This window comes from Marmota monax, unplaced genomic scaffold (genome assembly GCF_021218885.2).
Source record: "Marmota monax isolate L192 unplaced genomic scaffold, Marmota_monax_Labrador192_F-V1.1 WCK01_AAM20220418_F8-fsc00286, whole genome shotgun sequence".
In the NCBI taxonomy this organism is placed as follows: domain Eukaryota; kingdom Metazoa; phylum Chordata; class Mammalia; order Rodentia; family Sciuridae; genus Marmota; species Marmota monax.
This window is the reverse complement of record NW_026692342.1, coordinates 1,189,652-1,250,599: the sequence shown is the minus strand read 5'-3', so window position 1 is coordinate 1,250,599 and position 60,948 is coordinate 1,189,652. Positions and strand designations below refer to the sequence as shown.

Below are 60,948 nucleotides of genomic sequence, written 5' to 3'. Positions count from 1 at the left end.
CTCTAGGGCTGTGGTGCAGAAGCCTAGAGTGGTAATGGGGAGGGAGGTTGGCTCAGCTCATGGTTGGTGGGTAGCTTTTCTGAGAAAGCCAAGGAGTCAATATTTTGAGTGGAGAAAGCCTTAGACTCAGAAACAGGAGAACCAGGTTCTTGTTCAAATGTTGCAATTAACTTGCTGTTAGGCTTGGATGAGACCCACCACACACCCCCGAAAGGCCTATGTGTGAAAGCTTGGTCTCCAGGTGGTAGTGGTGGGAGACATTGTGGACCTTTAAGAGATGGGGCCTAGTGGGTGGTCCTTAGGTTATTGTGGGAGCCAGTCTCTTGGTCTCTCTTTGCTTCCTGAAGTGAGCAGTTGTGCCAACACATGTTCCCCACCATTGTCTTCTTATACCCTGGCCAGAGGCCCAAGGCCATGAGGCCACCCAATCTTAGACTTGAATCTCCACAACCATGAACTAAATAAATTTTTTTTTCTTCATAAGTTGCCTCAGGTATTTTGTTGTAGTATAATAATACAAACCTGATTAATACACTTTCTGAGAGGCCTTGGAAAGTCACTCTCCTCCAGATGCCAATTTCTACCTGTAGAAAATGTCAGGGTAGCTGTGGGGTATAACTCCTTGACTCCCATTAATAATTCACATCTTTGCTAATTTTCTTATGATTTGCCACTTTCTATAAATTGAATGCAGGAGAAAACTAAACCGAACCTCCTGCCTATGGACCAACCCAATCAGTCCAACCACCAAACTCTTGTTTCAGTGACATTTCCCGCCCCTGGTCATATTCCCTGGTATTCCAGGGGTGAAAAATTGCTCTTAGTACTGCTTTGTTTGCTCATGTCAATCTCTGACGAGTTCTGAACTGAAGGATAATATCTTGATCTTTTACTGGGGTTTCCATCTGCAGAGAAGGGTAAAAATCTTTTTGTGTGTGTGCTGGAGATTGAACCCAGTGCCTCATGAATGTCACATTACCTACTGAGATACTTCGCCAGCCCTGAGGAGGGTAAAACTCTTGAGGATTTGACCTACCCTAATAATACTCTGAGCTAGGGTAAAATATTAATAGTTATCTGGTGGCTTCCTGATGTGTCAAATGCAAAATGTCTTTAAGTGATGAGAGCTTTTAGAATATTCTGTTCTTGAAGCTTAATCAGTGACTGTCAGCTGTATGTCATATTTTCCATGCTTTAAACATACCACAAGGGGCTAGGGTTGTGGGTCAGAGGTAGAGTGCTCGCCTAACATGCATGAGGGCACTGGCTTGGATCCTCAGCATCACATAAAAGAATAAAATAAAGATATTGTGTCCACCTATATCTAAAAGATAAATATTAAAAAAATAACTAAATAAACATACCACGAGGTAACTGGGCGTGTAGCTCAGTGGTAGAGTGCATGCTTAGCACCCATGAGGCCCTGGATTCATTCTCTAGCAAAACAAAACAAAGCAAAGCAAAACGAGAACCATAAGGTTAACTTTTCAACATTCTATGAAATAGGGAAATGAACCACTCTGGGCTGGGTAATATTTAATTCTATGTCAAATGTATTATTTCTAAGCCTTGCTCTATGTGACCTTGTTATCTAAACAGCAGAATCCTTCTCCACAGCTTTAGCTCTGACCCGAACACCCCAGATGACATATGCCTTTGGAATGCCACCAAACATGACCATCCTTTGTAAGAGGACACCAGTGCCTGCCTGGTGACCATAAGTTTTGTTTGTCTCTGAGGGGAGTTTCATTTCACCTGATAGCGGGCAACCTCTCTGTCAAGTACAGTATGACCATATCATCCCATCTGATTCTCTGCCAAGGATTCCCACAGGAGGACAGATGATTGCCTTTGGCTAGGAATGTTTCTCAGATAACATGCAGTATTTTGATTGTTTCCTCCTTCAACCAAACATACGCCAGGTGACATTTTTCCAGCTCTTTATTTTGATAGTGTGGCAGGATGATGCTCTGATACATTAACTGAGTTTTTGGTGTGTGTGATGTTCCCTGTAACTTCATGAACCTCCTGATGTTGCGCAGATAGAAACCAAGCTCTGTTGCCTCCAGGGAGAACTGACACAGCAGAATCAGAGAAACAGGAATCAAAACTTTTGGTTCTTAGTTTCAAAAGCCAACAGTCAGATGTAAGATGTGAAAGATTTGAAAGAGGAGGTGATCAAGCCAACTCAGTTTTACCACCACTGAACATTAAATAATGTTGTCCAAGACCCAGAAGACTTGAAAAAGGGGAAGTTCAGTGTGACTCTGGGGACATGTGGACCAGGTGGTCTGCTGGAACAAGCACTGTTAGTTCCCAACCCCAGGAAGCTGGGTGGGACCCTCTGTGGGCCACTCCAGACTGCAGGCTCTGTTCAGCCCCTTTGGGGGAGGTTGCCACGGGCAACACTTGCTGGAAACCCAAATCTCCACTCAGCGTCTTCTCACTGCTCCTGGGGGGTTCCCCTTAGCAACCTAGCCTGTGCCACCAGGTGCCTTTGGTGCCTTTATGATTCTTTTTTGTTCCTCCTTAGTTTAACAAACAAGAATATTGGGTGCTGCAGGCCTCTTTTCTAGTAGCTACGCAGAGACAGATCTAGGAGAGATCATAGAGCCCTGAGGGAATGGGGCTTGATCACTTTACCAAATAGCTACAAATGAAATAATTCAGATGTGTTCATTCTGTAATCCTTTCAGGCACATATAAGAATCATAACTGTTTAGTCCACTTAAAGAAAGCTTGATTCAAATTATTCATACCACTCAACATTAATTAAGGTGACAATTCATTACAGAACCTAACATGCATGGTCAATTTCACCTAATCAGTCTCAGAAGATGAGACTCGAGCATCATGGCTCTTTATCTGTATTCTCTTCTTATCTCCTGAAGCTACTATATTAAACCTGATTAATTACACGAATGGAGTAGGGAAGGATCTTCTTTCACTTGAATTTATTCAGAATTCTAGAAACCATCTCAAAATGTAAATGGCTTCATAAAATTTAAAAGTTCATTTCCTGCTGGTGAAAAGGCCAATACTGATACTTCCAGTGAGAGGCTTTCTACCCTGCTCTCTCCCAAGGGGCCGTTTGGGACCCACAGTCCTTTCATCCTGAGGCTCCACCATATTTTGGCATCAAGGTCACTGTTAGGCATTTAATTTTTGTCTTCCCTAAATTGATATGTTGAAACCTAACCTGCAGCACGTCAGAAGGTGACTGTTTGAGACAGTTCCTTTAAAGATGTGCTTAAGTCAAAATTTAGCTTTAGGATGCCCCTAACCCAAACTTTCTGGTGTCTTCCTAAGAAGAAGAGGAAATCTGGACATACAAAAGGATGCCCGGGATGTGGGTGTACCAAGGAAAGACCATGCAAGGACACAGAGAGAAGGCAGCCATCTGCCAGCCAGGGAGGGAGGAGGCCTCAGGAGAAACCAACCTGCTGACACCTTGATCTTGGACTTCGCACCTGCAGAACTGTGAGAAAAGAAAGTTCCATCATTTAAGCCTCCCAGTATATGGTATGTTGCTATGACAGCCATAGCAATAAAGTCACCTTGTACATTTTTTATCCAAACAACAGATGAAGGGACAGGGAATCTCATCTGGGAGCTTTTATATCTCCTTTCCTAATATGTCCCCTGACCCAGAATCTAGTCTGTGGTACAAGTGGTGACAGTTTCACAAGTGTCCAGTCATAATTATTTTTCAAGTTATTTGTGTCTATTTCTAACACTTTGATATAGATGATGCAAAACCAAAAACAACCCTCCCCCCAAACCCCCCAAACAAATAAAAACCGTACTCTGGCACATCAAAAATTTAGTAGACAGGTTAATTATCCCTTTTTCATTATATTAGGAATACTAGATTAGAGAGTCAGGACGGGGAAAACAATCCTTTTACTTTATTTCAGGTAAATCTGTGGTTTGACACTTGTGCAGTACTTTTATATGTATTAATATAATTATATATGCATATAAATTATATATGTATAATTTCATATTTGCATTTTAATTAAACAATGATTTAATTACTAGAACTGTTTTCATAAAAATAAATGATGCACACTTATAAATTATTTTGTTTTATAATTGTTAGTAGTATTATTAGGTACTGAGTATTGAACTGAGAGTCACTTTATCACTGAGCTACATTCTCAATCTCTTTATTTTTTTAATTTTATATTTTCAGTACTAGGGATTAAACTCAGGGGCACTTAACCACTGAGCCACATCCCCAACCCTATTTTGTATTTTATTTAGAGACAGGGTCTCACTGAGTTGCTTAGTGCCTCACCGTTGCTGAGGCTGGCTTTGAACTCAAGGTCCTCCTGTCTCAGCCTCCCAAGCTGCTAGGATTACGTGCTGGCCTGGCTCTTTCTTGTTATCAAAATACGTTAAATGGTTTTTAGAAGAGACTTAGGTTTTTTGGGTTTTTTTGGTAGTGCTGGGGATTGAATATACGAGTGCATACGAGTGAGGCAAGCACTCTACTGACTGAGCTATATCCCCAGTCCAGTTGTTTTTTTTTTTTTTTTTTATAAGACTTCTCTGAAAATAACCAACTGCCTTTCTTTAACCTAATCACATTTTTTCTTACAATTTTTCAAAATTCATGTTTTACTATATGCACATATGTGCATGCATTTTCTTAATCCTTTTTTTCTTGCAAAAGAGGACAACAATAAAGATGATTGGAAATGCGTAGTTGATCAAAAGCTTTTTCCATATTTTTGTGTTTCTATTGGGGGCTGCCATATCTTTTGGAGAGCGAGGTCTGAACTATGGTTTCCATTGATGTGTGAGACGCTTGCTGTCACTGAATCCTGTTCAGAAGTGTACAATCTGGGGTGTAGCAGTTAAGTTCAAACTTCATAGCTAGGCATGCTACTTAACCCTTCCGTGGCTTGGTTTGCCCACTCAGGGGTTTGCCTACTAGGTGTGGTCACAGAACTAACCTCATAGGATTGCTGGGTGGTGCAAAGAGGTAACATATGGAAGGAACTTCAGGCAATGCCTGGTACACAATAAGTGCTATTTCAGTGTTTGCTATTATTGTTATTAATTCCTAGCAAAATATTATCCTCTTCCATGCACATACAGCTGCCCATGTTTTTCTATTTTAGCATCATAGTTTTCAGTAATGGTAGAAACTCTTGCAAAGAAAGGTAATATGTTAAAGAAAAAAATAATTGGGCCTGGGTTTGTGGCTCAGGGTTAGAACGCTTGCCTATCATGTATGAGGCATTGGGTTTGATCCTCAGCAATGCATTATGAAAAAACATAAAAAATTATTATAACAAAACAAAAATGGATAGATGCACAAGAGGCCAAAATGAGAAAATGAGCACCTGTCTTGGGATTCACAATTCCAGGCACACTTCCTAACAGATGCCCCAGAATTGTATTCCTTCAGGAAGGACACTTAAAACCAGTGTCACATGGCCCCTACCCATCCCCTTGCCCAGTACTGCAGACCTGCCGAATGGGAAAGACTGGGCATGCTGTCAGAGCATGAGGATTGTTTTGACCAGAGAAAGGAAGCTACAATTGGCAAGAGAGACCAAGCTTAATCTCCAAGCTGATAAATCTGGAAGCCAAGACTTGCCAACTGTGCGTGGGAGTGTCTATGACTCTGGTGCTCAGGCTGAGTCAGTGTAAAGCTTGTTTCTGGAGAGAGGTGACTGTGACGGGGGGGGGGGGGGCGGTAAAGAGCAGACAAAACTCTTTACCTGTGAGCCTTTTTTCCTTGACTTTCCACAAGCTTTTTTCCCCTAATGTTGAGGATAGAACCCAGGAATCCCTGTATTCCAGGCCTGGGGCTACACCCCATTCCTCGACAAGGAATTCTCTCTTTTTATGTTTTTTTTAGTAGTGGGGATTTATCCCAGGGGTCCTCTACCAGTGAGTTACACTCTCAGCTTCCCATAGGAATTCTTCCCCACCTCCCCCCCTTTTTTTTCTGGTACTGGGGATTTAACCCAGGAATTCTCTATCACTGAGCTACACCCCTCAGACTTTTTTTAAAAAATTATTTTTAGATAGTGTCTTGATAAATTGCCCAGGCTGGCCTTGAACCTGCAATCCTTTTGCTTCAGCCTTCTGAGTTGCTGGGATTACGAGTGTGCACCACCACACCCAGCTCCGTGGTATCTTCAATTTTGGTAAACTGAATCCTGCGCTGTAGTCCCTGAAAGTATTCCTTTTCATAATTTGTTATTTATATGTTCCTTCATCTCCACGGTCAACTTCATAGAGGCACAATATTTAATTTTACTTTCAGCTAACAGTTATCAATACTGCATTTCTTTGCCCTATGATTGTTCTCCAAATGACTCTGATGTTTATTTACCCAACCTAATAAGGCTATGAATCCTTTTTGTAACTGTTTTTAGGAATAAATAATATTTCCATATGCATGCACCTATAATCAAACCATGCGGATTGCTTCAATAACTGATGATCTATCATGATAGAAATGTGAACAGCAATTTAATTAATCATTTTACTAATAGTTCTTCCCTACTATATCAACAGTCTCCATTTCCTGTTTCTTTCTTTCCTTCTTTTTAAAAATATTTTTTAGTTGTAGATGGATACAGTACCTTTATTTATTTCTGAGTGCTGAGGTTGGAACCCAGGGCCTCACACATGCCAAGCGAGCGCTCTACTGCTGAGCCACAACCCCAGCCCTTCTTCCTTTTTTCCTTCTTCCCTACTTTCTTTTTTTCTTTTCTTCCCTCTGCTAGGAATGGACCCCAGGGCATCACACATGCTAAGGAGACACTCTACCCCAGAGCTACACCCCCAGGCTGTTCCCTGTTTTGCCCTTACAGATACAGAGTATTGCTTCTTCTGAGTGTTAAGAATTATTACAGCCCTCCTTACCCAGAGACCTCATTTAAGGAGTGAAGTTTCTCCTATTAATATGTAGGTTTGTAGCTGGATTACTACCTGCTGCTTCTCTTTGTCTCAGCCCAAATCCCATCTTCTGACAGTCTTGATTTCTTTTTACCTTAGAAATAAATTCCCTGTTCATAAGTATGTTTTCTGAAACGACAAACCAACATCCCCTTGGTAATGGGCTCCTTATTAATTAGCTTTCTGAAGCTGTGATAAAATACTTCAGAAAATCAACTTAGAGGAAGAGAGATTTCTTTTTGTTCACAGTTTCAGAGGGTTCAGTCGCTGGCTTCTCGGCCCCATGGCTGAGGTCCTGTGGTCAATAAGAACATCATGGCAGGAGCATGTGGCAGAGCAGAGCTGAACACCTTATGGCAGTCGGCATGCAGAGGGGGAGGGAGAGAAAGACAGAGGGAGGAGGAATAAGGAAGGACTGGGGACAAGACATGCCCCCACTCACCTGCTTCCTCCAACTGGTTGCCATTTTCTGCAGTTTCCAGCACATTCAATTATGAAGCCATCACTGGATTAATCCATTGATGTGATCAGAGACCTCATGATCCAGTCACTTCCCCCAAAGCCCCACCTCTGAACGTTGCTGCAGTGGGGGCCAAACATTCTACAAATCAACCTTTGGGGAACATTCCAGAGTCAGACCATAGCAAGTCCCCTTGATGTTAAATAGGGGGAAATAAGACACAGGGACCAGGCAAGGCCCTTGACTTACACTGCTTTGCAGCCACAATGGAAACTAGAGATTATTGGCTTAGTCTGGCCATTAAGCTACATAGTCATAAAAGCATAGATACTTGTCCATTAGTGAGATTTATCCTGAAGCACAGTCGAGTTTAGTCTAATACCTGATTTGATGTTTTGATTTTTCTATACTGTGGTCTGATCTTGTAAACGTTGAGTTGGTAATTGCCACTTGTTTACCTAGATGACCATAGTATTCGAGAAAGCTTTGGAGAGGTGAGGGAATTATATAAACTATGCTGCTGAATTACATGAACTGAGACCTTGCCTATGAAGCAAATACCTGTGGTTCTAGGAAGTACAGGGTAGCTTTCATGGCAATCAGTAGTACATTTAAACTTATGGCCAGCCAACATAGGATATGCATTAGACTGACGAGCAAGGATTTTAGAATTCGAGAGTCGGGGTCTCATATATACACTTTTCTTAATGGCAACTCCCATAGGTCACCATTAAATATTGCAAATTGAGAGAAAAGAAGAAGAAAGAGGTCTGACTTTTGGACTCTACTACTGTGATTTGGTGTCTTTAAGCATTTGGGGAATGTGCTAGTTAGTGATTGTCATGAGAGACAGATGGCCTCTTAGGTCACCAATTCTATAGACTCTGTGAAACAGTATAGGGTGGGTAGGCATCAAGAAGCAAAGCGGATAACAGGGCTACTATAGAATTCTACCCAACATTTCACTGGATTAGCCATTGTCTTCTCTCTGTAAAGCCCACAGTTCCAACTATTGGGGAGTTTTCTTCCATAACATCCATAGAAAACCAATAATTTATGTCAGAACAGGGAGATGGGAGTTGTGATTTTAAGATCTAAGGTTCTAGCTTTTTATACTTTTTCATATCTTGTTAGATACAAGCATGTCATGTTCATTTGCAATTTTTTGATTTTTTTTTAAAAAAGGTCCTAAAAAATTTAACAAGTAGAACCCCAGAAAACACGTATTTGCATCCCTACTTGTCAACACAGTGTGGGGAGAGATGCGTGGAGGAAACATCCTCTTGATGCAATGATGCTGCCCAACTCAGAACTTGTCAATATAAAAGTGATACTTAGCGCTCAGGTTTTTCTGTCATTTCTGGACATCATTGAGTCACAACATGTCACTGTGGTTCAACATGAAGAAGGAATTGAAACAAGGGAAATTTTTACTGTTAAGAAATATAATAAGAAATAGTGCTTGCTTTATTTTATGATTTCGATGCTTTCTGATCACATGAACTCTACACAATTTATAGGGACATAATAGCAAGGATTTCCTTTTTCCTTTCTTTGGCTCAGCTTTTGGGGCAATCACCACTGTGACTATCAGGATACCATAAGTGTTTAATAGAGAGACAGATGCCTTGACATGGACTCAGTATTCACAATACCCACCAAGGATAGCGGGCACTGTGGGTCAGTCACTCCTCACTAGGGAACATGGCTTCTTTCTATTTTTATAGATTTGAGTTATGTAGTTAATAAAACTATGTAGGTTTTATATGTTATATGTTGTGTGTCAAATTTTCATAGTTCATTATTGAGGTTTATAGTAATTGATATTAAAATAGAAGTAATCTAGATATTAAGCACAAAAATCTTTTATTTTTTTTAGTTGTAGATGGACACACAATATCTTTATTTATTTTAATATGGTGCTGAGAATTGAACCCAGTGCCTCATGCATTCGAGGCAAGCACTTTACCACTGAGCTACAGCCCCAGCCCCAAGCACAAAAATTTTGATGAATAAAAAAGTCACCCAGAGGAGAAAATTCAACAGCTACTCAAAGGCAGATTTTATATATCTTGTTTTAGGTAGCCTAGTATTATCTGAGTGTGTGTGTGTAGTGTGTGTGTACATGGATATTTGAGTGTGGGTATTAATTATAGACTCAGTGGCTTAAGCAACGGACACTTGTTTTATCACAGTTCTAGGGTCCAGAAGTTTGACAGCAAGTTGTTGACAGGGTTGGTATCTTTTTTTGTGTGTGTGTGATAGGGGGTATCAGGGTTTGAATCAGGGGCACTTGACCACTGAACCACATCCCCAGCCCTATTTTGTATTTTATTTAGAGACAGGGTCTCACTGAGTTGCTTAGCACCTTGCTTTTGCTGAGGCTGGCTTTGAACTTTTGCTCCTCTTGCCTCAGCCTCCTGAGCCACTGGGATTATAGGTGTGAGCCACTGCACCTGGCAGGATTGGGGTCTTCTGGGCCTTTCTCCTCGACTTGTGGATGGTGGTCTTCTCCCCATGTCTCTATTTAGTCTTTCCTTTGTATATATCTATGTCTGAATATTTTCTTATAAGGACAGCAGTCATATTGGCTTAGGATGAACCCTGACGACCTCATTTTTATTTTATCATCTCTTTAAAAGCCCTATTTCAAGTACACAGTTTCTGAAGTATTGGGGGTTAGGGCTTCAACACGTGCATTTGAAGGTGACAAAATTCATCTTATAAAATTGCGTAGATGGCTTTAACAGCATAATTTGTGAGTTATAAATTTTACTTATCTTGAGTTTGATGAGTCTTGGTAATTGTACTTGACCTTGCCAACCTCACTGCAATCCCATTTTAGAACTACATATTGTTGTCAATCTCAAAGAACAGAATAATATCATCAGTATATCAGAAGACAACCCAATTGTTAAATTCTCAAATTACTTACTAAAATTTATACTTTAATAATAGGTTAAAACTACTCCCAATTGGCTTCAAATTTTTCATTATCCAATTTTAATAATCAATCACATTTCATTATTAATTCATCATTTTTGTACACAGCATTCTGCCTATTTTTTAAAAAATATATATATATGTATTTTAGTTGTATATGGACACAATGCCTTTACTTTATTTTTATGTGGTGCTGAGGATTGAACCCAGTACCTCACACATGCTAGGAAGGCTCTACCACTGAGCTACAACTCAAGCTACCCAATTTATTTTTTAATAAGGATTAAGGCACAGGCCTCAAATAAGCTACCTAGAAAGGAAAAAGTATTGTAAGCTTTTATATGTGGGGCCTCACTTTTTTTTTTTTTTTGGTACCAGGGATTGAATGAACCCAGGGGTGTTTAACCACTGGGCCACATCCCCAGCCCTTTTTTATATTTTTATTTAGAGACAGAGTCTTACTGAGTTGCTTAGTGCCTTGCCAATTTTCTGAGGCTGGTTTTGAACTCACAATCCTCCTGCCTCAGCCTCCTGAGCCCCTGGGATTATAGGTGTGTGCCACCACACCTGGCTACATCTAATTTTGAGAATCAGATTGATAGAATAGAGAGATTACTGCACCAAGATTTGGAAGACCTGGGCTTAGTCTGAGCTCCATATTTTCTAATATGAACCTCAATCTTTTTGACGAAATAAGACCTTGCTTATCACGCAAAATAAGTTTTATATAAAATTAGATAGAGTAAAAATTCTTTTTGTTTCTTTGTGGTGCTGGGGATTGAAGCAAAATTTTTAAAAATTATAAATTATAGTATAAATGTAAGGTAGCATTGATTTTTGAAGAAAAATAAATGGGGCTCCTGATTACATATAATTAAAGAGACTCTTTGGAGCTGTCAGTGGTTTACTCAGTTACTAAGAAAGCAGTTATCTTTACAGAAACTCAAAATTGTATGTGATCTAAGTATTAATATACCAAAAGCACAATGGCTCCAAAGCAGAAAGAAAGATTAGAACATATGCTGTTAAAAAGTCAAGTTCAATCCATGAATAGGAGCCCCGTGTCGTAACCCTTAAGTATCTCATTAGATTGCCCTTAACTTCTTCAGGAAAGCTCTTGTCAGTATGAAGCCTTCTTTGTTTTGCTCACAGTGTTCTTCCTCAAAGAGTTGGGTATTATTTGAAAAGTGAGGGTATGAAAAAGGAAGTCACTCCCACCACTGTGTTCTACTATCTGTCTGAATTCAGATCATCTGGACTTCAGCCCAAATATCCTGGTGCTAAAGTGACACTCTGGTCATAATTGAGATAAGTGTAATTAGTCGTATGTTATGTTAGAGTAAATTGATTGATCATTACAGAAAGCTTCTTCAACACCTGTAACTTTAATTGAGGTCATTAGTCCTTGGAGCCATGCAGCAGCACTGAGGAACACCCTTTTTTGTAAAGGAAGAGGCTTCTTGAGGGGGGTGAACATGTGCAGGATGGGTATGAATAGGTGGGATGATGCGCAGCCAGATATTTTAGGCAAGGATGTTATTCCCACAAAACTATCTGTGCTGGGTCTGGGGTTGCAGCTCAGTGGTAGAGCGCTTACCTAGCACGTGTGAAGCATTGGGTTCAATCATCAGTACCACATAAAAATAAATAAATAAAAGAAAGGTATTGTGTCCATCTACAACTTTATTTATTTATTTATTTATTTTTATTTTTTTTTAAAATTTTTATTGTTGGTTGTTGTATCTACAACTTTAAAAACAAAAACAACAACAAAAAACTATCTGTGCTTACTTATCTTTTATATAGGAGTTCACTGAAGGATGTCAAGGTAAACGCCTGGCTTGCAGAAAATGATCCAGCATTTGCAACTTCAAGTAAAGTACAACACCAGTTAATTATATTTAGAACATATGACTGGCAATTCTTAGACTGAGTCACCCAGACTTCTAAAGAAGAACACTCTTTCAAATGAATTTGGTTTTCTCAAATGGAAACCACCATGGGTGCGTTGAACCACATGTGGAAAGGAATGAGATAACAGAACACTGTCAGTTTCCCCAGGACATTGATTTTCTTTCTTTTCTTTTTTCTTTTTTTTTTTTTGGTGTTAGGGATAAACCTCATTCTGCCACTGGGCTATGTCCCCAGCCCTCTCAAGAGGCTGATTTTAAATACTCTTCTTACAAACAGGTACATCTCAATATACTTGTTTTTCCTTCACTGAAACTGAAGTTTGACCTGCAGATTCCAGTGTCTCTACATACATAATGCTTTCAGGAAGGATATTAACAGGAGCTGGGGTGAAGGGAGTATATCTTAGCCAAGGCTAAGACACAGAAGTAAGAGAAGGTCCAGATACACGTTCTGCATTACACAGGCGTCTCAAGGCAGGAGAACAATGTCTGTCCTGCTGAAGCCCACGCTGTGCTCTCTAGGCAGAGTAGGAGGGCAGGTTTGTTTGAGATGCAATCTTGAGGGTTCATGAGGTTACACTCAGTAAAAAATAAAACTGGGGCAGTCGTAGAGTCTCTGCCGAGCATGAATGATGCCTTGGTTAGATCCCTCAGCACTGGGAGAGGGAATTAACCTTAACTGGAACTTCAGAAACTGGAGGTGCCAAGAAGGGTATAGCCTTTGAGTATCTGCTACCAAAACACCTCCGTGAAATGACCCAGGCCCATGGTTTTAATCTGGGACTCTCTTGCCCTCATTCCTTATGTTCTTTTAAAACAATAATGAATAAAACACCTGGCTTAAATTTCCAAGCCTAAATTTCCATCATCATTCATTCTTTTGAGCAAAATGTTTCCAGGATAGCCATCTCTAAATTATTCCCTGATTAGTGAGACATTAAAAATCATAAAGGCTCTTGCTTCTAAGGAGATTTGCAGACAGTGTTAAGCGGTCAGTTTTAAGCCCAAGGAGAGCAACGAGGACTTCCGGGTTTGTTAATGATTACTCTCAAAGGTGTTTCTTGTAAGCACTGGCAATAGATACCAGAACTCACTTTATTCCTTTTCTCTGGCTGTAGAGAAAATAGAGTTGCACTTTACTGCTCGGTCAGAAGGTTTCTGTGTTTCTACAGTTTTCAGACAGTTTCCACAATTTCACTTCATTCCAAGGAATCAATCTTTCCCCAGGTGGAAGATAATTCCTGTTTAGCAGAGGACTGAGCCTGTCTTTCCCTTTGTGGATGACAACCTGTGAGCCATGACTGCTGGTAGAGGGCTTTCAGGACATCCCTGTGGATGGAAAGAATCACCGCAGGGAATAGGACACCGCCTTAAAGAATGGCCCTCCAGAAAGACAGACCCAGGGGAAGAAGAAAAAGGTAAGAAAATTGAATCTGCCTAGCACTTCTCTATGTAACTTAAACAAAAGTCAAGAGGTTAAAACAAAACTTCGCTTAGAGCTTTTAAAAAAAGAAAGTGAAAGAAGGCAATAACACTAGTAGCTTTCAAAGCTTTACCCTTTTTTTCCTACTTTCTCTAATTTCTGATCTGTCACCATGTTTCACAGTAGAGAAGGTCATTCTGTTGTTTTGCTCAATCTTGTCATTCAGCATCCAAAAACCTGATTCTATTGTCATTCTCTAGGGTGAGGGGGTTGTGAACCCTAGAACAGGTTTGCATAATAAAAGGCTGGCTGGGAAACAGCTACACGTTTCAGAGTTTCAGCCCAAGGCTGGCCAATTTCATTGCTCTGGGCCCAATATGAGGCGGAATATCATAGCGGAGGAGTGTGGCAGAGGTAAGATGTTCTGATCATGGTGGCCTGGAAGCAGAGAGCCCACTGATCAATTTTAAAAGAAACACATTAAGCAGCAAGTTTTCCAAATCAAATTGGTAGTTTGTGCACATCAAAAACTTACATATTAAAGAGTCGGACACATTTCTGAATATTACTTGTCAAAGTCTAGTGATAAGATTTCACCCAATAAATACTTATTATTGATAAATATATCCCCAGGCCCTTCTTAATTTTTAGAAATATAAAAATGAGTCAGATGTAGTCTTTGCCAAGAAGAGAAACGAAATAATAAAGGACATTTGAGTAATCTTTAAAAAAGCATTCTTTTGAAAATATGTCACTGTAGAGCAAACCCAAAGTTGGTTAATGAATAAGATCTTAAGCCTTAGATATATTTAAGACTTTTAGTGTCCTCATACTGAAACATTAAGACATCTATCCATCTATATTGGTATTCAATGTAACAGTCAACATTAAGTTGTTAATGTATAGCACTCTGATGTCAACTCTATTAAAAGAGCTCATCTTTATCAATGAAAACATGAAATATTTTTGTATTTTAGTGGTAGCTGACAAAACTTTTTTTAAAATTTTTTTTTTGGTACTGGGTTTGAACTCAGGTGCACTAGGCCACTGGGCCACATCCCCAGCCCTATTTTGTACTTTATTTAGACACAGGGTCTCACTGAGTTGCTTAGTGCCTCATTGTTGCTGAGGCTGGCTTTGAACTTGCGATTCTTCTGCCTCAGCCTCCTGAGCCACTGGGATTATAGTCATGAGCCACTGTTCCTGGCTCTAAACTAACTTTTAAGAAGCTTATTATGACTCATTGATTCAAGTTGATCTATAAAAATGAGCACTGATTAAATGTTCAGGTGGTTTGGAATGAAACTTGCTGAGAGATAACATCTTGTACAATAATTGGTTTTCAATGAATACCATACCTGAGTCTCCTTTGTAAATATTTACTTGTTCAGATAAAAGATAAATAAAAAAAATTACTCATTCTTGTACTAAGAACAAGGAAGTCATGAACATAAATCATTTGGTGGCACGGCAATGACAGACTTCAACTTCTGACGTCAATCCTGGATGTTTATGTTAGGCCGCAGAAACCCCAGAGTGTCAATGAATCTGCTGCCTGACAAACTCTGGACTTCATTTGCAGGACCAAATAGTCCACTCTAGATGTAGAAATCGAGCCCAGGGAAGTGAAGGCAGTCATTAATATTTGAGATCAAGAACATGCCCAGAGAAATGATTAGAATTCTTGAGTCCTTACAAGCTGTTATGGCCCTAGGTCTGGTTTTCCCCTAAATTAGATCATAGAACATAATTTTGACTGGAAGAGAAATCTTATTCTTTAAAGTTTATCCTCTACCTCAAAAATGCACACAAATCATTTTTTATAATATCAAAGTACCATGTGCCAAAAGGAAAATGTTTAAAAAATTTTTCCCATATACTAATCTTATTGGATTTAAGGTACAATGCAATCACTAGCTCTAGAGCTAAAATGTTTCGTATTTAAAAGTGAAGTTAAATAGTTTTTAGTTCCTGTTCAGGCTACAAAGGCTCTTACTAGTAATTTAGAGTGTGTCCTAAAAGACTACCAAGTCTCACACTTTAGCCAAGTCACTCTAATAAGAGTAGGAATTTTAAAAATAAAAAAGTACCTATATAATTTAGCTGAGACTTCCAGAAAACACACAATCATCTTTTCTAATTCATGGTGAGTGATTCATTAACGAGTTTCCAAAATGTTTTTCAAGGAATTGTTTCAGAATGTTCTCAAGTCAGAAGTCTAAAACCCTTCTGTGATGCTGCTTGTCCCCTACTTTGATGACAGAGTAGAGATGCTGAGCTGAGAACAGTCATTTCAGTCCTTTACTGTTTACTTCCTTTACTGTTTTTAAGAAACACGGTATATACGTGTAATTCAGAATGAACATATTAACTTTTACAATGAGTCATAGAGAACTTACTTTGAAAATTTCTGCTGTCTAAAAAAAGTGCATTTGACTTTTAACCCACTGTATTCTGATGGTTCTGATTTTGCCTGTGCTAAAATTACTTTCACATTTCTTGGGCGTTAAAACATGGGCCTCCTAGACAAATTCATTGGTGTCCAGAGGTCCAGAGGTTCAGAGATACCGTGTCATGGAAAGGAGGACAGACTTATTTCTAAAAAAATAATGGGAGGGGCTGGGGATATAGCTCAGTTGGTAGAGTGCTTGTCTCACATGCACAAGGCCCTGAGTTCAATACCCAGAACCAACCCCCCCCCAAACAACAACAACAACAACAACAACAACAAAATAATAATAATGGGAGCTGAGTATAGTGGTGTAGGCCTGTAATCCTAGTCACTCCAGTGGCCCAGGCAGGAGGATTGCAAGTTCAAGGCCAGCCTCAACAACTTATCGAAGCCCTAAGCAACTCAGTGAGACCCTGTCTCTAAATAAAATATAAAAATGGGCTGGGGATGTGGCTCAGTGGTTAAGCATTCCTGGGTTCAATCCCCAGTCTCCCCTCAAAAAGGGAAGAGGTACAGTTCCAATGTTGAAATACTGGCACTTGTAAGATATTTCAATGGTTTATGGGAATAGCAAGGCAGAAGCCTTTATCCCAAACATTTTGTGCATTCCAGTTATGTTTTTCTATTCTAATATTTAATTTTTTAAAATAGTGAACTGTTTAAAAAAACGTGGAGAAGGAACACCTTTATCCATTTAAGAAATATGTGTGTAGAGTCTACTCCTTGCCAGTCAGTGATCTCCACGTTTGGGAAACATCAGCGAACAACACAGGCAAAATTTCTGGCTTTATGGAGAAAATGTTCTAGCAGAAAAGACAGGCAACAAAGAATTACTGAAGTCTCTAATAGACTGCAGGACCCTGTGCACAGACAAGGGGTGGGGTTTAGCTGCTCTTTGAAAGTGGGCAGGAAGACAGAACACGTGAGTCTAGTCACCTGGTGGCTGGGAGATGTGGTGGGGTGGCCAGAGAGCTCTGATGACATCAGTCTTCTCTGGGGGTAAAAGGAAAGGTGGTCAGTGGAAAGTGAAGAGGGGTAAGAGGTGTTAGAGAAACTCAAGGTGTGAAAATTTTCTTTAGTACAGGAAATGATGTAGCTCTCATAAATATCCACTGAGACTAAAGGGACATTTTGCCACATTTTGTTTAGTTTTTTTTTTTTTTTTTTTAAATAAAGAGCTACATAAATAGTCAAAGTAACTCTCCACTCATCATTTACCCCTCTCCCCTCCACAACACTGGTGTACACTCTCTTGAGGTGGGAGTACATGACAGCTCCAATTGGATTTGAGCTAGGCACAGTGGCATACACCTATAATCCAGTGACTTGGGAGGCTGAGGCAGGAGGATTGCAAGTTCCAAGCCAGCCTCAGTAATTTAGTGAGGCCTTAAGCCACTTAGGGAGACCCTGTCTCAAAATAAGAAATAAAAAGAGCTGAGTATGTGGCTCAGTGGTTAAATGCCCCTGGGTTCAATCCCTGGGCCTAAAAATAAATAGGATTTGAAACTGCTTATATCTCTGAGAAATTGAATTTAATAGATTCCCACTGGTGCTTTAATTGCTTTTTTTTTTTTTTTTAAAAAGGTAAAACATACAGAATGTAGTATGTATCATTAATCATTTGTAAGTGTATGAGTGCATTGCGTACATTCAATGTCATGTAACCATCATCGCTGCCGATGCTCAGAATTTCATCATCTCCTAACAAATGCTGCACCCATGAGACAATAACTAGGCTTCCCTCACCAATCCTTGGCAACCTCTTCTACTTTTGGTCTCCATGAATTTGCTTACTTCAATAAATGGAATCAAGCAATCTTTTTGTCCTTCTTGTTCTCTAGCTTTTTAAATTCAGCGTAACATTTTCCAGGTCTGTTTATGTTGCTGAATACATAGCCATTTTATTCCTTTTTTTTTTAATGGCAGGATGATATTTGTCCCAGTCTTTAAGGATCATAAAAACTTACAGTGGTCACAGCATAGGTACAGGGGTGCTAAGGACCCCAAACACATGGTGACATCCTCTTTTTCTTCAATATTTTCCATTGTCCCTAAGCACAAAATCATTCTGTGTGAATTCTTTTTGAGGCGTTTCGTTAGCATCATCTGTAAGCCACACCGAACATCATATGCTAAGGCAGGATCACGCTCAGGAAGACAAGAGCCTGGAAGGCTGCCAGCCTCCCCGCTCTGAGGCTGTTGTTGTCTCTTCCCATACAAATGGTCTCTGCTGGGCTGAGCAGGGCAGGTGCAGAGGGAAACGCAACTGGATATCAAGGCAGCTGCTGCTTGTGACCGGAAATAGGGCCTGCCCTAGCAGGGGGTGGAGAAGAAACATCTTGGGTAATGTATTCCATAATTTCCCTCCTTGGGAGGAAATGGCCTTAAAAATGGCAGAGAACAAGAATGGCAATGATTGCATTTTGCAGAGCTTTGGCATTCTGTGCTGTGGTGACTTCTTGAAGTTTGAAAGACTTGGATTCTGTAATAACAAAATTTAAAGTCTGGTCTTTTTTTTTTTTGGTACTGGGGATCAATCCAGTTAAGCACCCAGAGGTGCTTAACTACTGAGCCACACCCCCAGCCCTTTTTTGTATCTTATTTAAAAACAGGGTCTCACTGAGTTACTTAGGGCCTTGCTAAGTTGCTGAGGCTTAGTTTGAACTCACGATCCTCCTTCCTCAATCTCCTGAGCCACTGGGATTACAGACAGGCCTGAGCCACCATGCCCATCTAAAGTTTGGTCATTTTATCTCAAAAACTGTCATGTTTTAGAGGAGTTCTTCCCCCTGAAGAACTAATGCTTTAAAAATATATTCTAAAATTCTTACAATGCACATTATTATTTTTGTAATGAGAAAAGTATTAAGACTCACTTTTGTTCTTGTAGCTAAATTTACAGTTATGTAGGGTTTCAATGCAGGAGCCTGTCCTGTTTCTTCTTCTGTGGGGTAGTATACCAATGACAGAAGAAAACTTTTTTGTGTGTGCTAAGTATAGGTCATTGCCCAAGTACACTGTTTCTGTAAGTCTTTATTTAGTTTTTGTAACTCTTCTATGAATTCGGAATATCCTGTTCATTATTCTCATCTTCTAAATGAGCAAACTGAGGATTGGCAAAGGTGACGACATCAGTAGCAGAACCACGGCTCAAGCCCAGCATTTTGAAATGACAGTGACCTTTTTCATGGTCACTGCACTGATTCAGTTTATCAAGAAGAGGTTCAAGACAGAAGGGCGACTGGAAACCATCTTGTTCAACGTCTTGTCTTACAAATCTGGAGACAGGCCCCGAGTGCACTCCACCCTGCTGGGCTTGGGCTGGTTAATTGCAGGGCAAGAGCTGGCATGGTGTCTCCAGTGACAGAAGACCCACGTGCCTCCCTGCGAGACTGTTGTGGTTTCTTGAAGACTGCTTTATATCCAATGGCTTTGCAAAGAAAATTTCTCTGGAACAACAATAAAACAAAAAACCCCACCACCAAATAAATAAATAAATAAACAAACACAAAGAGCATGCTGGGAGGTGAGACAATCCTATAATCATACCTTTTCTAGAGAGTGGAAGAGTGGCTTGATATTTCAAGGCATTTGTTCATTTTGCAACTATATTCAATCAGAAGAACTTTCATTACCCCCCACCCCGGAGTTCCTTGTCTTCTCCCACCTCCTGCCTCTCCTGGTTCTCGAGGCTGCCTGTTGGTAGTGAAACCTCCCATCCTACAGGAAATGCCTGGGTTTGGATAATGGACTTATCTCATTTGAAAAACCCAGAGAGCTTCTTGGACCTGCTAGAGATAAAGCAGAATCCCAAAGCAAGAACTAAAGTAAATAACCCTTAGTTCTGTGGTTGCATGTGAGAATCAGAGCTGTTGTTTGAATTTGGGTACTAAGAGCAGTACCCAGGTAACCTTAGTTATTTTTTTTCCACATTTGGTATTACCGTTCAGTGCTTTTATTTATTTATTTATTTTTCCTTTTGGTACCAGGGATTGAACCCAGGGGTGCTTAACCACTGAACCACATCCCTAGCCCTTTTCTGTATTTATTTGGAGTCAGTGTATCACTGAGTTGCTTAGGGCCTTGCTAAGTTGCTGAGGCTGACTTTGAACTCTCAATCCTCCTGCCTCAGACTCCTGGGTTGCTAGGATTACAGGCATGCACCACCATGCCTGGCTTGCCATCCAGTGCATTTTAAATTTATTTTTAGTCTCCAGTTGGCTTTGTTAGTTCCCCTGTAGCTGCTGCTGTATTTGGGGGCCTTGAGGTGGTTGGTGGTGAGCAAGGATGTGGCACTCGGCATCTCCTTAGGGCTGACTGGATTCGTGCTCAAATTCTGGTGGTCAAGGCACTTTCAGTAATTCACTGTGATATTCAAGAGGCCCTGTTTTACTGAGAAGACACACTGGAGTGGAGCGTCAGATACTGGGGTGGCTGATTTTGCTGTTGCAAAGTAACAGCAGAAGCTCCAAGAACTGGTCTTGCAGGAGAGTGTGGCTGGAACCAGACAAGGTCTTGCAACTCACAGTGAGAAAGACGGCAGAGCTCCTCCTGACTCGGCGAGAGGCACAGCCCTCGAGAAAACATGCCTGGGCATGGGCAGCCGTGGTGCTTTCATCCCCAGAGCAGAAAACCTTTTGTCGCAAAACCTCAGTTCACAGGAAGTCACGTCGTCCAGACTCTCCATGGGCCAGCGAGTCTTGTCACCGCTCAGCTTCTCAGATAATTGAACTTAATGTTCCTGCTGTTACAAAAATGGTGCCCAATTTGTGTCTGCTTCCAGAAAGTAGAAGACATCATTTAATATAGATTTCTGCATGTATTTACTTGCAGATTTCCTTTGAACATTCTTATAATTAATATCCCTTTACCTTAATCACATTCTCTATTTTTATCTTACAGCATTTGTATACAGTGCATTTCCATAAATGGCTTCAAGTTCCTTTTAAAACAACAGAACAAAACAAAAGAAGAAGAAGAAGAAGAAGAAGAAGAAGAAGAAGAAGAAGAAGAAGAAGAAGTAGTAGTAGTAGTAGTAGTAGTAGTAGTAGCAGCCGCCGCCAGGCATCATGGTGCATGCCTAGAACCTCAGTGACTCCAGAAGCTGAGGCAGGAGGATGGCAAGTTTGAGGCCAGCCTCAGCAACTTAGCAAACTTAGCAAGACCCTAAGCAACGCAGGGCCTCTCTCAATGTAAAAAATAAAAAGCACCGAGAGTGTGTTTTAGTAGTAAAGTGTTTCCAAGATAAATTTTCAAGTACCCCCCCAAAATAATAATAATAATAATAATACATATTTCTGCCAAACATGGCCTTCTTAAGAGGCCTACAAAAGATTTTTTTTTGTGTGTGTGTGTGGTGGTGCTGTTACCGCTGTTGACTGGTGACGAGTTCTTGCTTCCCCAATGTTGAAGAATAACACCAAAGAAGCACGCCGAGGCAAGGTCAGAGTAGAAATTAGAAGTTTATTAAAGGACAGCAGAAAAGACTTCTCCCGGAGGAAGAAGGGGACCCAAGAGGTGGAATCCGTGGAAGGGATGTTGTCTCCCCTTTTTATAGTTCTTTCAGTAATGGAATGTAGGTGGGAAGGACCTAGGGGTGGGACACAGGTGGGCCAAAGAAGTAATCTGGTCAGGAAGGACTTCTGAGTCAGCACCTTTTTGCTGGGGGCTGTTCATTAACATTTCTTTGAGGTGGACTTTGGCCTAGGGCCTTTTCGGACTTCATTAACATTCCTTGAGTTGTCCTGCATTTCCCGGAATCATTGCCAGCATGGCCTCCATTTTAGATTTCACTTGGTATTAGACCCGATTTACCTAACTACACTGACTACCTAACTTTAAATCTGGCTTCAGTGCTGCAAATGGAACCCAGGGCCTCATATGTGGTCGGTAGGCACTCTACCACTGAACTGTATCCCTGTCATTTGTTTATTTCTGATTGCTGATTCCTGTTATCTATGGGTCACTATGAGTTCACGTAGCCTTGTATAACACCACTACTGTCTTGTCCTGTTGCATCTGAAACCCGACCCTTTTTTTTTTTTTTGCAGGAATATGTCCTCTTTGTCTCTTCTCTATCTCAGCCCCATCTAGCTACTGCCTCTGGTTAGAAGGCTTGAGGAATGTCTTATTCTTATTTTATCTCCATATCTTTGAAAGGTATCTTCTTGTAAATGTATCTTTTTTAAATGCATCTTCTAAATATTCTGGAAGCTATCCTTGTTTATTTATTTTTCTCTGGTGCTAATTTTGCTCAGCTCTTCTTTATTTCTCTATCAGCCAATGACAATAGGTTCTTTCTCTTTTATTTAATTTTTATTTATCTATCTATCTATCTATCTATCTATCTATCTATCTATCCATCCATACCTGGGATTAAACTCAGGGGCACTTGACCACTGGGCCACATCCCCAGCCCCGTTTTGTATTTTATTTAGAGACAGGGTCTCACTGAGTTGCTTAGCACCTTGCAGTTGCTGAGGCTGGCTTTGAATTTGGGATCCTCCTGCCTCAGCCTCCTGAGCCACTGGGATTACAGGTGTGCGCCACCACGTCCGGCTAATTTTATTTATTTATGAAACAGGGTCTCTCTTTGTTGTTCTTGGTGGGACCTGGACTCTGGATCCTACTGCCTTTGCTTCCTGAGTAGTTTGGATCACAGGTGTGCACCACTGTGCCTGGTTTTCTGTTTTAAAAGGGACAATGTTAATGAACAATTTGTAGCTTTTAGTATAGTTACAGTTGTGCAGTCATCACTACTATCTGATTTCAGAACCTGTTCATACTCATTGAGAAACCTCACACTCATTATTGGTCATTGGGCTTCCCTCTTGCCCAGCTCCTAGAAACCATTAATCTGCTTTCTGTCCCTCTAGATCTGCCTGTTGTAGGTGTTCTGTTACCTAGTTACACATGGTCTCTGGTGACTAGCTTTCTTCACTTAGCATGTTTCCAAGGTTCATCCGTTCATCGTGTGTAGTGTGCATCCTTACTTCATTCCTTTTTATGTTCAAACAATATTTCAATATCTATACCACATTTGTTTATCTAGTTAACACTTGATGGACAGTGAGGATTGTTTTCTTATTAATAAATTCTCCTGCCACCTTGACTTTCTCACTCCAATGCATCATCTGCACTAGGTTCAGAAATATCTTCTTGAATGGTGCTGACCTCAGAAGGCTACCAAGGTTCCAACTGCAGAAAGACGTCTCCTCTCCACCTCATTTTAGGCCCGTTGTGTCCTTCCACAGATTCCCTGTGTGGATGAGCTCCAGGGCCATGCTCCATCCCCAGCTTGGGCCTCTGCTCTGACTGGATACCCTCCTCCTTCCAAATGATGACCTCCTTCTGGTATTCCCTTGGAAACCTTCCCCAAGGCCTGCAGAGAGAAGACCGATGCCTCAGCACTTTCTACATTCTCCTTTGTTAGAATAGTTAACAATCCCAGCCAGGCACAGCGGCTGTCATCCCAGCAACTGGGGAGGGTGCGGCAGGTGGAGTTGCAAGTTTAAGGCCAGTGAAAGCAATTTAGTGAGGCCTTCAGCAACTTAGGGAGACCTGTCAAAAAAAAAAAAAAAAAGGCCAGGGATGTAACTTAGTGCTAAAGCACCCCTGAGTTCAATCCCCTGAAAACAACAGCAAGAAAAATCTTACAATACTGGATGACAATCATTTACCCTTAATTTCCTCTCACAGAGTGGAAATTAAGGGTAAATTAATTAATTCTTACCTTTCCCTTCTCTATGCCTTTGCCGTGACTGACTCAAAGGTTGTCCCCACGGTGATCAGTTCATTAACATGCCCACCTTTGCTTAGCCGGACTTTGAAACTGTTATGGAATAATTTAATGTTCCTGTTGCTCAAATTTTCCACTTGGGAATGAAGCCATGATTTTCAGACTGGTGCTCACCCTTCCCTAGGAAAGAACTATCTGATACTGTGACTGGGGCCCTCACCCTGCAGAGGGCTACAGCCCTTCACATACATTGTCTTCTTAGCATCTCACTGTGTCCCTGCACCTGGCAAGGATTGCTGTCTGTATTGAAAACAATTTGAATGTTTTACAAATACTCATATTTCTCTTCTTAGCAACCCTGAGGGGTGTGTTTGGGGAAACTCTGTCAGGTAGGTACTATTATTATAATATCCATTTTACAGATGAGGAAACCGAGGCACTGGGCATTGAAATAAATTGCATCAAATTCTACAGAACTTAGTCTGTCCGAGCGGCTGTACTTTTAAACACTATGTAAATTTTCTCTTTGAAATAAGAGCAAAATAAAGACAAGACCTATTCACTTTGTTATAATATTCTGCTACAAATATATATATATATATATATATATATATATATATATATATATATATATATATGTGTGTGTGTGTGTGTGTGTGTGTGTGTGTGTGTTTGAGGGGTGGGTGGGTGATACTCGGGTTGGAACCCAGGACCACTTTACCACTGGGGCTATATCCCCAGCCCTTTTTACTTTTTATTTTTGAGACAGGGTCTACTAAGTTGCCCAGGCTAGCCTTGAACTTTCCATCCTCCTGGCTCAGCCTCCAGAGTGTCTGATTACAGGTGTGGGCCACCACACCCACATACCATCATACTTTGGAAGATGACATTTTTGAGGGGTATCTGGGTTTCTGATCCTAAAAGAGAGGGGATTTTAATTAACTGTAACCATCTGTAGAGAATTCCATCTTCCTGTAACCCAACTTGTCTATGGCTGAGCTTGTTAGACTAATTGTTAGACTATTTCCCTTTTCTTATTCAGTCACAACGATTAGAAAACACATTTGACCAAAAAACGAATATCCATCAAGCCTCTTTGAGTGCTACTACCCTTGTTTTGCTCAGATAACAAAGTCACTTTCAAGACCTTAAGTAAACAAACAGCATCTCAAATGACTCCACAGTCACTGCGGGGGTGGGGGGGGTGGGGAGGTGGGGGTGGGGGTGGGGGGTGGGGAAGGGGGGAGGGGAAATGGTCTTGAATGTGAAGAAAAGCAAAGATTAGATTAGATCTCGCAGTCCTAGAGAGTCAAGCATAAAAGGGATTTAAAAAAGCATCTTATTTAAAGAATTGAAAATAAATACAAAGTTATGGTGCTATCTGTAATGACTGTAATTATATAGAAGTTTCATGTATTCGTGAATAATTCCCAGTTACCTTTCATGAGATGTTGGAAAAATGTATCCTATCTTTTATGTGCCTCTGTAAAGGCTTTAGCTTCCTGAATCAGATTCAGCACTCTGGATGTTAGCTTCACTGATGATCAAATGACAATTTTTTCATAGAATCTGAATTGATCCAAACCAAATGATATAAGTATAACGAAGAATATGAAAGAAAACCTTTTTCTACATAAAGATACATTACGCCCCCCCCCCCCCACCACCACCTTGTAGCAACCTTAAAGCCATATATTAAAAACTGCATGCCTCGCTGGGCACAGTGGCACATGCCTGTGATCCCAGCCACTGGGGAGGCTGAGGTCAGGCCAGCCTCAGCAACTTAGTGAGGCCCTGTCTCAAAATAAAAAGAGTCTGGCGGTGTAATTCAGTGGTAAAGCGCCCCTGGGTTCAATCTCCAGTACCAGGAAAAAAAAACAAATTGAATATAATCTTTCCTTGGCTTGACAGCTTTGTTTCAGGAAAAAGTCAAATGACCCTTGAGAGTAATATCTGTTTATTTCTCCTTCTCTTCCTTCTCCTCCTTCTTTTTTGATTGGAAAAGTTAAAAGAGAGAAAAGAAAGAAAAAAAGGGAAACCAATTTAACAAGGAACAGCACATACAGAAAAAATTGACCTTTTGTCATTTCTCTTATAAAATTAATAATACGACTGCTAGTGTTGAAATCCCCTTGAACTCCTCTCAGTCCCATTTCCCTTCATTCTTCCCCGGAGGCCACCCATGTGATGGTTTATTATGTTGGTGCATGCTTTTAATTTTGCTATAAACATATTCTTTATGAATAGCCTACAAGTACTGTTTGGGCATGTTTGCAAGTTTATAGAAATGGCATTGCATCTTGTCATGGTCAGATTGAATACTTGATCTCTGGGGAAAGGAGAGGATGGAATTTCCTTAAATTACAACCCCTTGTTTGGGAGACTGTTCTCTTGAGTAAATTTTAATCATTGGAGCAATCCAAGCAGCAAATCTGTATTGCAGAGGAGAATTCTGAGATGAACACTTTTGCCTTGGTGACTTTATGAAGTTCTGCTAGAAAATGACACTGGCTTGTGGTTATCTCTTACCTAACGGGAAAGCTTGCTTTCAAAACATTTCTGACATGAGATTATTCTGGAAACTGACTTCTGCTGCTATCAAAATCTTCAGGTCACCAGCATGAATAAATAGATACATGCTATGTCTTAAATCCTGGGATACAGGATGTTATTATATGTAGTCAGTTTTAACTATTCAAGTATAGGTTTCTTATGTAGTGTGACAAATGTTCTGTAAATAACATACAAAATGCAAATTAGTCACAGTAGTTATGAATTCATCTTTTTTTTAACATGGAAAAAATTAGTGGTGGTCAAAAACACACAGGAATTAAAAATTCTTCAAAGGTATGTAGTATGTGTGTGTGTGTGTGTATATATAACTTATTTTTCAGTTGTAGTTGGATACAATACCTTTATTTTATTTATTTATTTTTATGTGGAGCTGAGGATGGAACCCAACACCCGCATGTGCTAGGTGAGCGCTCTACTGCTGAGCCACAACCTCAGCCCCTATATTTGGATTTTAATGAAGACTCCAAGAGTACTATGAAAAAGCGTTGAGTACCCGAGGAATTAGAATGTAATATCTTTTCCCATTAAGTTGATTTTAATGGTGGTTGGTGTTCGTAAATCTAGTAGTCTACTGCCACCTTGTGACTAAAATACCCAACTACGTTGTGTTAGATTAAGGAGTAAAAACTATTCATTCAGTTTCCAACATTCATTGTACCTGGATTGAGAGCTTCTACTCATGGAGTGGTCATCTGTCCCAGTTTTCCTGGGACTGGGGGGCCTCCCTGGACCAGAGATCTACATTAAGCCAGGAGAGCCTTGGTCAAACAAGGACCTGTTGTCACCTTACCTACTAGATAGGGCAGCATCTAGGCACTCAAGGGACACAATGAATAAGTTGTACAAGGTCAGGGTACTCACAGAATGTGTGTTATTGTCGGGGAGACAATCTATAAATAATCACGTGAAACACCAGCTAGCCTTGGGGCATGCAGGGGACTAAAGTAGGTTAATAGGAAGTGAGTCAGGGCTATTTAGGGTAGAATGCTGGTTATGTGGGAGGTGGCATCAAAGCTGAGAGAGGAATGGTATGCAAGAGCAGGTCTTTTTTTAAAAAAAAATATTTTGTTAGTTGTTGATGGAACTTTATTTATTTATATGCAGCGCTGAGCATGGAACCCAGTGCTTCACACGTGCTAGGCAAGTGCTCTAACACTGAGCCACGACCCCAGCCCTAAAAGTGGGTTTTATGATTCTGGGACAAAAATACAAAATAAAAGTACTTCACATTGAAAAACAGATCTAAGCTCATATAAATACATAAATAGATTTATTTTTCTTTTCTAGGCAAGTAAGTAGTCTTATGTTTGTACTTTTTAGGCTGAGATCACAGAAACCCAATAATTAACCTCTATGGCTAAAGGGGGAGAGGCAGGAGGACCTGTTCCTTTCTCTCTTTTTTTGTTTTATTTTCCTGTTTAGACGAGCTAGAGAGGCTGGGAGGCCAACGAGGCCTAGTCCATGTGACTTAGGTCACAGTTTAGTCATGTTGATTCCCATCTGGCCCTCCACTGAGACCAGAGGAGGCTGGCCTCTCCTTGGCAGTCCCCTTCCTGTGGTGAGAGTCGGCAGCCCCTTCTGGGGTGAATGGGCAAAGTCCTAAAAGGGACTTTTCTCTCTCAATCCCTCCAGAATGTGCATCAGCCACCAAAGGAGCACCAAGGGGATGAGATGCGTGGATGCTTTTTTCTAGTCTGGAATCAGCGCGTGGTGTGGCCGCGGTGTAAAGAAGCTGCCTGGAAAACACCAGCTTTGTTTTAAGCAAAATATTTGGTTTATTGTATAATTTATAAAGAGTTAAACTTTTGGAGGATTCTATGAATTTTGACAAGTATATAACTGTGTAACCAAATTACAGAGCAGTGCCATCACCCCCCAAATGCTATTACCTGACCCTTTGCATATTTAATCTTTTTTATTTCTTTTATTTTTTAATATTTATTTTATTTTTTAGTTTTCGGCAGACACAACATCTTTGTATGTGGTGCTGAGGATCGAACCCAGGCCGCACGCATGCCAGGCGAGCACGCTACCGCTTGAGCCACATCCCCAGCCCATCTTTTTTATTTTTTTGGACTGGGGATTGAACCCAGAGGCCTGGGATTACAGGCGTGCAACAAGATGCCCAGCTACGTATGGAATCTTAAAGGAGATTGTATTTGTATTTATTCTGAGGCCCTTGATTTACATGAAGTGGGTGAATCTGAAGAAAAAAAAATCCATCTTAGAAAGATAAACCGGTCATGGTCTAATACCAGTAGAAGAAATCCTTTTTCCTATGAGCTGCCCAGTACTCTACAGCCCCCTGCAGTGCCACCACAGATGTTTCCTGTGTCCAGCAACATTAGGGCTGCTCTTTGATTTAACTTCTTGCTTACTCCATAGGACTTCAGCTGTCTTTTTTATGTTTCTTCCATTCTTCCTCATAAAATGGCTATTAGTTCCCTCATTATTTTTACTGATGTTTTAAATGGCTACACCACCTTTTAAAACACGGTATCTAGAACAAGATACAAGACCCCAGAGGCTGATACGGTTGCTGTTGACCTAGTATGCACAAGCTTTCCTCCTTCTGGATCCTAACACCTTTTCTTTTCTGTTTGTGTGTTTTGGTGCTAGGGATTGAACCCAGGGACTCCCCACGGTAAGCACATGCTCTACCTCTGAGCCACACCCCCAGCACGGCTGTTTCCTTTTCTTAGCTCATGGTTCACTGTTTCCTGACAATGAGTAAGTATTCTGGTTAAGCAAATTAAAAACATCTAACACACGGCTGCCAATTCATTCATTCAGTCCTCTGCGGTACATGTGTCACTGGGATTTTGTATTCAAGTAGAGACTTTTATATTTAGCCTTATAATGGTTTTGGTATGAAATCTGGCTCCCATTCCAGTCTGTTCAGATGGTCCAGACCCTAGTTGGTGACATTATGCCTGTGTTTCCTTTCTAGATTTTTCCACCCAAGGAGGGAAATCAGCCAGCAGCTCTCACTCAATCTCCAGCACTACAGATAATAAATTAATAAATAACTCTCTTCCTTACCTTACACTATATACAAAAATATTCAAATATTGACATTCATATTAGAAAGAAAGAATTAAAGTTGTCTCTGCTTGTAGATGACAGAATCTTATACACAGAAAACCCTAAAGAAGCCACTAACAAAACTGTCAGAACTAATAAACTAATTCAGTAAAGTTGCAAATACAAAATCAGCATGTGAAAACCAGTTGCTTCTATATACTATCAATGAATTATCTAAAAAAGAAATTAAGGCTGGGTGTAGTGATACACTCCTGTAATCCCAGTGGCTCGGGAGGCTGAGACAGGCAGATCGAGAGTTCAAAGCCAGCCTCAGCAATGGTGAGGCACTTAGCAACTCAGTGAGACCCTGTCTCTAAATAAAATATTTAAAAAGTGCTTATTGTAGCTTTCTAATAAGTTTTAAAATTCAAAAGTGTAAATTCTGTTTGCTTTTGCATAGTTGTTTTTGCTATTCTGGGTCATCTGAATTTCCATATAAACTTTAGGTCTGTTTGCTATTTATTTTTTCCCAGTACTGGGAGTCTACCTCTGAGCTACACCTCCAGTATTTTCTTAAATTTTATTTTGAGGGCAGGGGATATAGCTCAGTTGGTAGAGTGCTTGCCTTGCATGCACAAGGCTCTGGGTTCAATCCCCAGCATCAAAAAAAAAAAAAAAAAATTTTGAGATAGGGTCTTGCTAAGTTGCTGAGGCTGGCCTCGAAATTGGGATCCTCCTGCCTCAGATTTCTGAGTTGCTGGCATTATAGGCATGCATGAAGGCACCTAGCTGTTGCTGATTAAAAAAAAAAAAAAAACAACTTGCAGGGATTATGATTGTGATAGCATTGCATATATAAATCAACTGGAAGAAAACTGACATCTCAACAAGAACAAGAGAGAACCAGTACCTGTAGTCTCTGGAAACCACACATTTCCTTTCTGTCTTTATATATATATTTGATTATTCTAGATAGTTTACATATCTGGGATGATATAATAATATATGACCCTTTGTGTTTGGCTTTTGTCACCCAGCCTAATGTTTTCAAAATTCATGCCCGATATAGTGTGTGTCAATACTTCATTCCTTTTTTATGGTTGAATGACATTGAATTGCATATAAATAATATTAATATGTAATAATATAATACTGTGTGTAATAATATTATATTGCAAGTAAGTAAAATGTTAATTAAAAAATTCATTTAGCAGGTCGTGGACACTTGGGTTGTTTCCCATTTTGGCTCTTGTGAAAGGCACGACCATGAGAATTAGTTACAAGTTCTTGTGTGAACACCTCTGAAAGGTTTTTTTGGGTATATACCCAGGAGTGAATTTCTCAGTCATGTGATAATTCTATATTCAAGTGTTTTTTAGGATAGCCTGTTTTCCACAGTGGCTGATTCTTTTGTGGTTGTTGGGAAGTTATTTTACGTCAGATCTAGGGTGATACTTACTCCAGAGCTACTTTCGTCTCACTTTTAAGTCATGGCCTTTCTGAGATTTCCACTGAGGCTGGCTTCAGTGGAAATTGGCTTCTGTATCCAAGAAGGTCCCTCTCCCCATATTCTGGTTGGAGAGTCAAATAATTCCTGTTACAGGATGAGCTTTGGAAATTGTTCATCTTTCAGTTCTCTAGCAACTGCTTTTTCCCTTGGTAGTTGTTATGGGGTGACCTGGTGATGTTTTATTTTGTGGATGTGTAGATTGGAATTCAGCCAAGGACTGAAGTCGCTCTCTGTTCCTTGTCTTGAGCAGCAGAGTTCTCGGCACAGTTGGGGCGGCCCATGAACCGCAGGATTGGAAAGGGGAAGTGAAGGAGCAGCAAGCTGTTCTCAGCGGAGCTGCCCTGCCCTGCCCTCTGCTGGCTCCCGGTGGGCGTGCCGTAGCCTGGCCCCGCGGCTCCAGCTCCCAAGCCCCGGGAAGTGTGTTCAGCTTTGCTATCAAGGTGCCAGCGTCACTTGAAACGATCTTCCACGCTGAAGTTGGGGCTGTGAGAGGCTGAGGTGGGTTTCAGCCTGTCAGCCATGTCCCTTCTCAGTCTAGCAGTTTCTGTTTTTTTTTCCTTACTCTTTCCCACTCACATCCATCTTTCCCACACCAAATCCCAGAAACTCCCATCAGGTCAACTGCTGTAATAAATCTCATGCTGTGTACATCACTCCCGTGGGGTGGGGTGTGCTTCTCTGATTGAACGCTCAGGATCACCAGGTGTGGCAGCATTTTTGCACTCATGCATTTGTAAGGAGTCTCGCTGCAAAATAAATAAATAAAATAAAATAATAAAATAAAATAAAATTATGGTTTTCTGTAGAAATTAAGATGCATTTATACTATTCACACACCAAACAAGTATTGCTTAGGTTCGCTAAGTATCTATAGCAAATTCTCTCAGTAGTTCGAGAGTCCATAAATACACCTTTTTCATTTTTCTTTTCTTTTACTGTTGTCTTAAAACTTTTATTTTTCAATACTGGGGATTGAATCCAAGAGTACTCTATCTTTGAGCTACATCCCCAGCTCTTTTTTGAATTTTATTTTGAGATACAGACTTGTTAAGTAGCCCAGACTGGCCTTGAACTTGCTATCCTCCTACCTGTCTCCAGAGTAGCTAGGTTTATAAGTGTGCACCACTGTGTCCACAGGGCATAGCAGCCTATTTTCTTAAATATAATGTCATTCCAAAAGAATAGTGTTATACACACAGCAATTATTATTATTATTATTATTATTATTATTATTATTATTATTATTATTTAGAGAGAGAGAGAGAGAGAGAGAGAGAGAATTTTTAATATTTATTTATTTATTTATTTATTAAATTTTTTATTGTTGGCTGTTCAAAACATTACATAGTTCTTGATATATCATATTTCACAATTTGATTCAAGTGGGTTATGAGCTCCCATTTTTACCCCATATACAGATTGCAGAATCACATCAGTTACACATCCATTGATTTACATATTGCCATACTAGTGTCTGTTGTATTCTGCTGCCTTTCCTATCCTCTACTATCCCCCCTCCCCTCCCCTCCCCTCCCCTCCCCTCCCCTCCCCTCTTCTCTCTCTGCTCCCTCTACTGACATTCGTTTGTCCCCCTTATATTATTTTTCCCCTTCCCCTCACTTCCTCTTGTATGTACTTTTGTATAACTCTGAGGGTCTCCTTCCATTTCCATGCATTTTCCCTTCTCTCTCCCTTTCCCTCCCACCTCTCATCCCTGTTTAATGTTAATCTTCTTCTCATGCTCTTCGACCCTACTCTGTTCTTAGTTACTCTCCTTATATCAAAGAAGACATTTGGCATTTGTTTTTTAGGGATTGGCTAGCTTCACTTAGCATAATCTGCTCTAATGCCATCCATTTCCCTGTAAATTCTATGATTTTGTCATTTTTTAATGCAGAGTAATACTCCATTGTGCATAATATTTATTTTTTAGTTCTCGGTGGACACAGCATCTTTGTGCTGAGGATCGAACCCGGGCCCCACGCGAGCGCGCTACCCCTTGAGCCACATCCCCAGCCCAGCAATTATTTTTACATAAGAACATATTGCTGATGTAAATTAAGTGACAATTTACACTTCAGCCGCAGAAACATGTAAGAATAACTTACTATTGATGGACAGCAGATGGCGCCAGACACCAGTCACAAATTAGCCCATCTTTATTTTTTTTTTAAACTGCTGACTGGATTTTGTTAAGTTTGATAGCATCTTTCTTATTGCTTTGAGGAACAGAATACTGGCTTAGATTAATTTTTTTTGTTCAATTATCATTTTAAAAATAGCATTTAAAATGTTTACACTCTTAAAAAGTGCTATTTATTTTGAGGGGTATTTTCTTAAGATTTTGATCACACTGTATTTGTGGAAATTCTATAAATAAAGGTACTCTTAGAGGTAATTATTTTATGTGATAAAGAAAAATTATGTATTTGTGAAGTCTGACATGTTTTTGACTGATAGCAGTAATAAATTGGCTGTGATTTGGGTATTAATTGAGACAGATTTTATTAAACACCTTTTAAAAACGTTTTTATTTTTTAGTACTATTCCTGTGAACTCTGAATATGTGACTGCTGTGCCTGATGTTATGAATGTTTATGCAGATCGAATATCAACACAATAATTTACCTCACAGGTGATAGTTTATTTCGTGGCAACAACTCAGAATAAGGAGTTTCTAACTAAATGCCAGCCTTTGGCAATTGAACAGAACCAATCTAGTAACTACTTCGATTTAACATTTTGGCCTTTCAGTGTGGAAAATGCTAGATTATTAACATTTTCAAGTTTTTAAAATGTATTTTGAACAGCATTTTGGGTTACCTATGAATTATATTTGGAACAGTGATATTTTGAGCACCTTTAAAATAGGTGACTTCTTTATAGGTGAGCTTAGTTCTTAGCTCTGCACACCAAGGATATATTTACATTTTGGGGAAAGTTAAAATTCCACCAAATTAGTTATTCTGCCTTTATATGTAACCATTTGACTCCTTTCCATCTGTTACGATATTTGTATCAAGGTATCCGGTCTTTACCTACCTTTAGGTAAGTATTTATTTTATTACTGTTCGTTAGGATCCTAAAAGAAGACAGACAGACAAACCATCACCAAGGGGTTTATAGTTTGTTTCTTAGTACATCTTCTCATTTTTAGCATATGGGAATTCCCTTTGGTATGTAACTGAAGTTTCTGGAAAATTGAAGCTTCCTTCTTAGCTAGATACATAAACTTTAAAAAAAAAACTCTATCACTCAAAAATTCCTGTTATATCTTCTCATTTTTAAAGTATACTAAATATTTAATAATATCAGGGTGTTTCACTTATTTCCACTTTAATTATCATACAATATCTGTGCATATTTGGGGGGAACAGTATTGATAGTTACATCCCCTGCCCTTTTTAAATTTATTGCATTTTGAGTCAGGGTCTCACTAAGCTGCCCAGGTTGGTCTCAAACTTAAAATCTTCCTGCCTCAGCCTCTCCAAGTAGCTGGTATCAGGGTGGCTCTGCTGCATCTGGCCCCAATCTCTCAATCTTAATGGGCTTCTCTAGGTCCCTGTCAACTGTACTTAATACCTTGCATTTTAACCTGTTTTCATGTTTCCCCACTGGACTGTGAGTTACTAAATGACATTTTCATTTGTTAGTATCCCTAACAATGATCACAAAGCCTATTATATAAGGACTTAGTGAAGTTTGGCTAAATCACTAAGTAGTTAAGCTATTGTATCTTCAACTTCTCTATACGGGGAAAGAGTGTCCTGTGATGTGGGACAGTGCTATGGTGGTATGGCTTGGGAGTCCCCCAAGGGTCTCTGTGTTAAGACTTGTCTCCAGGGCGGTGCTATTGGGAGGTGGTGGAACCTTTAAGAGGTGTGGCCTCATGAGAATCCTTAGGTTATTGGGGGGGGGGTGGAGAGAAGAAGTTCCTGTCTGACTCTGTGAGTTCTCCCGAGAGCGTTGTGAGGCGCCAGTCTGTCTTCCCCCGCTTTCTTACTCCTGGCGCAGACGTAGCCAAGGGCCTGGTCCGCTATGTGCACGCCTTGGGTCAGGGGACAGCCTTCGTCGTGGAGGCTCTGCTAAGCCATTTGCACTGTGAACCTCCAAAACTGTAAGTTCAGTCAACTTCTTTTTCTTCATAAGTAGCCTGACAGGTACTTTTTAGAGTGACAAAAACGTTGACAAATTCCAGACGGAAATATATATATATATATATATATATATATATATATATATATATATATATATATATATAGTAATGAATTCCACTATTGTCATGTATGTAAGAAAAAAAAAAGAAATAATTTATTTATATAGGGAAAAAAATTCATGAGGTTACAGCTTCATTAAAGGGTTTCTTTCCAAGCACGATAACGGGATGACGTCCTTGTTGTACCCCTTTCAGTTGTTGCTGAGACCCCTGGACGCACCTGCTAGGCGGGATCTGGCCACTAGGTGGAGCACTTGACCTAAGGGGCCAGCGGCTTTTCAAACCCCAGGTGGACATCCAGTTTAGACCCAGCTGGGCGGAGTGGCGCATCTGTGGTCCCAGCTACCAGGAGGCTGAGGCCTGAGGATCTCTGGAACCCTGGCGTTTGAGTCCAGCTGGGCAACATGGTGAGACCCTGTCTCGTTCAAATAAAACTTTGGCACAGTGGAAGAGCCTCCCAGATTGTGGAATGACCACTTTCTCATGTGTAATAAGACCACGCTTGGGATTTATACTGTGTTATGGTTTGGATTTAGGAATGATCCCCCAAAAGCTCATGTATTAGGTGAGGTATCAGTGTTCAGAGAAGAAATGATCAGATTATGAGAGCTGTAACTTAATCAGATCATAATTCATTTGGTGGATCAGTAATTTGAATGGTTTACTGGGTGGTAACTGCACCTGTCCTCCGCCCCTGTGGGCTTCTTCTTTCTCTCTCCTGTTTCCCACCTTCCAGGAGCTGACAGCTTTCCTCTGCCACTCTTCTGCCATGATGTGCCTCCTCAGTTCAGACCCAGAGCAATGGAATCTTATGACCATGAATTAGACCTTTTCCTCCTCTAAATTGTTCTCCTTGGGTATTTTGTTCACGGTGATGACAAGTTGATTGACACATAATGTCTATTAATTCACTCAGAACCTTCATATTGCATCTAAACCACGCCTATGCAGGAAGTAAAAGCAGAGAAATGGAGAATTATTTCTCTTGTCTTTGGTTGATGATAAGGGTGCCTAGTGGGCACTCTGTCAATCATATGGAAAAAATTGGGATGATTTCAAAACTAGACGTCAGTTTAATAAAATAAAAGTAGGGCTGTCAAAGTAGGTCTGTCATTGAAGTAAACAAACTTGAAACGAAATTCTATGATGGAGTGTTATCTAAGTTTTTTTTTCATCTTGCAATTACATGTTCTTTTTTATTATAAAATGTTCATTTCCAGAATTATAGCTTTGTAATTTAATATGGTGCTTCTGATATTTGAGTTTTATTTTTGAAAAATTGTTCTTTGTAAAATAGAAACTGAAAACAAAGGGAAGGGAAGGAAAAAAATACCAAGAAATAAAAGAACCCCCAAACAGTACATGTGAGACCCACGGTGAAAATGATGAAGTTCAAGACCTCTAAAAATATTTAAAGTAGGTGACAACTAGTGATGAGTTTGGCTGGGTTGAGGGTAAAAGGGATATTTTGTACTTGTTCTGGTCAGTTTTCCTTTGGGCAATGTTTTTCTTAGGATTCAGAATTCTCACTTTGTATGACGAATACATGAAGGCCACATTTGGTAATGTAGGCTGGTTACAGAAGAGCCTCTCTTTATTGATTGAGGGGAAGTGGTCTCAGATATTTGAGTCTTCTCCAAGGCCATGATTTTAAATCCTTAAGACAGTTTGTTTTGGAAGTGTCTTTAGCATGTTGAAGAATACAGAAGGAGTCTATAAAAGAGCTCCCCTCCTGAAGGGACTTAGTTGTGCAGTTATTTAAACATTCAAATTAAATAAAAAAATACAAAAGATAATGGATTATCACTGCAAAGCAACAGCTTTTGGATTCAGCATTCCTTGGTTTGCCAGCTTTTCTGTTAGTTACTGTGTCTCAGGGAAGTAACTGCTGAGCAAGAGCAGTTTCCTCATCTGTATAATGGAGATTTCAGTGACACCAAATGGAGGCAGTGAGAGTAAATCATGTAAATAAAGTTAATCACTTATTCCACTGTGAGTTAACAGAACATGGGGGTACAGACAGTGTGCTAGGATTTTACAGGGATGGTGCTTAGGCTGTGGTGGTATGGGAAGGGTTTCAGTTATTAGTAGAAGTTTGAAAGGAGTGGAATAAGAAAAGAGCAATTCTAATTATAGGGAACCATGTGAACAAAATATTGGAGCATCATTTATCTAGTGACAATAACAATGTAACCATGGCCAAAGGAGGTGTGTTTAGGGAGTAGAGCAACTTGAACCCATGCAATATATAAGACAGTTGGAATACTTCAGGGGCTGTGACTTGGGCAGAATGATAGAATCAAAATGGCCTTCTAGATGGTGTTGTGTAGGAAAACTGGGATGAAATTCATGTTCAACCCTATACATCTGTTTTCTTTATCTACAGTTTTGCTTTTGAAGAATGTTATATAAGTGAAATCCTACAGTATTAGAAATCTGGCTTCGTTCACTTCTTTATTCATATTGTTGTATCTTTCATTTTAGTGCTGAGCAGATTTAATTGTTGGATATACCACAATGGGCTTATCTGTTTGCCAGGTGAAAACATCTGGATTGTTTTCAGGTTCTGGCAATTATGAATAAACCTTTACTCATGTGAAGGTTTTTGCATGAATATGTAATCTTCTTTTCTTGTAGGCAGATGCCTTGAAATGGAATTGCTAGGTCATTATGGTATGTTAAATTTTATAAGAAATGGCCAAATTATTTCCCAAGACATTTTGAATCCCATTGGTGATATACGAGAATGGATCTGCCTGTCATTTTATGTGTTTTAAAAATGAACTTTACTTTTTGGATCACTTTGGATGCCTGAAGCTTTGTTCTTTTTGCTCAAGATTTGTTTAGCTATTCTGGGTCTTTTGTGGTTCCATACCATCCCCTCGTGGACCTCCCTTCATCTGTTATTTTCTTTGTCCTACACCATCAACTTTCATTTATATGTAGTCTTACGTCTGCCTTGCAATATGTTTCAGAACAATTCTCAACCTTTTTGGTTTTAAAGCTTATGGTTGGTTCTAATCAACAACAGACTCTGGGGGTTCTTATGTAATTGACCTGGGTGGAGAGCAGGTGTCTTAGGCACTCCCACATGCTCCCTCCCCCTGGCCAGCCCCTCACCTGGTTAACTCCTGCTTATCCTTCTGGAACCCCCTGAATGTCACTTCCTTCCTTCTTGAAGCCCTTGATGAAAGCAGTTGCTCTCATGGCTCCTTGTTCCCTTCAGAGCCTTTATCATATCTCTATCTTGGGGTTTCATGCCCTCAGCACCACTGACATTTAGGGCTGGATATAACTTTGTTGTCGGGGACTGTCCTGTACCCTCTAGAATCTATTTGCAGCATCCCTGGCCTATGTTCTCTAAATGCCACGAGAACTTCTTCCCAAAGTTTGACAAACAGAAATGTCTCCAGATATCACCAAGTGTCCCCTAGAGGGAAGCCCTTCCCTCATCCACAGGAACTACTGCCCTGACTCATTGGTTATTTCATATATAGTCTGTCTCCTTCCCTTTACTCTAAACTTCAGAAGAGCTTTTCTCTTCTAGATTCCCCAAGACATGCCTTGGTGCTTATCCAGATGCCAGGCAGATATCTGTGGAATACATGAAAGAGTGAGGGGATGGAGCTGGGATTTCATAGCTCAGATGAGAGCAGAGACTAAGCATTTGAGGTGTATTTGAGAGTGAAAATTAATTCATTCTCCACCTGTTCATTTATATACAGTCTGCTTTTATGTTGCAAAGGGCAGAGTTGAGTAGTAGACAGAGAACCACATAGCTCAGGAAGCTTTAAATATTTACTATTTGACTCTTTACAAAAAAAGTTTGTCAGTTTCTTTATAGAGAATATATTCAGTATGTAAATCCTAAGCAAACTATTAAGAAAGCATCTGAAATAGCTTGGTTTATTTGCAAAACATATATATATATATATATATATATATATATATATATATATATATGTTTTTGCACCGCTACATCGCCATGAACACATATGTGTATGAAATTTGCATGCACAAGACACACAAACATGTACATTGCAGAGAAAGTCTTTACTGAAGAATATTTTGTCCTATTACTGCATTGATTACTTGGGGATTTAAGTGCATCCCACTCCTGTTTTCTTAGAAGGTCAGAACTTACATTAAAAATATTTTTATTTTTATTTTTTTTGTACTGGGGATTGAATCCAGGGGCGCTTAACCCCTGAGTCACATGCCCAGCCCTTTTTATATTTTATTTTGAGACAGGGTCTCACTAAGTTGCTTAAGGCCTCACTAAGTTGCTGAGGATGACTTTGAACATGGAGTTCTCCTGCCTCAGCCTCCTGAGCTGCTGGGATTACAGGAATGTGCACCATGCCCGGCTCAATCTTTTTTTGTCTGTACATAATAATTATGCAGAGTGGTGGGTTTCATCATGGCACATTCATACATACACAAAACTGTACTTTGTTCAACTTTACTCTGTAGTACCTCCCTTCCTCCCTCCCACTGATGCCTTCCTTCTTTCTCCCTTCTGCTTTCATGGTGTTCCGTTTTTCCTCAAATTATTTTTCCCTCTAGCTTCTGCATATGAGGAAAAACATAATGACACTTTTATGGGTTTGAGTTATTTTGTTAAAATATTTCAATCTTATAGTTTTCTACATTTTGTTGAGAACAAGGGAAGATTAAGAAAAGGGAGACAGTTTCAATCATGTATGTGAAAACCTTTTTTCATAGCCCCCATCTTGCTGAAATCCATGGATCTGTTTATTTTTGGCTTCTGACAAAGTGTACAAATTCTTGCTTGGAGACTGAGAGTAGCTCTCATAGTTTATTGACTCAGTCCACAAGCATCAGGGAATCTTCTGAGCCCTGGGCCCTGCAGATGCAGGAGGGCACAAAGTGCATGATTTGCTTGCAGCTACCAGTTTGAGAGAGGTGGAGCAGTTACCTAAGAGACAGCCTCATTTGTGCTAAAGTAAAGTGACTGTGGGAGTGAAGGGAAAGTCCAACTAAGGCTGCCTGGCCGAACAAAAAGAAGTAGACTCTGTACATTAAACTTTGCTCCTGTTTATTACACACCAACTTAGAAACTGGGGCACCAGCATCCACTGATTAGGAAAAAATTTACTCCCAAATTTGAAAGTAGCATCAAATATAAGAATCATGGTTAATTGTTTTCCTCAAATCCTCTCCTCCTAGGGGTTAAGCTCTGGTTCAGCCTTGAACACCCAGGTGCCCAGGAGGAGAATATGGGATTCAGGGGAATTGATGGGAATTGATGGGTTTGGCACCTGCATTTACATAGAGTCACCGTGTCTCCAGCACTGGTGTCAGGTTTCTTTTAATAAGTGCCCATTAGGCTTTAGCCCACTGAGCTGCCATCTTTTCCTAGACATGGGCAAGGCGTAGAAAAGGTCTGAAGCAGAGTCCTGAAACATGGCTGCATATTCGAATTACCTGAGAGTTGTAAGTCCTAATGTGCAGGCTGCTCCCAGACCATGCCAGGATGTCTGAGGGCAGGACCCAGACAGCTGCAGTTTCGAAGCTCCTCAGTTAATTCCCATGTGCAGCAGTGTTTGAAATGACTGCTTCAAGTCAGTGGGTCACAATTACCCAGAGGACTTTTGAAGAACAGACCACATTTGGTGCACCAGGGGAGCTGGAGAATTTGCATTTCTAACAAGATCCCAGGTGATGCTAATGTTGTGCTGGCCTGGGGACCATTTAGAAGTAGTGCTTTAAGCAATGAATAGGATTGGTTGTTGGAGAATAATGGTTCTTATTTCCTCATTAAATCTGTTCCCTGTGTTTTGAAGAACAGGAGTGGAGATCTCAGTCTGGAGATGTCACTAGTGTGACATGCTTTGAAGACATCTTGGAATAACACACAGTCCATATTCAGAATGCTCTTGTACTCTCTGGGGAAACATGCTATTTTTCTGGATTTCTCTCTCTTTCCTCCATTCTTCTTTCTTTTGAAAGGCTCGAGATGAAGATTTTAAAATAATAAAGGACACCTAAGGGAATCAGGTACAATCAAAATGATTTTCATTCTGGAGAAAACCTGACATTTGAAAATACAGATTTTGCAAAAAGCAATTTATTTATTTTTTATTTTATATTTATTTTTTAGTTTTCGATGGACACAACATCTTTATTTGTATGTGGTGCTGAGGATCGAACCCAGTGCTGTGCACATGCCAGGCGAGCGTGCTACAGCTTGAGCCACATCCCCAGCCCTACAAAAAGCAATTTAAAATGATATAGATAGTTCTTTTTTTTACTTTAAAAAATTTATTTGTTTGTTCTGATTTGTTATATATGACAGCAGAATGCACTTCTATTCACAGTACACATATGGAGCACATTTTTTCAGTGTTCTGGTTGTATACAAAGTATAGTCACACCATTTGTGTTTTCGTACATGTACCTAGGGTAATGATGTCCATCTCATTCCACCATCTTTCCTATACCCATGCCCACTCCTTTTCCCTCTCTCCTCTTTGCCCTATCCAAAGGTCCTCCATTCCTCCCATGCTCCCCTGACCCCCCCCCCCCATTATGGTTCAGCGTCCACTTATCAGAGAAAACATTTGGCCTTTAGTTTTTTGGGATTGGCTTACTTCATTTAGCATGATATTCTCCAACTCCATTCATTTACCTGCAAATGCCATGATTTTTATTCTCTTTTAATGGTGAGTAATATTCCATTGTGTATATATATCACAGTTTCTTTATCCATTCATGTATTTTTCTGATGGAATAGTCTTATAATCATATAGAAAAACCTTGTAGCTAATAGTCCAAAGAACTACTCCACAAGGATAGTAGTGAATCGAAAACTAATATTAAACAGAACATAAATAAATATGTTTGAACTGTGCATATTGACACCAGCAAATAGGATCATGCCCAGATCACCCCTGTCTCCTTCATCCCACCCCCTGTTTTAAAACAGATGCCCAGGTTTTTACAGCCTATTCTAAATGCCCTTTCAGAAGCTTTGTGTTCAACAGAGGAAATAATCTTCTCACTGGCCATGTACACTTAGCAGGTCTCTTTATAAACCCCATTTAATGACTAACATTTCCCTAATAGCTGTGGAATCCCAGGAAGCAAATTGCAATGCATGTCACATTCACTAACGGAGAACTATAGGTGTTGGGGATTAGATTCTAATATGTGCTTTAGAGGGAAAGGTAAATCAGTCAGTGTTTATAGAAGTAAGTGGGTGAGTGGGTGCATCGACTGAGTTTTGAGTCCATGTCCTCTGAAAAACAGTTTTTTTTTTAAATAAAGAAAGGACTTAATTATTTTAGAATAATTTTAGACCAACAAAATCGAGAGGAAGATTTAGAGATTTTCATCTACCCCCAGATACCTTACGCATACATGGTCTCTCACATTATTAACATCCCCCACCACAGTGGTGCTTTTTTTTTTTTTTACCACCCATGAACCTACACTGACATCTCATCATCAAACCCTTAGTCCAGAGTTTGCATTAGGGTTCACTCTTCACGTTGTGACTTCTAGGGGTTCAGACAAACGAGTGTGACATGTATAGATCATTGTGGTACCAGGATATTTTCACTGTGCTCAATACCCTCTGTGTTCTGCCTATTCATCCCTTTTCCCCTCGATTCCCAGCAACTGCTAATCTTTTTACTGTCTCTATAGTTTTATTTTGTTCAGAATATTGTATGGTTGGGATCCTACAGGGTGTAGCCATTTCAGATGGGCTTCATTTGCTTAGTAACGCACTGTGTTTCTTCCATGGCTTTTTATTGCTTGATAGCTCATTTATTTTTTATACTGAATAATATTGCACTGTCTAAATGTGCTTCCTTTTCATTTTCAAATCCCCTCACTTCACTTTCTTTATGAAATCCAAGAATACTACATTATTCCTTGCTGTATGCAGTCATACTTTTATGATATAAAATGATCCAGAATTTGTAGAGGGAAACTTGTTTAAGAAGGAGGAAGCACAATGGGGCAGGAAAATAGGCCTTGGAGTTGCCTCTGAGCAGCTTTGTGGCCTTGGCACGTGAATGGATGTGAGTTCACGAGGCCACGTGGCTACTAAGTGGGAGTTACAGAGAAGTGGTTTCTGCTACCAAGCAGATTCTCCTTCTGTGTCGATGGTGGTTCTGTCACTGCTCATTCCTTGAAGTGTTTATTTCATTTAGTAAATATTTCCTTAGAGCCTTTTCTCTGCATGTTTGGGAATGCAGAGTGTGTAAGGCTGTGATAGTGTAAGAGAAGGAGCTACTCTGACACTCTAACACGATTGGCCCTGCCTAAGAGGGAGTGGATGGGTACAGTGTTTCCTGGGGGGAATTAGCCCCTGACCAAGTTGAGGAGGTGGGAGGAGCCACTTCGTGGGTTTTCTCAGAGATCATGACTTCGTGTTACTTTCCATCTGATGTCTAAAGATAGTTCTTTCTTACATTTTTGTCTAATTTCTCATTTGTAAAGATATTTATTGTGGTATTGTTTAATTTTTTATTTGTTTGCAACGTGGGGGTAACCATGGAGTCTCTGAATGCCCAGAAAAAGTATTTTAAGTACTTCAACTTAATTTTTGAACTATTAACATTTTTTCCCTGTGGTATTTTCTCCAAACTATATAAGTTGGGGTATTTTACAAATAGATCTTGGAGATTGTGAGACTCACACAGATTATTCCATTTGCTTGAAGCTAGAAGGTGACTCACTCCTGGGCAGTGCCGGTCACCTGGATTCACAGTTCAAGTGCACATAATACATATGCTTCTCAGGGACCAGGTAGTCTCTATTTTTCTCCTTTAATAACATCCCTTTGGGGCTGGGGTTGTGGCTCAGTGGTAGAGTGCTTGCCTAGCATGCACGAGGCACTGGGTTTGATCCTCAGCACCACATAAAAATAAAATAAAGATATTGTGTCCACCTAAAACTTAAGAATAAATATTAAAAAAATCTCTTAGCAGAATGCTCCCCTTCTATAATTATTTAATTAATGGATATTTGATAGATCTTGGTAGGTTCTGATCTTCATAAAGTCAGCAGTTTATGCTGCAATTTAAATGATGCCTGCCATTTTTACTTATTTAACATATGCTGGGAAGAAAAGTTTAAAAATGCTTAATTAAAGAGAATCATTAACATTCTTAGACTGGTTGAAAAATTTATTATAACATTAGCAAAGCCATAGTCAGTGGGAAAAGAGTAAGTTCAATAACTATTTATTGAGCACTGACCGTGTTCCATATATTTTTTGCTGGGCTTGAGATGGATCTGTGAACATCAGTAGCAACAGCAACAATGAACACAAAGGTCCTCCCTGAGAATCCCAGGAAAGGCTTCTCTATTTATAGAAATGAACAGTAGATATAATAAGTTATGTGACATTAATAAGGAAAGCCCATGTTATTTTATAAAGTGGTTCATGAGAGTGACATTCTATGGAAAAGGTCCTGGGGATGGGAAGGCCTGGGATGGTGAGCAGGTTGCAATTTTAAATAGGGCCATCAGAGTAAGTGGCCCTCATTGAGGAGGTGAGGGAGTTAACCATGCTCAGTCATAGTGTTCCCAACACCCAGGCTGTGCTGGGAGTGTGCCCCTAGCACTCCAGGAAAGGCTGGAGAGGGAACATGGGAGAGGGGAGAAAGAAGGAGGCTGGGCAGGAACAAGTAGAGAGATCACATCGGGCGTGGAAACTGAAAAAAATAATCAGTTGAAACTTCTATCACAGAGTTGTCACCAGTAGGTAAGTAAGTACTGTTTTCTGCTTGTAGTTTTCTATAGCAAATACTTAGTTTCACTATCACAAGTCAACCATCCTTAGAATTATTAATTCAGATTTTGAATAACAAGGGGAGGACCCTTGACCTTCTTATTAAATAGGCATACTTAGAAGCCTAACTTTACAATAACTAGGTTGAGTATAAGCATTGATTGAAAATAAAAACTGTGGAAATTGTCATACAAATATTTTCAAACTGTCTTTCTTACCTAATTAAACAAGTGTTAATGACTCAACTCATCTTTGTATTTTCAAAAGTATATGATGGCTTTTAATAACTTTTTAAAGATTTTTATTAATTTCTATGTAACATATAAACCTCCAATAAAAATCTCACCATGTCAGAATTAAAGAATTTAGGGCTTACAGACATTTATTTTTATATTTCCTGACTTCTCAGCAAACATGAAGGAGGGTGCAGAAAAAGATAAGTCAAATGAAAGGCTAAGGACACAAGAAATAGAAGCCACCATTCCTGATATAAAGAAGACAAAATGTATCATTTGTAACAGGAAAGTACACAGAGTACATAGCTCTTTTAAAAAAGACAGATATTTGAATTTTCAGCAGTGTGACATGGAGTTTATGCAAATGAGCTCTCTTATAAATACTTATAATAGTGAAGATGAGCGCAGAAGACTGTAATCACCAGTACTTAAAACAAAAACGGAAATCAAAAGAATAGCAAGGAGCAGCTGCAGCTGTTGGAGCCTGCGTACCCAGTGGCCAAGGCGTGATCACAGGTGCACATGAAGAAAAACAGCTAGAACTGAGGTCATACGTGCATCTCTGAGCTCACCATGCTGCCCTGGCTTGTTGAACTCAAAACCTCCCTCCATTTTCCTTGAGCAGTGATGGGAAGTCTGCTACTACCCAGAGTTTGGATGGGGAAAAAAGTCAGTCAGGAGAAATTTGGTCCCTCTTTGATGTAAACATAATGCTTTTTTCATAACACAAGGTACAGGAAACCCTGGTATATTCAGTCACTACTGAAGACAAACTCAAATAAAAAACCTTTCTACAATGTATACATGTATTGAAAATTCATATTGTATCTCATAAAATGGATAACTGTTACTTGCCAATTAAAAGTAAAATTAAAAAATCAAGTTAAGAAATCAGTCAATGCCACAAACTTGAATGTTAACTCTGTAAGAGTTGTAATAATTTGATTTGATCAAAAAATTGAAAATTATAAAAAAAAGAAAAAGATGTCAAGTGAAACAAAATATTATGAAAAAGAACAAGAGAAATTAGAAAATAGTTAAAGTCCTAGAAATGAAAAATAGAATCACCACAATTAAATGTTCTTTAGTTGAACAAATAGCAAACAGATAGAGTTTTGTGCTAGTGGATATATTTGAAGAAACTATTCAAAATACACCATAAGGAATAGTGAAGAGATAAACAAGCAGAAACAGAGCACAGAGGGTAGAATGTGCACAATGTCTGTGGGGTTGGGCATCTGGCCAACACAATAGAGAATCAGTTGTCCTGGTTTGTCACAGTGTATTAGCTTCCTGTTGCTGCTGTAATGAAGTACCAGTTTTATTGGTTTATTTGTTCATCATTGTATTAACATTCCACTGTCTTAATACTGTAATAAATCTTGTTAGTTGGTGGTATAGAAACTCCAAATTCATTCTTCAAATTTGTGTTGGTTATTCCAAGTTTTTTTTCCACTTCCATATAAAAATTGGAACTAGCTTATTGATTTCAACAAAACACCTGGTGGAGATTGGGATAGCAATATATAAGTAGATTTGGGGAGAATCAACATCTTAAGAATTTAAGTCTTTTAATTCATGGACATGATATATGCCATATTTATTTAGGTATTCTCTAATATTTCTCAGTAAAGCTTTTTATGTTTCAGAATGTCAGTACAGCATGTTTCAACAGCTTGCTCCTATATATGTGATTTTTTTGGTACTTTATATAGGGGGTTGACTTATATTCCTTTTTTGCTAATTTATATATATAATATATGTCAGTATATTACATATATACATTTATATATTGAACTTGTGTCTAGCAGTCTTAGAAATTCACTTCTTAATCTTGATAGTTTGAATTGTTTTGGCATTTCTATGTATGTATGTGTGTTCTGTCATCTGTGAGTAATATCATGATTACTTATTTTGAAACATTATTTATGCATTATTTTTACCTTATTGCATTGGCTAGAAACTCCTATATTATTTTTATTTGAGATGCACATTTCTGTGTTGTCCCTGGCCCTTAGGAAGAGAACTTTCAGTATTTTTCTCCATTATGTATGTTGTTGTCAACAGGCTTTTCATACATACCAGATCAAAATTCCTTCCTAGTTTTCATTTGCTAAGAATTATTTTTTAAACCTGAAAGAATGTTGAGTTGATCAAATGTCTTTTACATGTTTTTTTCTCATTTATTCTGTTAATGTGTTAGAAATAACCCACAGATTGACAATATTATGATAATTAAGGAAATCAGAATGTGGACTATATAATTAAATCAATCTTAAATTTCTTCATTATTATAAAGTAATTCTAATTATGTAGGAGCATGTCTTATAATTTAGGACATTAGAGAGGCCTATAAATTTTGTCTAAAAATTTTCCTTTAAAGGATTCTTCAAAAATAGTGTTGAAATACATAAAAACACAAGTAAAATGTATCTGTTTATCATCTTCTATCTACAAATGTAGCAAACTGCTGATAGTTGGTGAATCTATACTGTTACTATAGGTTTGAATTCTTCCAAATAAAAAAGTTTGGGGAAAGAAAAATAAGGAGGATTTGTATATTAATTTAATGTTGAATTCTTTGCCCAAATGACTGCATTTTCCATTGCCAGTGTAATATTTATAAAGCCATTTATATATTAAACCCAAGAAAATCTCAATAAATGTTAAAACTTAAATTAAAAAGATAATTATTTTACCATAGGAAATGAACTATAGCTAAATTTAATCACAATGTTTAACTAAAAATCCAATCATTTTTGGATTAAAGTTTACATGAAAAATCTAATTATTATTTAGAAATTAGCAGAAAAGACAACCATATTACAACATATCAATTCTGCACAAATCAATAGATAAAGAATCACATCTTAAATATTCTATTTTTATATAAGAAAGAATAAATAACAAACTTGTTAAAAATATTCTATGACAACCACATTACCTTTTAGCTTTGGTTACTTTCGATTGAGATTTTCCTAAGTATTTCTATTCTACAAGATATTTATACATTCTGTAGAATTATGTTTTTCAATTTTTTAACATTATGAATAATGCAGAGCAAGAATATTGGTTGATGTGTACTTTATGTATTACCTAGAATACATAAAGAACGTTTATAGTTCAACAACATAGACAAACAACCCAATTAAAAAATGGACAAAGGACTTCAGCAAATATTTCTTCCAAAGAAGATATGCAAATGACCAAACATTTGATAAGATGCAGACTATCATAAGTCACAAGGGAAATGCAGATCAAAACCACAATAATATGCCACTTAACACTCACAAGGTTGGCTATAAAAATTATAATTTTTAAAAGGAAATAATAAGCTAGGCATATGACTGTAGTTCCAACTGTTTGGGAGGCTCGGGTGGGAGGACTGCTTATGCCCAGGAGTTCAAGGCCAGCCTGGGCAACACAGCAAGATCCCATCTCAAAACCCAAAATAAGGAGTGTTGGTGAGGAATGTGAGAAGCTGGAACCCTCATTCACTGGGTGGGAATGTGAAGTGGTACAGTCACTGTGGATACGGCTGGCATTTCTTTAATAAGCTAGAATTATCACAGGACCTAGCAGTTCCATTTCCAGGTATATTCCCCAAAGAATTGAAGGCAGGTGTTCAAACAAAGGTTGTACATGATGTTTACAGCAGCATTATTTACAATAGCCAAAAGGTGAAAATAACCCAAATGTTCATCAACAAACCAATAAATAACAACAGTAAAAGAACATGTAAGGGGATATTATTCATGTGGTATGATTCCATTTACATAAAATATCCAGAATAGGCAAATCTGTAGAGACAGAAAATAAATTGGTGGTGCTTTGTGGTTGGGAGAAAGTGCAAAGGACAATACCCAAAGGGTGTAAGTTTCTTTATAAGTTAACAAAAATGTTCTAAAATTGTGATGATGGTTGCACATACCTGTCACTATACTAAAAACCACTGAATTGTATGCTTTAAGTGGGTGAATTATATGGTGTATAAATTAAATCTCGATAAAGCTATTTTAAAAAGCAAAAAAAAATGGTTGAAAATTAATTAGAAATAAAAAGGTCAAAATGTAGAAAAAATTTCTGATAATCTAAGTGAAGTTCAGCATTAAAGAAATGCAAATGAAATTATTTCCAGGAATGAATCATGCTCATGCAAAAAATAGTTTCTGGGATATTTACTGCACCAATGTTCATAATAATGAAAAGTGGAAACAATTTAAGTATTTAATAATGGAATATTTTGGAGCACCGGCTCAGATCTTCTGAAGGTTGTTGAATAATACACAAAGAAATTTTAGGAATCATGTCTTACCTCTGAGAAATTTACTTTTCTTTGCTGAACTGTCTTCTATTAGGCATTAGCTCAGTTCCTTATCAGAGGTAGGCTTGAAGCTCAGTGTATAAACATTTTATTTTGGGGAGAGAAACATTGAATGGAGAAAAGGTCATAAAAATATTCCTTTTAAAATAAATTAAAATGTAAATGTTGAAGATAGGAATTGAATATGATTTGCTAATCACAGTCATTAATTCCTCTGTTTGAACTGAGCTATTACCCAATATTAGATGCAGGACAGGAGGAGTATTATATATTGCTACACAGGTGACCCTCAGCTAGCTTATGTGATTGCTGTTCTAGTTTAATAATAATAATAATAATAATCATAATCATAATCATAATAATAATAAGCCTATAACAAATACATTATGTATTAGGTTTGAGTCTATTTCTTAGCAGTTCTAGGTGACTAAGAGCACTATCTTGGCCAAATGTAAATACAAAAGTTTCAGTGACAAATACTATTGATGAGAAAGTTATACACAGTAGCACAATTTTAGAAAAGGTCATAAAGAGCTCTCCTAGGAAATAAAAGAAATGATCCAGAACAAATCATCCTGTTTGGCTTACCCTCAATAGAACCCAGTTACAATTGTCATTAAGTTCAGCAATGAAAGGGACCCCCCCCCCCCAATAAAATCACAAAGCCTGATGTTCATGAGAGACAAGCTGTTCTTTCATTCAGTATTGTTTATTGATCTTCTACTGTGTGGTGCTGGTGAATCACAGAATCCTCTCCTCCTTTAACTGGTAGTATCCCTCACTGTGCCTTCATCCAGCCTCCTCCCCTTCACTCACAATAGCCCTGGACCTGTACATTGTGGTGCTTTCCCTGCCCATCAGCACTAGCATAGTTGGTTAGAGTAGCCGGCCTCTTGGTGAGTTGACTCCATCCCCCAACCACACAGGGAGATTTAGAGGTAGATAAGGACCTGAAACTTGACCAATGAGAATCCTCAGATTTAATGGTCTACCACTTGGAGAGAGAGGGAATCATCATTCAAGACTCTGGATCTAGCTGTGCGTGGAGCCAGAGGCACTATTGATTTCTCAATCCTGTATTCTTTTTTTTTTTTTTTTTTGGTATCAGGGATTGAACTCAGGAGCCCTCGACCTTTGAGGCACATCCCCAGCCCTGTTTTCTATTTTATTTAGGGACAGGGTCTCACTGAGTTGCTTAATGCCTCACTTTTTGCTGAGGCTGACTTTGAACTTGTGCTTCTCCTGGCTCAGCCTCCCCAGCCACTGGGATATTATAGGCATGGGCCACTGAGCCTGGCTTTAATCCTGTATTCTGTTTTTTTTTTTTTTAGTTGTAGGTAAAAATAAATGCCTTTATTTTTTTATGTGGTGCTGAGGATCGAACCCAGTGCCTCACCCATGCTAGGCGAGCACTCTATCACTGAGCCACAACCCCAGTCCCCTCAATTTATAATCTGGGTTCCATTGGGTTTCTGTCACTTGAAACAGAAAGATTGCTGACAAGTAATTCATCATGAGTCAGGCACTGTTTTAGATAGTTTCTAGAGAAATAATGATAAACAAGACCCGGAATTTACTGATGCAGCTTTTTGATAGGTGTCTATGGGTCAGATGCCCTAGGTATTGTAGTTAGACCACAATATGGGAAGACCATAGTCTGGAATGAAGGTTCTTTTTTCTTGGCAGTACTGGGATGGAGCCCAGGGCCTCCTGCCTGCTAAGTGAGCCCTCTGCCACAAAGCTACATCCCCAGCCTCCCATGGAGATCCTTCATGATGTGGATTCCTCCCCAGTTCACTTGGACTGCTGAATCTGAATTGGTGAGGTAAGTCTCCACTCAATACATGCTTTCTTTGCCTGTTTCAGCTGGATCATAAACCACTTTTAGAAACTTCTAGTGCCCCTGCCGTAAGGATATCAACATAGAAAACCATCTGTGACCAAGAATCTGAAGAAGTATGGTGAGTTGATGAAAACATAATCATCACAGGCAAAACCTGGTGGAGGTGGTGAGTGGCAAATTGGATTCTAGTGGAAAATCTTAACAGGACTTAGAAGAGGATGAAGCAGTTAGAAAGATGAAAGTAAAGAGAAGAGGGCGAGGCATCCCTAGAGGCTCAACCTAGTTATAATCAGAATCTCAGAAGGAAAACAAGCAGGTGGAGGGATCAGAAGCAATAATCAGAGAAATAACAGAAGAAACATCATTGACCTGGAAAAGATATTTGTCTAGTGATAAAAATGCTCACCTAGCGCATGGTGAAATTAAAACATATTAACCAACATCCAGAATCGTGAATCCTAAGGTGCTTTCCACAAAGCATTCTTACTTTATCCTGGTTTAAAAAATAGTTTTTTGGGCTGGGGATGTGGCTCAAGCGGTAACACGTTCCCCTGGCATGCGCGGGACGCTGGGTTCGATCCTCAGCACCACATAAAAATAAAATAAAGATGTTGTGTCCACCGAAAAAATTTAAAAAATTTTCTCTCTCTCTCTCTCTAAAAAAATAATAGTTTTGTGTTCCAGTTAGTGTGGGAAATTTTGCATAGTACAAAGGCTTCTGAAAGATTCACATTGTACATTGGGTAGTTAAATGAAGTAATAGCAGGAAAACAAAACAAGTCTAACTTACTTTAACCTAGTATTTCTTTAATTTGAATGAATAATTAAAAATTTTCTTTTGGATAGTGCTAGGGATTGAACCCAGGGCCTTGCACATGCTCGGCAAACACTTTCCCACCAAGACACCTCTCCAGCCCAAAATATAAGCACTTTTTAATGATAATACTATTAGTGTATGTTGGAATAGGGTTCCACAGAAAGTATTTTGTTGAAACAATGACTGATATCATGATTAAATTTTAATATGCCCATATATTTATTTATTGTCTATACATTTACATTTTAATCTATATGCCTGTCTATATGTAGATCTAATTGACATTTGCCTATATTTTTCTACTCAAGCATCCAGGCAGGGTTTTTTTTTTGTTTTGTTTTAATGTTGTAGAGTTCAGACACATTTCTTGAATGTTGAATAAATGAAACAAAATGCCACCTGGCACTGGAATTTTGTCTACAGTCCATAAAAACAAAAAGTTGGCTAAACTGAGTCATTTTTATATCATAGAAGTTCAGCATGTGTGCCATTCGTATTTCCTACCTGATAGATGGGTTCCACTTTTTACTTAAGATCCGTGAGTTCTAACTCAGAGAAATTATTCAAGAAATGAAAAAATCCTCGTGTAAGTGTAATGGCAGTAAATACTGAAACCAAGTAACCAGGCTGGGTCTAAATTATTATTGCAGGTATAGTTACAAAATAATGCAACACATAACTCTGAACTCTTAGTTCTTGGGTACTAGGGATTGAACTCAGGGTGCTCTACCATTGAGCCCCATCCCCAGATCTTTTTATTGTATTGTTTTAAATTCTGAGATAAGGTCTCACTAAATTTCCCAGGCTGGCTTTGAACTTGCAATCCTCCTATTTCAGCCTCCAAGTGGTTGGAGTTATAGGCGTGTGCCACTGTGCCCAGCTGAACTCCTAAATTATGAGATTATTAAACCTCAGATTATTTAAGTGGACAGTAGGAGTTGTGGAATGATGATTGCAAGGAAAATCAAAATGTGCTGAATTTTTTCAGAAATCTTTTTTTTTATTTTTAATATTTTTTATTTTTCAGTTTTTGGTGGACACAACATCTTTATTTTATTTTTATGTGGTGCTGAGGATAGAACCCAGTGCCCCGTGCATGCCAGGTGAGCGGGTTACCGCTTGAGCCACATCCCCAGCCCCTCAGAAATCTATTGGTGAGATTCAATAGGTGTATTTCTTGATGTGGATCATTGGGAAAACAGTGCTTAAATTTTTACAAATATAAATATTCATAAAGCAAGACATGAAAAAATCATATTTTAAAATAATGAATTTTAAAAAGAAAGAAAAACTATTGTAGAGAAAAGATTGAATGGAGAATTAAGTTGTTATTTCTGGAACTGAGATTATGAGTGATTTTCCCCCTCTTTAAATTTTGCTCTATTTCACTTACTATTGACTTAAATTTACATTACTTCAAAAATTAGTAAAGAAATAGATATAAAAATGCCTTTCAGGCTGGGTGTGGTGTTGCATGCCCATAATCCCAGTTGCTGGGGAGGCTGAAGCAGGAGGATCAAAGCCAGTGTCAGCAAAAGCGAGGCGCTAAGCAACTCAGTGAGACCCTGTCTCTAAATAAAAAATACAAAATAGGGCTGGGGAAGTGGAGGCTCAGTGGTCAAGTGTCCTTGAGTTCAATCCCCAGTACCCACCCCCCCCAAAAAAAATAAATAAAAGTCTTTCAGAATTAAAGTCATTAAACTTTCAAACTTATATCAAAGCAATTTATGTCAAGTCTTAAAAAATTTTGGTTCCCTTTAAGCCAATTATTCTACTTCTAGAAATCTCTTCTAATGACTTCATATAAAACAAGGATCAAGAATATATGGGAGGGCTGGGGTTGTGGCTCAGTGGCAGAGCACTTGCCTCACACATGTAAGGCACTGGATTTGATCCTCAGCACCACATAAAAATAAATAACCAAAATAAGGGTATTAAAAAATAATATACGAGAAAGTTAATTGCATCTTTTTTAAAGAATAAAAAGCATTTTATTCTCAAAATTTCATTACATCTTTTATTTTTTTTGTTTTTACTTTTTGGTAATGGGGAGTGAATCCAGGGGTGTCTAACCACTGAGCTACATCCCAACTTTATTTTTTTGTATTTTATTTAGAGACAGTATCTCACTAAGTTACTTGGGGCCTCACTAAGTTGCTGAGACTGGTTTTGAACTAGAGATCCTCCTGCCTCAGCGTCCAGAGTTGCTGGGATTACAGGTGTGTGCCACCAAGCCTGTCTAAATCTACAAGGATAGTTAGTTACCATATATATGCTAAGAAATATTTTTCAAATGAGTGAGTTAATAAATGACAATGATTAGGTTCCAGCTGACTCATTGTTTTAATTAGCTCCTAATGGATTGGATTTATGATATTTCAGTGCAAATGAACAATAAGCATTTCTTCCAACAGCTTTCCTTTTGTAAGCAATTCCCATGAAAACATTGACTATAAATAAACCTTCCCATAAATGCTTATAAATGAGGAAATGAATATTTTATATCTCACAGAATTTTATACACAATAGTTTTATATTAACATTAAAATGGACTGAGAATGAGTACCTCTTTATTTTAATCTTATATTTTAAGAACTGCTGTACAATGGCTGAATTACTCTTAAAATGTCTCGAGACATGTATTATTTAGTGTACTGTGTGAATGAAACCTTGGCACAAGCAACGGTTAGGAAACCAATGTCAGCCTGGGTCCCAGCAGAAGGCAGGACATTCTTCCTGTACCAGATAGAAGCCCAGGAAATAGGGAGTCACAGTGGGAAGGGGATGGAAACCCGGAGCAATCAGAGATTGGCAGGAGTTACCAGGGAGAGAATTAATGATGGATTAAGTTCCAGTAAGGGCAGGAATTCTTATCACTCCAAGTAGGCAGAAAGAAGGAATCTGTTGGTGGAGATAGCAGAGTTTTGATCAAAATAAGTTCCTTTTAGGAAATCAGCCAGAAATGAGATCAGGGAGAAAAAGAAAAAAAAAAAAAGACCTTAAATGGAAGACTTGAGAATGTTTTAGGTAATGGAAAGGAGAGCATGTCTAATACCTGAACTGTCCAGGGTTTCAGAGATGTCCGTGGGCCCTAAATAAGAAAAGCATCCTGAGAGTGAGATTCCCACACCAGGTGGTCAGTTTAAGCACCATCAGTGCAGAAGGAAATGCAGATGCTTGCTAGAGCCACGGGATGAAGGCGCGGGGATTTTGTCAGGAGCAGGCAGACGGAGGCATGGCAGAATTAGAGCTGCATTCTCCTCCTAACCACAGCCAGCATGGTGATGTGGAGGTTTGTTAAAACAGAGATTGTGGAGTGCCACCTGTTTCTTTTTTTAAAAAATTATTTTAAGAACTTATTATAATCATCAACACATATTAATTATACGAATCATGGGTTTCATCTGTCCCCAGGATGTCAAGCTTTGGTAGCATTGCCTTCCCTTCCCCTCCCACCACCACCCCTACTTCCCCCTCCCCACCCATTTCCAGGCTCCGATGCTCACTCTTATACTTTTGGAGATATATATATATATATATATATATATATATATATATATATATATATATATATATATAAAGTTTCCTCGTAGGAGAGAATGTGCAATATTTGTCTTTTAACGTCTAGCTTATTTTATATAACATGATGTTTTCTAGTTCATCCATTATCCTTAAAATGACAGGATTTCATTCTTCTTATGGCTGAGTAATACTTCATCACCTACATATATAGTATTTTCTTTTTATAATAATTCTTAGCTCTTTACTAGAGGACCATTTCCTTGAATAATCAAATCCCTGATAAAGACAGCATAAAGCAGAAAAATCTATTTGAAAGAGACACAGAAATCTTGATTTTTAGGGAGATTATATAATGGGAAAAATTAAACATGTTTTATGAACTCTTAAGAAGAACAGACCCATATCCAAGAAAACTCAGAATTTTTAACGTAGAAATCATCAGCTTAGTTTTTCCATCAGTGTATTTTTAAGCTCAAATCCTATAAATTGGTTAATCTAATCTTAATAGCTTAATCATATATAAAATTACATTTTCAAGGGTTCTTTTCCATATGTGTTTTTTTTTAAAGAGAGAGAGAGAGAGAGAGAGAGAGAGAGAATTTTTAAAATTTTTTTATTTTTTAGTATTCGGCGGACACAACATCTTTGTTTGTATGTGGTGCTGAGGATCGAACCCGGGCCGCATGCATGCCAGGCGAGCGTGCTACCGCTTGAGCCACATCTCCAGCCCTCCATATGTGTTTTACATTTTTAAAAATATACATTCAGGTTTTAATCCTGTTCTTTTTCATTCTAGAACAACAAAACATTCTACCTTAGTACAAAAATTACTCTTCTTCACTTAATAAAAATATATACTTCATATATCAAACCATAAAAATATTTATACATATATAGATATATAACATATACATGACTATGCATACATATTATTTACTTAAATGTCTGAATGCTCGTATGTATATATAAACCCTCTATTCAAATTTGCTTGCATATTTTTCATGCAGAAGTTATTTATCTTTGCCCTTATTACTTCTAGTAGTTTTTTGTTGTTGTTGTTTTTAGATTGGTTCTTTTTAGTTATAATACATTGGATTCTCTTTACCCATTCTTCTGTTGATGGGCACTGAGGCTGGTATCTTGGCTGTTGTGAATAGTGCTGCAATAACATAGATATGCAGGTATCTCTTTTGTATGCTGAATTTATTTCCTGTAGATAAATACTCAGGCATGGGATGGCTGGATCACATGGTAGTTCTGTTAGGTTTTTTAGCAGCCTCCATACTGTTTTCTTCAGAGGCTGTACTAATTTACACTTCTATCAATAGTGTTTAAGAATTCTTTTTTCTCTAGAACCTTGCCAGCATTTGTTATCTTTTGTTTTTCTTGATAACAGCCATTCTGACTGAGCTGGGATGGAACCTCCTTGCAGTTTAGATTTGCATTTCTCTTATGGCTAAAAATTTTGAGTTTTTTTTCCATATATTTATTGGCCATGTGGATTTCTTCTTTTGTGAAGTGTCTATTCAGATTATTTGCTTTTTTTTTCTGTTAAGTTTTGAGTTTTTTAAAATATATTTTGGATATTAATTCTCTGTCAGATGAATAGCTAACAAACATTTTTCCTGTTCTGTAGATTGTCTCTTTGTTGATTGTTCTCTTTGCTGTGCAGAAGCTTTTTAATAAAGACCTCATATTGAGTCTTTGATCCATTTTGAGTTGATTTTTGTATAAGGTGAGAGTTCAAGTTTCAATCTTCCACATGTGAATATCTAGTTTCCCCAGCACCATTTGTTGAAAAGGCTGTTTTTTCCCTCCAACGTGTTTATTTTAGCACCTTTGCCAAAAGACATTTTGAATGAAGATGCATGGATTTATTCTTGGGTCTTCTTTTCTGTTGGTCTACAGGTCTGTTTTTATGTCAAGACGGTGCTGTTTTTGTTACTATGGCTCTGTGGCATGTTTTGCAACCAGGTATTGTGATGCCTCCAGCATTGCTCCTTTGCTCATTAAAGGAGCTTTGGCTATTTGACATCTTTTGTGTTTCCATATTAATTTTAAGATTGTTTTTTCCAATTCTGTGAAGAATGTCATTGGTATTTTGATGGGTGTTGCATTGAATCTGTAGGTCAATTTGTGTAACAAGACCATTTTACTAATATTTATTTTTCTTATCTATGACCTTGGAAGGTCTTTCCACACTCCAGTATCTTCTTCAACTTCTTTCTTCAGTGTTTTGAATTTTCATTATAAAGATATTTCATCCCCTTGGTTAGGGTTATCCCTCAGTTTGCTGATTTTTGTATCTTGATTTTGTATGTTGTTTTTGTAACCTATCATTTTACTGAATTTACTTATCAGTTCTAAAAGTCTTCAGAATTTTCTATGTATAGAATATCATCTGCAAACAAGGATAATTTGACTTCCTTCTTTCCTACTTTTATACCTTTTATTTCTTTCACTTGCCTGATTACTCTGTCTAGAATTTCTAATACTGTATTGAATAAGAGTGGTGAGGGCGGACACCTGTATCTTATTCCTAATTTAAGAGGAAATGCTTTAAGTTTTTCTCCAGTGTGGGGCGGACTGTGGGTCTGTGGTATAGACCCTTATTATGTTGAGGCCTGATCCTATTATACCTAATTTATTCAGGGCTTCTACCATGAAGGGATGTTGAATTTTATCAGAGACTTTTTCTGCATCTGTGGAGATGATTATGTGATTTTTAATCCTTGATTGTATGTATGTGTTACTGATTTTCATATGTTGAGCCTTCTTTGCATCCATGGAATGAAACCAGCTTGATTGTGGTATATGATCTTTTTTTTAAAAATATATTTTAGCTACACATAGATACAGTATGTTTATTTATTTTCATGTGGTGCTGAGGATCGAACCCAGTGCCTCACATGTGCAAGGCAAGCGCTCTACCACTGAGCCACAACCCCAGCCACGGTATATGGTCTTTTTAAATTTTTTTTTTTGTAGTTGTAGATGGACAGAATGCCTTTATTTTATTTGTTTATTTTTATGTGGTGCTGAGGATCGAACCCAGTGCCTCACACATGCTAGGCAAGCCCTCTACTACTGAGCCCCAGCCCCAGCCCAGTATATGATCTTTTTAGTGTGCTGTTGAAATCAATTTACAAGTGTTTTGGTGAATAACGAAGTGTTTTTCAATCTATGTTTATCAGTGACATTGGTCTATAGTTTTTGGTGAGTCCTTGTCAGGTTTTGGTAGCAGGATACTACTGGATTTGTGGAGGAGATTGGAAAGGTTCCTTCCCTTTCTATCCAAAGGGTAGCTTGAAGAGCATTGGTGTTCTTTAAAAGAGTTCTTTAAAAGGTTCAATAACTTGTATTTCATATGAAAAAATGTTCAACATCTCTCGCAATTAGAGTAATGCAAATCAAAACTATTCTAAGATTTCATCTCATTCCAGTCAGAATGGCGGCTATTAAGAACACAAACAACAATGAGTGTTGGTGAGGATGTGGGGACAAGGACTCACTCATACATTGGTGCAGCCAATATGGAAAGCAGTGTGGAGATTCCTTGGAAAACTTGGAATGGAACCACCTTTTGACTCAGATATCCTACTCCTCGGTTTATACCCAAAGTACTTAAAAGCAGCACACTATAGTGTTGCAGCCACATCAATGTTTATAGCAGCTCAATTCACAATAGCTAAACTATGGAACTAACCTAGATGCCCTTCAACAGATGAATGGATAAAGAAAACGTGGTATATATACACCATGGAATATTACTCAGCCTTAAAGAATGAAATTGTGGCATTTGCAGGTAAATGAATGGGGTTGGAGATATCATGCTAAGCAACATAAGCCAATCCAAAAAAATCAAAGGCCAAATGTTTTCTCTGATAAGTGGTTGCTGATCCATAACACGTGGATGGTGGTGGCAAGGGAAGAACGGAAGAACTTTGGATTGGGCAGAGGGGAGTGGGGGGAAGGAAGGGGGTACAGGAGTAACAAAGATGGTGTAATGAAATGGAATTATTACCCTAGGTACATGTATGATTCCATGAACGGTGTTACTCTGCATTGTGTACAGCCAGAGAAATGAGAAGTTGTGCTCCATTTGTGTACAATGATTTGAAATGCATTTTGCTGTCATGTATAACTAATTAGAACAAATAAAAAAAAAAGAACTTGTATTTCTAATAAATTCCCGAGTGATACTGGTGTTGTCTGTCTGAGATACACACTGTGAGCACTGCTATGCAGAACAGGCCAGGTTCATGAGGTGATAGGAACAGGGTGAAATGTAAACACATTGGTGCCACTCTGGAAGACCCTGAATTTTGACTGGTATGTGCCATAAAACTGGTGTGCCATTCCAAATAATTTATGTATATACTCTGCTTCAAGGAGGTGAAGCCTAATTCTCCATTATTATTTCTTCTCCTTCTTCTCCTCCTTCCCTCAACCCTTTTTTTTTTTTGTTCTGAGGATGGAACCCAGGGCCTCACACATGCTAGACAACAGCTGTATCATTCAACTACACCCCCAGCTCATTTTATTTTTATTTTGATACGAGGTCTCATTCTGTTGCCAAGGCTGACTTTGAACTTGCAGTGAGTGCTCCTGTCTCAGCCTCCCGAGTAGCTTGAATTATTGCCTGCACCACAACACACAGCTCCTCCTTCTCAAGTGCATGGTGAGTTTCAAAGCATATGGTATGGAAAAAGGAAAAGAAGAGTAACTTTACTGTGGAGAAAGGTGACAGATAGAACCTCAGGCAGGTGATTAAGGTCAATGTCATTTGGTGGTGTAAGTTACGTGGATAGTGAACATTCTTGATATGCTGTGATGAAATTGGCCCTTTATCTATAGTCTTCCTTCCTTAAACACATAACCATAGTCTTATCATAAGAAATTTATCAGACAAATTCCAGTTGAGGGACGTTCTACAATATATCTGACAAGTACTCTGCAAAATGGTCAAGGTCATAAAAATCAAGGAAAATCTGAGATTCTGTAACAGCCAAGAGGAACACGACCATTGAACATAATGTCTTCAGAGGGACAAAGGGAGTTAGGGAAAAACTGAGGAAATCCTTATTAAGGGTAGATTTTTAGTTAATAATGTATCAGTATTGGCTCATTTACTATCATGCTAGGTAAGATGTCAATAATAGGGTAACTGGGTACAGGGTGTATTGAAACTCTAAATATCTTTGCAGTTTTTCTGTTCTAAAATTGAAATATGTTAAATTGAAGTGTGTTAAAAATATGT

The 60,948-nt window shown here is 38.8% G+C and overlaps 1 protein-coding gene across 1 annotated transcript; it reads left to right on the top strand.

The window, feature by feature from the left end:
• Positions 1–13,296: 13,296 nt before the first annotated feature.
• Positions 13,297–21,434, top strand: LOC124090911 (protamine-3-like). The gene is made up of 2 exons (XM_046441725.2): positions 13,297–13,658; positions 21,018–21,434. The coding sequence occupies exons 1-2, from the start codon at positions 13,618–13,620 to the stop codon at positions 21,208–21,210; spliced, it is 234 nt and encodes a 77-aa protein (XP_046297681.1). The 5' UTR covers positions 13,297–13,617; the 3' UTR covers positions 21,211–21,434.
• Positions 21,435–60,948: the final 39,514 nt, after the last annotated feature.

Coding starts and splice junctions, on each gene's coding strand:
- LOC124090911 (XM_046441725.2), top strand. CDS start 13,618: ATGGCCCTCCAGAAAGACAGACCCAGGGGAAGAAGAAAAAG. Junction 13,659..21,017: donor CCCAGGGGAAGAAGAAAAAG/GTAAGAAAATTG, acceptor TTTATCTTACAG/CATTTGTATACAGTGCATTT.